Source organism: Corylus avellana, chromosome 11 (genome assembly GCF_965113065.1).
Source record: "Corylus avellana chromosome 11, dhCorAvel1.hap1.2, whole genome shotgun sequence".
NCBI classification, from domain to species: Eukaryota; Viridiplantae; Streptophyta; class Magnoliopsida; order Fagales; family Betulaceae; genus Corylus; species Corylus avellana.
The window spans coordinates 7,944,957-8,017,045 of record NC_142500.1 but is presented as its reverse complement, the minus strand read 5'-3'; the positions used below and the strand labels follow the sequence as shown (position 1 = coordinate 8,017,045).

General features: G+C 35.3%; 2 protein-coding genes across 3 annotated transcripts in view; both read left to right on the top strand.

Annotated features, from left to right (window-relative positions):
• The first annotated feature begins 44,385 nt into the window (after window positions 1–44,385).
• On the top strand, window positions 44,386–49,510 carry LOC132166488 (uncharacterized). Of its 2 annotated transcripts, none has more exons than XM_059577307.2 (3): window positions 44,386–44,543; window positions 48,206–48,412; window positions 48,852–49,510. In XM_059577307.2, exons 1-3 carry the CDS (start codon window positions 44,489–44,491, stop codon window positions 49,283–49,285), a joined length of 696 nt encoding a protein of 231 aa, XP_059433290.1. In that variant the 5' UTR covers window positions 44,386–44,488; the 3' UTR covers window positions 49,286–49,510. The 2 variants fall into 2 exon arrangements, with proteins under 2 accessions (XP_059433290.1, XP_059433291.1); XM_059577308.2 differs by having other exon boundaries at window positions 44,388–44,543; window positions 48,897–49,510.
• Window positions 49,511–71,876: 22,366 nt separating this feature from the next.
• LOC132166595 (Leucine-rich repeat protein kinase family protein) overlaps window positions 71,877–72,089 on the top strand; it is a 12,633-nt gene continuing 12,420 nt past the window's right edge. The window contains exon 1 of the mRNA XM_059577441.2: window positions 71,877–72,089. This exon is cut by the window's right edge and continues 11 nt beyond it. Within this exon, the coding sequence (XP_059433424.2) occupies window positions 72,088–72,089 (2 nt within the window). The 5' untranslated portion in view covers window positions 71,877–72,087.

Sequence of the window (72,089 nt, the reverse complement as noted above, 5' to 3'; positions counted from 1 at the left end):
AAATGCAAATTAAGGGGCCCAAATATGCAATATTTGGCACTCATCAATGCACCTTGTATAATCGAGAAGCACAAAAGGTGAACTACAGGAAAGGCGACATGTGGGGGTAATCATGAAAAATGGATAAGATTCTTTAAAATATTCCTCAAAAGACGAGCATGTGCAGAAAAAGAGGAAGTATGACACGTGATGATGATAAGCACTAAAATATATGTATTTTAGCTCCTCGATTTATATTTGTTAATTCCTTAGTTGTGTCAGTTTGTGCAATTTTATTTCCTTTTTGTACTTTCTTTCTTTTCTAGGTTTTTGGAAGAAAATGAAGTATTTCTGGAAGTATCGGGCTTAAAGAGCAAATTTGGGAAAAGCTAGAGGTTCTAGTAGTGCAATCAATCACAGTGGACCTGCGCTCGAGCGCACTACCAGAGAATGTCAAAGAACAAGCGCAGGCTTGCGCTCGTGCGAAGTAGAAGGAGGCTCGATCGCAGACCTGCGATCGAGTGCACATCGGCCGCGATCGAGCATACCTGTGCCTGAAGAGCAAGGCTGCAGCTGCCTATTCCAAAAAGTGCCCTTTTTCACCCCAACTTGGGTTTTCAAAACCCTAGGTGAACTAGAACGCAAAAACTACAATTTTTAGGGTTTCTGGAGTGTTCCTAAGGCCTATAAATAGACCTTAAGCTTATAGAATAGACACACAATTTTAATGAGAAGAATGGGAGGCTCTTCAAGCTCAAGTTTCGGGTTTATTCTTTTCCTTCTATTTTATTTTATGAAGATGTTTAACATCAAACTCATGTGTAACTAAACTCCTTAGTAGGGCTAGATTAAAGCTCTAACTATGTTTATTTAATATTTCAATATTGGCGCCTTTGTGATAATCATATGGTGATGCTTAACTTGATAAATTCTTGTTTTATTGAATTCCTCATATGTGTGGGCCTGATCAACATATGCATGTGGTATGGATTAGTTATTTAAATCAATTTCGATGATCGAGTCCTGGGCTTAATAGAGTAACAAAAGAATTCCTCACGGGTTCTTGGGTTAATCAACACGGAAATCCGGGAGTAGACACCCATGCCCTAGGTTCCATGTGTTTGTTGATTTCCACAGGTTTATGCTTTCTTAAAGAACAACTTAGTAGACACTCATGCTAAATCCTTTAAGAAATAAAGGAATTAGAGTAAACACGCATACCTAATTCAATGCTTAGGGAAATCAATAGCTTAAGGAGTAGACACCCATACCCTTCGGTTGGCAAACATTAGGTATTCATAATATGATTAAAGCATTGGCATATTGTTATATTATTTAAGCATGATTAGTGGTGGACATCAAAGTCCTACCTTTATCTTTATTAAGTCAAAAATCAATCTTTGTTTTGTTTTAATTACATAATTTATTTTAAGCAAAATTTACTGCAATCCTCATGGGGAATGATCTCGTACTTGCACCCTATACTACTATTTTGATCTTGTGCACTTACGAGTTAAACGTACATTTATTTGCCTATTAATTTAGGTGGATATTTGCACAACAGATGACAGAGGGAATGTAACGCCCCAAGTTCTAGAGGTAGAGCGATTAGGAGCAATTGGAACGTATTCTTTTTAAAAATAAAAATAATTCTCCTAATATAAGATCACCACAGAAACATAACTTCACCAGAGAACTATAATTTCTCATTATAAAATCACAAACACATAAAGTACTAGTATTCAATAATCTCATAAGCAATAAAGTTACACCGTCTATGCTTATCCAAAGCCGTCTAGTCTATAGAATGGAGTACCAAACACTTCTACTGCTACTGCTCCTACTAGTCCATAAAGCATTGATAGGATCTTTAGCAACTAAGAGGCCCACGGGTACCCATGTCCTCAGTACTACGATATATAGAGCAATCTGAAAAAAGATGTATAGGGAGAAGGGGTGAGTTCAACAACTCAGTAAGTAGCCACAACCCCAAGATGCTATAAAACATGCTATGCAGATTTTTTTGTCAAAATCTCTGTCATGCACAATAACAATTTATGCAGAATAACATAATTAACAAAATAAGCATGATAGTTGCAAAATGAGTAAGCACTTCCTTTTACTTTCCTTTCAAAATAATTGTTTTACCCTTTGACCCGACGCCACAAATTTACCATGAGCAGCGCACGTTGACTTGTCCCGAAGGACCTATATGCTCATCCTCTCGTCACAAGGGAGGGCTACAGGTTGGGAACTTCCCTAGGTGAAGGCCACCTGGCCCGTAGCACACACCTTCTCGTAACCGTCCTTCGGTGTGCTTGCCATGCTACCCTATGCGGTACCGATCGTCACTATAATCGTGTCTCGGGTTAAACATTTATAACCATCAATGCACATATAACATTTCATATGATCTGTAACCTCATCGGTAACTGTATGTTATGCCATGAACTTTGAGAGCTCTTTTCATTCATAATTGCAGTCATGCATAAATCATAAAATATGGTAACTGTAACACGTAAAATTCTTAAACAACGACATATGATTGAATAAAACTTGGCATTAAAATATGAAAGGAAATGCAATTGAAAATCATGTAAGTGAATTCTTTATAAAATCCCCAACATTTTTCCAAAGATTTATAATAAAATTTGTTGGGGTTTTTGATGTTGTGTCCCCTTACCTGGCATTGCATGCCCTTATTTTGAATCTGCATCCAACTCACAATTCCTACAACGGAGGTAAAAAGTGCCTTAGTCATCAATTCGTTTTCAAGTCTCAATCATGCATCACTTTAGTTGCTAAGGATCTTAACTCTAATCTCTATCCCACCATCATATATCCTTAACCAAAAACATTATAGTGACATCAACCCTACCGTGCTTGATTTATATGCCCCACATAGAATTCTAATAATCAACTCCACTAAGGCCTTAATCTAACCAATTGCTTTACACTAAAACACCAAGGTTATAATATTCTTTTTACTTTAAAATCATTCGACTACAATTAACAGCTTAAGCAGTCTATCTAGCCATAATATCACTCTCTTCCTAAGCCATTTAATTTAGCAACTCTCAATATCAAAAGCTTAGAAACATTTACAACAATTACTCTAATTATTTGACATATTAGCACCTAAACCCAATAAGCACCAACTTCCATGGATCCCATGATAATTTATGGTCAATTAACACTCTAAAAATAATTAACCCCTCCAAATAGCAATTCAAGTGTTCATACACTAAAAGCCCTAATTAAATTCTAGGAATTTAGCTTTATACTAAAAATACCATAAAAGATGTGAAAATATTACCTTAGGGAGTTCTCATATATATATATATATTCTTCTTCCTCCTCTTTCTTTCTCTTCTTTCTTTTCTTTCTTCTCTCTTTCCTTTCTTTTCTTCTCTTTTCTCTTCTCTCTTTCTTCCGGTTCTCTCCCTCATCTCACGCTCACTTGAGTTGTAAGCATTTGAGAGGAAAAGATATGCTTAAATACCTACCTTATGTGGGAGTGACACCTTAAATGTTTGCCACATGCACTCATCACCACAAGACAATCATCGAGAGAGAAATTGTGAAACCATGCTGAAGGACATGTGTAGAGTAGATGGCTTCAAAATAGCTGATTGGGCTGGCATGAAATACAAGTGTCAAGGAAAGGGATGAACAAAGACACGTTGGTTTGAGTTCATTTCTTGGGGGCTAAGGTGATTAGGGAATTTTTAAGTAAACAATTAAGTATCTCTTAGATTTCTAGAAGGCCTCTAATTGGTTAAAAAGGAAATCCTACTTTAATGGATCCTCTTTTATATATATATATATCCTCAATAAATATAATCCTTTTGACTACCACATACCTAAAACTCGTGGTCTACTAGGTTCATCAACCCATCCAATTAATTCCCAAATCACAGCTACTTTAACTACTCGATAGCTTGACCTATTAAATTTGGAAAAATCATAACTTTTTCAATTTAACTCTAAATGACACGAAATTTGGCTTGAAATTTTCCTCATTCAAAGAATCACAACATATCCAAAAATCATAGAAATCCATAACCCTTTGGTACCTCAAAAGTCCCTCGAAATCCTGTGCCTCTGTTTGACTAAAATTCCTATTTTGACACTTTCTTATGATTCTATAAGGTCTTAAAACAGATTTATTTAAGGTCACTCAGAGAATTTTCGGCGTCTGAAACAATGTGACTTTTCTTTCAATAACCCACTAAAATTCTAACTAGCAATTTTCTATCATCTTTCACATTAAGTCTATTTACCTAACTCCATATAAATCTTAATAAAATTGCAAATCCTCCTTATCCTTGATGTTAAGATCACCTTTATTCTAGGTATAAATTTTGGGGTATTACATCCTTCCCCCTTTATAAAAATTCCGTCCTCTGAATTTGCTACTAGCAAAACTTACTTGGAATTTCCTTCCTTAAAGTACAATGTTATCAGCATTAATGCCTTGAGCTTTCATGATATTCCTAGTATTTGTTTGGCACATTCCACCATCTACATTCACTATTTAACCAAGGTTAAGTGTTGTGGGTAAAGCATAACTCCTATACAAAAAGAATGTTCAGACTTGATACCGATTCCAAAATCAAATAACACTATACGTAAAAAGACATGCATATATCGCCTTAATTCTATATCATCAATTCCACTGATTTACTCTTACAACAACCTGCCTTAATAACTTTCAACATGTACTTTGACCCAACTAATTGTTCTTCTCAAGTTCTTTCTATTACAAGGTAGTTATCCTTTAAAATCCAACCAGCCATGAGTCATTCAAAAGTGTTAACCTCATTCCAAATTACCGCATACTTATCATTATAACAAAATGTTTGTTATAGCCCAAAAAGCAACTCACTCACCCTCAAGAGTATTAGCTACCTTGATTATGACAAACAACAAACTCTAATTGACGACTTAGATGTGGTAAACAGTAAGGAACCATATAATGAAACCAAAATCAATGATCTAAATGAAGCAACCTTTCCACAAAAATTCAAGGTGGCTAAATACCACGTGACCATCTTTCCTTCCAAAATTCACTATTAATTTTGCAAGTAAACATAATATCTCTTAACTTAAAATCAAACAACAATTCTAATTACAATGTTTAGTCTAGTCCACAAGTACACACACTAAAATCCACAAGGCTTTCAACATGCAGTCCATAAATCACTGACATACCTTATTTCCTTAATCATGCACGGGATGATTTGTACAAAATCCAATCATTCCATAGACTATCTAGAAATACAAAAGTAGAACGAAATCAATAATCTCATCAATAACTCAAGGGTATATCAATCACTATTCCAAACCTTAAACTTAGCACAAAAGTGTTCCTTTAAGTGTCCATAATCGTTTGGGTGTCGTCAACACATGAATGGTCTTATAATACTTATACCTCAATATTGGTAAATGAACCTCGTGTCCAATTGGAACTCTTCATCTCATTAATATTCTTATTCCGTTATCAATAAGTTAGATCACAAAATTTAAGTATTTTGGAACTTGACATTCTCAAAAGCCATCGACTATGTTGCTATACCTCAATTAAGCACATTAGTCAAAAACTTCAACACTTTTTACATCAATAATAATAATCCCATAATTTCTCTTGATCCAAAAACTCTAGATGTTTAAAAATTTATCCCTCATCACAAGAATTCAGAAAACTTTTTGATACCAATAATAACTCCGACCATATTTCCAAGGTACTATCACCATACTTCTAAACCTTCAATGCCCATTTACTATCATCAGTCATCCAATCACAATCTTTTGACCAAGCATAAGTATTCTCTAATGACCATCTAAACTTGAATTGATGTCAAAAGAGTCGGTGAAATCTCAAGTATTTAGTCATACTCAATTTCATTAAACACTTAAGCTAAAATTCCATTGTATATGCTGATCAATAATCTCTTTTTTACTAAGTACCTCGAACAGTAATATTGTCATACATATATAACTTCAACCTCAAAGTTTTGACACATATATTACCTAATGTTTAAGATGTCATCATGTATCTATACTTTCATATGAGGCTCAACAAGAATCAATAACCCATTTAATCTTATCAAATCTTATTACTTTTATACCCAAGTACAATCGTTAACAACTCCCCATCCTCATAAATCTGAAATTGAATTCAATAGGATGCATTTAACTGTTATATCTTGCAATTGTAGTGCTTATATCAATAATCCCATACAAGAAAATCAAAAACCCAACCTTCAATCATTCAGCCCCATATATTCCTCAACCATAAATCAAAAGAATTGTCCATAATAGAAATATCAAAAGTCGATCAACCACTAGATTACCTCTTCCAATTTCAATTATCACAGAATTACCCAAGAAGTTTGATTTACAGATACGATAATGAGCTTCCTACCATATTGCTAGGGTGTTAATCAAACCACTAAGTTATGATCAAACCTTCATCCACATTTGCCAAATTTTCCCTATAACTTTAAGAAAGACAGTCTCCATATCATAATATGAATTTATCTTTGGCCATTCTCTTCTCTAAAACTTAAAGTGACCTTTGATAAATGATTGATTCAAACATCTACTGATTTGTCACTTAAATTGAAATTTCCGTTGCTGACCAATAGTAATCTTTCTTAATATTTACCTCAAACCATAACATGGATCATACCTATGCAAAAACAGCTTCCAAACAAAGCACTGCAATAAAATTATGAAGTAATTTCCTTCGAGAAAATCATCCTTAAATCCACTAATTCGCACCATAACAATAATCCTACAATCCTAATGAATCCAACTTTACCCAAAGTAATATATTCCTTAAAACGCCGTTTAAAGACAAACCATCAATTAACTTTAGTACCTTTACTCCATAATCAAAAATCAAGGATAGCCGCTTATATCTTAAGATCGACCAAGTCCAAAAATTAGCAACCCATACTATTCTTTGGAAATCATATCAATGTTGAATCCTTGAACAAATCACATCCCTAAGACTCAATAAGATATCTCAAAATATAATACGTCTTCAATTAAAGTCTAATATCAAAATACAACAATTATAACTTCCATATATCTAAATGAATTACTTATCCAACTTTACCAAACATATACATCATAAATCCATCTTACCCTTATAGTGAAGATTATAGAATCTTGCAGATTCATAAACCCAATTTTTTGCAAGAAATTCCTAGTCTCATTCGAAACCTCAAATCCTTTCATTAATCATCAAACATCAACCACAAAAATCTCAAATGTACATAGTCTAGAGATCAGGGTCTGTGTACCTCAATACTCATGATGATCGAATAATCATCCGGTCACTCCTATGACCATTATTGATATAATTCTAATAATTTTAATCTTAGCCAATCTTAGCATTCTCTTCAAAGTCCTCAATATATCATCACTACGAATTTCTCATCCCTTGAATTTAATATACATCCTACTAAAACAATTTAAACCACAGTAGTACGGAATGTATATCTCCTTGTAAGAATCATAAATCCCACTTATCACAAGATTTATTGTAGTGTTAACGAGATCCATACTTTTAGAAAATAGTCCTCAAGTTATAGAATATTTTAAATCCATTCTTGGTTAGAACCTCAAAATCTTATCTTAATCATTATCTGTCAACGACATTAATCTTAGGTATGTAACTCATGCAAGTACTTCAATTCCAGATCCTTTATACCTTAGTCCTTAAATACCAACTTAAATGCAATCCTTTTTAAAGGTCGTTACTTATTTTACTTCTTGCCGCCCACTAATAGCATATTGAGAATCATTGATATTAAGTAAACTATCCACATAAGAAAATTTTGACTATTAGGGTAGAAACCTAGCAATCTTCCCCTATTATGATTAGGGGTGCAAAGGCGGTTACGGTTAGCGGTTAGTGGCAATAACCGCTAACCGTAACCGCCCTAGCGGTTAGTAAATTTCACTAACCGCAACCGCTAACCGCCTAGCGGTTAACGGTTAGCGGTTAGTGGCCGGTTAGCGGTTAGTGAAATAGATAACCGCCCGCTAACCGCTTTTTTAAAATTGGGCTTTTTTTTTTTTTGGCTTTTTTTTATCCTCATTTTCTTTTCTTGTATTTTTAATATCTTCTTGGGCCCAATTGCTATAAATATTTGAATTGTCATTGGATCATATGATTAAGTGTTGATCTTATAAACTTACAAACAAACAAAAATACTTCAATTGTAGTTATAAGTAACACATTGTTTAATCCAATGTCAATTACTTAATTTGATATTATATGAATCACATTGTCATTGTCATTGTACATGAATAATTGATTAAGTATTGGAATTGTAATTGGATCATATAGTTAAATATTTATCTTATACATTTATATTATTCAATATGCATATAATATAACTATAAGCAATTATATATATATATATATAATTCAAAATTGTTCAAAATTGTTAATTTTCTTTTTTTTTTCTTTCAAAAAATGGTTAAATTTCTTTTTCTAAAAAATGTTCAAAAAATACATTAATACTTCAATTGTGATTATAAGTGACACATTGTTGAATCTAATGTCAATTACTTAATTTGATATTATATAATCATATAGTCTCATTAAATTATATCATATGATTCATATGATTAATTATTTAAATTCTTATCATATTTACTTATAATCTTTTTTCTTTGAATTGAACTTAATATCTAATGGTAAATGGTAATGTTCAAACTCCTAAATCCTAAATTCCTAAAGTATCTAATAATGCTTTAATTAAATTGTAGATTTGTAGTTATAAGTAACATATTGTTTAATTCAATTGAATCAATTGTGATTATCATTGTATATGAATCATATGATTAACTTGTAGACTTATGACTTATGAGTTATGTCATATTATATATGTATTATTTATTATTATATAATCATATGATTTAATGATCAAGTCATCATGTGATATAATCATATCAATTATAGTGATAATATATAAATTACTAAAATTATAATGATAATACATTAATACTTAAATTATGTTTATAAGTAACACATTGGTCATTGTTTAATCCAATGTCAATTACTTAATTTGAATATTATACGAATCATATCATCATTGTACATTAATAATATGATTCACTTGAAGTCTTGAATAAAGTATTTGAATTGTCATTGAATCATATGATTAACTATTGATATTATATATTGATATTATTCATATACATATGTAGACTTATATAGACTTATAGGTTTATAACATATATTGGAAATAAGTCTCTAGATATTTAATTGTTGTATTAGTATGAATTAGTATACTTATGAGTTATGTCATATTATATATGTATAATTTGTTATTATATAATCAAATGATTTAATAATCAATCTCATGTGATATAATCATATAAATTATAGTGATAATATATTAATACTCAAATTGTGATTTAATTATTTTTTAAAAAAAATTGTGATTTAATGATCAAGTGATTATATGATATAATCATATAAATTATAGTGATAATATATTAATACTCAAATTGTGATTTAATTATTTTTTAAAAAAATTGTGATTTAATGATCAAGTGATTATGTTATATGTATAATTATAAAAATATATTATATAAAAAGGCGGTTAGCGGTTAGCGGTTACGGTTAGTAGACCCAATAACCGCTAACCGCTAACCGCTAGGCGGTTATGGCGGTTAGGCGGTTAGCGGTTAATGCGGTTAAACGGTTAGGCGGTTAGGCGGTTGGCGGTTATAGCGGTTAGCGGTTAGCGGGCGGTTAAAAACCGCCCGCCTTTGCACCCCTAATTATGATCCTAGTCATTAAGACCACTTGAGTCTTATTCTTCTTCTTAATCAATGCCTGCAAAGCATTAGACAAATTAGTGCCATTATAAAACATCTAGTTTGGGTGACGCACTAGTCAACTTGTCCTTGGGTGCATAATAATGTAAGCCCTAATTCCCCAAAATCACTTCTTGTCCTTACTCTTTTGATTAAAACCTAATGCTTCAGCAGGGATCATCACCTAATAGGTCATTAATCCATACTTAATATCCTCAAGTAACTGATGTCTCCCAATCAACTAAACCTCTTTGCTCTGATACCACCTGTAACGCCCCAAGTTCCATAAACTAGACCGCTTGGGGCAAGCATAGACTATGTAACATTATTGCTTATGAGGTTATTGAATACTAGCATATTATGTGTTTGTGATTTCATAACAAGAAATTATAGTACTCTGGTGACATTATGTTTCTGCGTGATCTTATATTAGAAGAATTATTTTTATTTTTAATAAGAATACGTTACAATTGCTCCCAATCACTCTACCTCTAGAACTTGGGGCGTTACAGGGAAAACCCAAGAACTGCTCAAAATGGCCAAGTAGACCCTAACACATGGTAAAACAATGGGTCACATTTTCAAAACAAGCATTAGAAACCACTGGATATTCCCTAAGCATCTCTTACAGCTGTAAACCATCACTCAGATAGCTGGACTCAACAATCAAAGTGCTGAAATAACATTCCTGGGATACTCCCAGGCGAAGTATGAAATTCCCATTTCTCAGGTACCTCGAATAAAGGGAATTGGAGGGGTAACTGTTAGGGATGTCTTCCATCTTTGGGTCTAGACCAACTTAGGCCAACAAATAGCTCAAAATATATGGGCTGGCTATAAGAAGGTATTAAGCCCAAAGGATATTTGGATCATCAGGATGGCACACGCTTGGGACTCCCGGGAATGCCCATCCACATAATTAATGGATATCCGTGACTAAGTCAACAGCTGGAAAGGAACTTGAAAAATGAGTAAAGGGCACCATCAGAGAAATACTAATTTATACAATGCACCAGCCTAGACAGCACGCATGACAGAGGTACCCCCACTTATTCTCTCCCTTTATTCCCTTTACCCCTAGGCTTAATTTATTAATCCCAAGCTTAGTCATATTAACCATTAAAGAAATAAAGAGGGTAGAGAAGGAGGTGGAAAGTCCACATCGGGGCACAGTAAAGAAAGTTTATAAAAAGTAGAAAGAAGAATGAAGGAAGGAGACCCAAAAAACAAGAAGGCAACAGATAGACAGAAAAGAAGGAAGGGAAATAGGAGAGATTGTGTTGTAATCTTGTTAATACTTTGAATAAGATCATAGCAATTCTCACAGTGGACGTAAGCTCATTTGGGGCCGAACCACTCTAATTCTAGTGTGTTAATTTATTGATCTTGCTGCCAATTTGCACTTTACAACCTCATCAATTCAAAGGCCAAATCAGGCCCATTACAAGAAGCCCAAATCTATTAGAAAGCATACAGTAAACCACATAGGGAGACTGCTTCGGGACCTTTTTCGTACGACCGAAAAATTGAACCAACAAAGATAATTTTATTATAAAGTTTAATGGTATGCTAGCTTATATTGACTTTTGGCATTTAAATTTTGACCGAATCAAAATCAAGTCATACAAACTCAAATTGAGTCAAACGAAAGCCCATTTTGTTCGTCTCGGAGTCCTCTACATACTGCTAAAATTTCAAAGAATTCTATTATAATGTCCAATAAATTTATTAATGGAATTATTATGATTAAATAGAAAATTATAGGTTAGTGTGGTAAAATAATATTGCGTATTTGAGCCCCTTAATTTACATTTGTTAATTCTTTGGCGGTGTTATAATCTAATATTTTGTGTTAGTTTTTTGTTTTTAGTGTTTTGCAGGTCGTTAAGGAAAAAAAATGAATAAAAATAAGAAATAAGAAGAAAACAAGAAAAGTTGAATTGTCAACTAAAAAGACAAATTTTCTAATAAGTTGATGGCGTGCAGAATTGCTTCAAAGGTAGAGTTGCTTATGTGTGGGACCAGCCAAAGAAAAGAAAAAGAAAAAAAAAATGAATGAGTGAAAATAAGGCTCCATGTGGACTCACAATTGACAATGGAAACAAGAAAAGAAAAAGCCAGGCCAAGCCACAAGCAAGCTTAGCCAATTCCAAGAAGTGAAGCACGTGAAACCCAAAAAAACAAACAAAGGAAAAGAAAGCCCAAGGAGACTGTCTCATGAATTGGTGAAGCCATGCACGCCCATAGTAAAATAAGAGAACAAAAGTTTTCCTTAAAGCCTCATGCCACATGCCAGAAAAGACCAACTTCAATTCCTCTATAAGAGGATTCTTATTTTCTTTGAAAGAGGGGCGCCGCAGAGAGCATAGAAGAAAAAAAGTACCGCAAGGCACTCGGGCAGCAGAGTTGAACTTCACTCTTTCCATTCTATGTATTTTTTGCTTTAATTTATTTCTTCTTTTATTTAAGGTTTACTGTTTAGCATCTTGTTTGTAGTACTTAATTTCATAATTATGTGTAGCTAGTTTTTCAACTATGGTTGGGGATGAAGCCTCACAGATGAATAGTGACAGATAATTTTCATGTAAATTGATATTTTTCCAATTATAAGATTTTAGGAAAAATTACAATTTATCCCCTCAAAGTTGACAGCATTTTTCAATTCGAACACCAAAGTTTCAATTTTTGCAATCCACCCTCCCAAAGTTTCAAATTTTTTGCAATTTGACCAATTTTATCCAAAACTTCCCATATTGCCCCTAATTTTTATTTTTTTTATTTTTTATAAAAAATTAAAAAAAAAAAAAATTTGGGGTGGCCGTAGCCACCCCTTTGGTCATCTGGTCATTTTTACACCCCTAAATTTGTTTTTGTTTTCATAAAAAATAAAAAATCAGGGGCAATATGGGAATTTTGGGATGATATTGGTTGAATTGAAAAAAAAATTGGAACTTTGTGGGGGTGTATTGCAAAAATTGAAACTTTGATGTTCGAATTGAAAATCGCTGTCAACTTTAGGGGGGTAAACTATAATTTTCCCAAGATTTTAATTCCAATTGTTCTATTTTAATTCAATTAATTGTTGATCCCATTTAATTGATTGCTTGGTTTATTTGTTAAAATTATTGGATATCCATTGTTATTCATTCAACAAATACATTGGATTATTTGATTTAAGTTGGATATCCCTTTTGATTTGTGCAAAGCACGGATACGTTGGATGATTCAATTTAAATCGGGTATCCTTTGTAATTTGTACAAAGAACGGATACTTTCGAATTTGTAATTCATTTATTTTGCAAAAAATATAACATACATAAAATGTGTAATTGAAAACTTTGGATAATATTGATGAACATGAAAGTTGTTGCTATGAGTTTGTGAGGGCTGATTCCAAAAACTTAGTATTTGTCCATTAATTAATTTCATTTTGTTTCAATTTATGTTTGTTTATTTGTAATTTAAAAATCACAACCTTTTTCAGAACTATGTTAAGATTTTGATTAGTTTAGATAAAAATTGTTTTCAAAAACACAATTTCCTATGGATTCGACCTCGCACTTGCAAAAGCTATATTGCAAACAACTCGTGTACTTGCGAGTTTCATTTAAAACTCACAACAATGGTATGTTAGCCAATGTTGACTTTTGGCATTTAAATTTTGACCGAACCAAAATCAAGTCATGCGAACTCAAATTGAGTCAAACGAAAGCCCATTTTGTTTGTCTCGAAGTCCTCTACATACTGCTAAAATTTCAAAGAATTCTATTGTAATGTCCAATAACTTTATTAATGGGATTATTATGATTAAATAGATAATTATGGGTGAGTGTGGTAAAATAATATAAGATTTTTATTTCTTATATTATGGGTTATAGTGTAAAGCCCAAATAAAAAGAGAATTAAACTACCCATGTTGGTCCAAGTTTGAATTTCATGCTCATGGCCCATTTTCTCTCATCTTTATTAAACTAGAAGGTTATTTTCGGAATTGTACACATGCAACTTATTCCCGTCTCTTGGCACACGTGTATCCCTCATTATTTTTCCCTCTTCTCTCATTTTTTCAACACACACCTAGAGGTGGGTGGTGGGCATTAATTCATACCGGTCGCCAACTAAAATAAATGTTGGGCGATTTTTATGATGCTAGGAAAATTTAAAAGTCTCTTAAATTTATTTATGGAACGCTATAAAAATATAAAGAAAACAACATCATTTAGCTTCTATAAATATCTTAGAGTTTAAGATAATTTTATTACAAAGTTTAATGGTATGTTAGCTTATGCTGACTTTTGGCATTTAAATTTTGACCGAATGAAAACCGAGCCATACGGACTCAAATTGAGTCACACAAAAGTCCGTTTTGTTTGTCTTGTAGTCCTCTACATACAACTAAAATTTCAAAGAATTGTATTGTAATGTCCAATAAATTTATTAATGGGATTATTATGATTAAATAGATAATTATGGATTAGTGTGATAAAATAATATAAGATGGTTATTTCTTATAATATGGGCAGGGCCGGCCCAACCGCTAGGCGAGTTAGGCCAGCGCCTAGAGCCCCAGATTTCTAAGGCCCAAAAAAAAAAAAATTTAAGGCCCAAAATATTTTTTAATAAGGCCAAAAAAAAATTTGCATAAAACCCTCAACATGCTTTCTTGAGGCCCTCAACATGCTTTAAGAAAAATATTATTATTTGTTTATAATATCAAGGCCCCAACATACTTTCTTGAGACCTTCAACATGCTTTAAAAAAACAATATTATTTTTTTTATAATATGGAGGTCTTCTGCACAACGGCCACGAGGCCCTCAACAGTCAACATGTTTTTTAAAAAATAATATTATTTGTTTATAATATCGAGGCCCTCTATAAAATAAGAACAAAAAAAAAAATCAGAGAATCTCACAAACTTGTTTGTTGTGGTTATTTTGCAAAAATCCAACCGCTCACATAAGGTTAAAATGTTCAACTTTTCACATTTCGAAAAGGTTAAAATGGTTATTTTGCAATCTATGAAAATGCTGAAAGACAAAAATAAGCATGCTTAATATAAGTATAAAGAACAAAGAGTAAGGGCAAAATGGTAATTTTAGTCTCAAACAAAAAATTACTAAGTGCGGAATCGATGCTTATTAGGTAAAGATCTCCTACAATATTAAAATAAATATTATTTAATTAAAATTTAAATATTAGAAAAATATGGCTCAATTTTAAAGTTTTGCCTAAGGCTCCCAAATACATTGGGCCGGCCCTGATTATGGGTTAAAGCTCAAATAAAAAGAGAATTAAACTACCCATGTTGGCCCAAGTATGACCTTTGTTGGGAATAATTTCATCCCGGCGGCCAATAAGGCACAACATTGGCCTCTGAAAACTAACATTAGGCCCTTTAGGAATAGTTGGACTACGTAAACAAAGACATTCGTTAAATGCAAATGAAGGAGTTGATATTTGCACTTAAACAAATTCTTAATGGTGGCCCCAAGCCATGATGATTCATCATGGGATCTTTGTCCTCATTCACTGGTTGTTAATGATGATGTCCCTACCATCATATCTTCAAGGAGCTTATTGAATAAAAAAAGACAAGCAAAGCTTCACCAGTGAATGATGATGTCCCCTACCATCATATCTTCAAAGAGCTTATTGAATAAAAAAAGCCAAGCAAAGTTTCACCCAGGCAAGAAATGAAGACATTATAAGCAAATGTCAACAAAGTGGGCTCTGAGGTCACTTCTAAGCATATTGATTCCCGGGGATAAGCATTTCCTAGGAACAAGGATTAGATCCAAAGAAGCCAGGCGCCCCTTTTCTACTACTTCAAATGCTTTGCCCGGATGATTCCAAATCTCGAGACAACCCTATATTGTGGAGTAGGTGATTTATATTAAACAAAGTCATCCCTGGGGACTCACAATTCACCAAAAACAAAGATGCATGCACTCACGATTGTTGTTCTCCACTTTATTCCCTACTTTATTCCTTTGTCCCCCATTATCATTATTTTACTCATTCTTTAATTATGCCCCATCACCCACTCTATAATTGATGGGTGGGACATGGGCTGAAAAAATGAGAGAAGAGGGGAAATGAATGAAGGGTACACGCGTACCAAAAGAAGGGAATAAGTTGCATGTGTACAATTCCGAAAATACCCTTCTAGTTTAATGAAAATGAGAGAAAATGAGCCATAAGATTGAAATTCATACTTGGGCCAACATGGGTAGTTCAATTTTCTTTTTATTTGGGCTACACTATGCCCCATAATATAAGAAATAATCTTCTATTATTTTACCACACTAACTCATAATTATCTATTTAATCATAATAATCCCATTAATAAATTTATTGGATATTACAAGAGAATTCTTTGAAATTTTAGCAGTCTGTAGAGGACTCCGAGACCAACAAAATGGGCTTTCGTTTGACTCAATTTGAGTTTGTATGACTTGATTTTCATTTGGTCAAATTTTAAATGCCAAAAGTCAACATAAGCTAACATATCATTAAACTTTGTAATAAAATTATCTTAAACTTTAAGATATTTATAGAAACTAAATGGTAATGTTTTCTTAATATTTTTATAACGTTCCATAAATATATTTAATGCTTGCATTAATACATACCAGTTGTAGCGCCATAGAATTTTCAAAATTATTTAAATAGATTATTTTGAGGATGATGTTATTTTAATATCAATTTTAGCCAATAATTTTTGGGAAATTTATGGTGTTACAGAGAGTGATAATTAGATAATGGTAATTGATGAAATAATAGGATAGTAAACGGTAAGAAGAATTGTATTGGTAGGTAGAATAGTAAGTGAAGGTAGAATAGTCAATGGTAAGTATAATAGTATTGGTAGGTAGAATAGTAAGTGAAGGTAGAATAGTCAATGGTAAGTATAATAGTATTGGTATAAGGAGGGTAGAATTGTAAATGGAATGTAGAATAGTCAATGGTAGGTATAATAGTGTTGGTAGGTAGAATAGTAAAATGAGGGTATAATTGTAAATGGAAGGTAGAATAGCCAATGGTAGGAATAATAGTATTGGTATAAGGAGGGTAGAATTGTAAATAGAATGTAGAATAGTCAATGGTTATAATAGTATTGGTATAAGGAGGGTAGAATTGTAAATGGAATATAGAATAGTCAATGGTAGGTATAATAGTGTTGGTAGGTGGAATAGTAAAATGAGGGTATAATTATAAATGGAATGTAGAATAGTATTTGGTTTTTCCTATAAATAGAACTCTTCCCCTTAACAAATTTCACCACTGTCCTCCCTTCTCTTCCACATATTCTTCCTTCTTCTGCTTTATACTCGGTCTTTCTTCTTTTTGAGAGTGTTTACTCAGAGCAGAGAGAGAAAGGGCGAGACAAAGCGCTACAAGAAAGAAAGAACACTAGAGATAGCGGACTTGAGAAATTAGTTTCAAAAGATATACTAGTGGTGTTAGTTAAATTGGAGCAACTAGATTCCTTCAGACCACTTTTAGCTTCAGTCTAGAAGTAGGTAAATTCACTACCCCTTCTAAAGTTATCATGTCATGCAATTTATGTATTTTTGTAAATATTCATTTTTATTTACATAATATGAAGTTATGTGGCATGCATGAAAGATTTGAGAAAAAGAATTTTGTGAAAAGATGTTGATTATAAGAAATAAGAATAATGATAAACCCTCCTACATGTTGCCCTAAGATGCATCAAAAGAAGTACAAAGAAAAGTACAAGAAATGAGTTAAATGTTTATGAAATGAGGGCACATGTATGAAGGAGAGTATTTTTGGCCCCAAGATAAGTAAGGATGAGAGGAGTTCGGTACTGATACTCGGATGGCGGCGAAACCACTGAAGGAGGCTATGCAAGAAGGTGGTATTCCATCAACATGACCGTTGAGTGCACCAAGAAAGAGTTAATTGACAGTCGGGCATGGCTGAAGCCACAGTTCAATACCATAGTCACAAGGACCCGCAACCCTCGTACACAGGGGTAATAGTGTACATGGGCCCTAATATGAGAAAATGATAATATAATTTTTCAACAATGATTTACAATGATGATTTACAATGACGATTTATAATGATGCATTATGATGATGATTTATAAAGATGATTTATGACGATGATTTATTACTAGATGTAATAGTATGTATATGCTACGGGAGATGCAACCGTACATACATGTATTATTATGGCTGGATGTATAGTTATTTGTGAAAACGATTTTCAAAACTGAGAACAAGGAGTAAAACTATTTATGGTTGTGGATTTTACTTGCTGGGCCCCTTTGGGCTCATTCAGTTTTATTTCTTGTTTTCAGGTAGAAAGGACGCTGGAATAGGAGGCCGGAATGGGGGCGGGAATAATTATTAACTTTCAAAGCCTTTTCATATCAGTTATTGTAATAATATGATATCCCGCAACTAAAGTTTAACGTTTTCTAATTTCGCTTGTAATAAAATATCTTGAAGAATGTTTTATACATTTATCGTATCCTTTAAAATCAAGTACTCTGATAGACCTTCTAGATCTTTGCAAAAACTTTTGTTGTAAAAGAAGAAAAGTGGCAAACTCAGCCTTAACGGGCTGGGGATGTTACACTGATTGTCAGCTAAAATAAATGTTGTGTTATTTTTATGACGCCCGGAAAATTTAAAAGTCTCATAAATATATTTATGGGACGCTATGAAAATATTAAGAAAACATTAGCATTTAGCTTCTATAAATATCCTAAATTTTAATATAATTTTATTACAAAGTTTAATGATATGTTAGCTTATGTTCACTTTTGGCATTTAAATTTTGACCAAATGAAAATCAAGTCATACGAACTCAAATTGGGTCAAACGAAAGCCCATTTTGTTTGTCTCGGAGTCCTCTACATGCTGCTAAAATTTGAAATAATTCTATTGTAATATTCAATAAATTTATTAATGGGATTCTTATGATTAAATAGGTAATTATGGGTTAGTGTGGTAAAGTAATATAAGATGGTTATTTCTTATGTTATGGGTAATAGTGTAGCCCAAATAAAAAGAGAATTGAACTACCTATGTTGGCCCAAGTATGAATTTCAATCTTATGACTCATTTTCTCTCATTTTCATTAAACTAGAAGAGTATTTTCAAAATTGTACGCATGCAACTTATTCCCTTCTCTTGGCACACGTGTAACGCTTGTAATGACCTAGATTTTAAAACTCTTATTTAAATAATATTAAATAGATTAAAAGCATAATCGATAAATTAGAACAATAATATGTGGATTAATGATATTAAATAACTATTTAGTGTTAAAGGTATATTACATTGCTTTTTTACCACTTTTGTATATCACTTCAATTCTAAAATTTAGCTTCATTAATATGTTTATGGGCATAATTAAACTCAATCTAGTAAATAAATTATTTATATTGGTGTTTAGTGAAGCTAGAAATTAATTTGAAGCTTTTTAGTTTTTAGCCTAAAAAACGGTGTCTTAATTTTCATACTATCTAATGAGATTAAAAGTGCTAAAGAAAGATACCAAGGCTAGCCACCTTTGTAGAAAGCTTAAAGTTTTCTAGTAATGAAGGTTATGAGAAATATCATGATAATAATCATTTAATAACGCAAGTGGCCAAGTGGGAATGCAAGTAGTTAAAGTCTAAATTGAATTTGAAACGTTGTATAGGCCAAAAACAGAGTCAAACGAACTAGGATGAAGTCGAACCAAAAATATTAAATGTTTGTCTCAGAGTCTTCTATCTACTCTCAAAATTTCATGTCAATCGGAGTACGTTTGGACATCGAAAAATGGATCGGGATTCACTCCCCTCATTTTGGACAAAAATACTAATTGGTATAGATCATGAAATATTGACTAGGTTCATTCTTTTAGTTAAATACATCTCAACCCTTGGATCAAAAGGGTAAAAATAAATCCTAGCCATTCATTCTCTTACAAATAAAAGCCTAAGTTAATTCATTTTCACTTGAGCTTTTCATTTACAATCTTAGAACAAAGTAAAGATTGCTTGCTTCTCCTTTCATTTTATTTCTTAGTTCTAAGTCAAATACCATATAGCCTAGATCTTACTTGTAGTGTTCAATTGTTCTTATTTTTCTAAACTAGCTACCTAGAGAAGATTTGGTGGAGTTTTACTTCTAAGGATTATTGGGTAAGTGTTTCTTGTATAAATATCATGATTTATTGCTTGTATCACTTGTTCTCATTTAATTGTTTAAGACCCAATAAGCGTATGATGTAAAATTAAGTAATGGATACAAGTAAATTAATAATAATGAGTTAGTAGACAAAATCAATTAAGGGTTTATGATATTATCAATATATTATTTACTTTACAGCTTTCACATTCAGTCATTTTTTTTACTGTCATTTAAATTTTAGTTCATATTTTTGGATGTACGGACCATTGGTCTCATCCCCGAAATATCAATTCAGTATCTACATTTAGTCATTTCATTTATTATCATTTAAATTTTGATTCATACTTTGGTAGGTACAGACCATTGCTCTCATCTCCAAAATATGACTCATACTTTATATATATTATTTATAATACTAGTTTGTATTTAGTGATACTGGCCATTTGCCTCGTCACCAAAAATGAATTCAGGCATAAAGCTAGTTACAAGTGACTATCTTAGATTAATATAATAAAATGAGTAAGTAAAGATCAAGTGACGGATAATAAATAAATATAAAAAGATGAGGGTCTTTAAACATTGATATTATTGGTGAATCAACAAATATGCAAATATTGTTTGTATGTATGTATATATATGCAGAAGTAAAGCAGAATTCTACACTAAGGAGAGTAAGTACGGATATACTTACTGAGTACTAGCATTGTTTTATTGTTATAGGAATTCTTATTTTGTCTTATTAATATAATTTTGTAATACAATTGCTGCATAATGTGTCTAATAAAATGGGCTGACGAGATAACCACCTTAAGAATAAGCAGGGTGGATTGCTGCGAGGAACTGTCAGTTTCTCAGTGGATGGGGGTATATAACCGTCGGTTAAGTGTCAAAATATTCATATTTTAGCCCTTAAAAACTTGTATGTGTTAATTCCTTAAGTGTTGTTAATTTATGCTATTTTAGTTCTTTTATGTCTTTTCCATGCTTTTGTAGGCTTTGAAAGAAAATGAAGTAAATCTGGAAGATTTGGGCTCAAAGAGAGAAATTGGAAAAAGTTGGAGCTTCTGACAATGCGATCGAGCACACTGCCAGAGAAGACAAGCAAGTGTGGCCATGTGCGATCGTGCGCACAACAGAAGAGTCTCAATCGGAGACGTGCGATCGAGCGCACATGGGTTGCGATCGATGGCACCCGTGCGCAGGTGACACATCAAGAGGCGGCCAGACTGTTATTCTTTCCATATTAGGGTTTTCCAAGTCCCACTTGTAATAGGACTAAAACCCTACAAATTTTATAGGTTTACTAGTGTAACTAGGACTTCTAAAGCCCTAAATAGACCTCTAAACCTTGAGAATAATCATCCTGGAACAAACACAACTTTGGGGAGAGGAATTGGAGGCTACTTCTAGAAGCGGTTTTCAGTTCATTCTTTTCCTTTACTTTCTAGTTTTCTTTTAATTATGTATAACTAACTATTTGGGAGGGTTAGATTGAAGCCCTAATTATGTTTATTTATTATTTCAATATTGGCACCTTTGTGATAATCAGATTGTGTTGCTTAACTTGATTAATTCTTGTTTTCTTGAATTCCTCATATGTATGTGATTGGCCATTATATGCATGTGGTATAGACTAGTTAATTAAATCAATTTTGATGCTCGAGTTCTGGGTCTAATAAGAGTAACAAAAGAAATCCACACCGGGTTCTTGGGTTAATCAACATGGGGAACCGAGAGTAGATACCCATGTCCTAGGCCTCATGCGTTTGTCGATTTCCACAAATTTGTGCTTTCTTAAAGAACAACTTAGTAGACACCCATGCTAAATCCTTTAAGAAAGAAAAGAATTGGAGTAGACACACATGCTTAATTTGTTGCTTAGGAAAATCAATAGCTTAAGAAGTAGACACCCATACCCTTAGGTTGGCAAACATTAAGTATTTATAAAATGATTGGATCATTGGCATATTGTTATATTATCTAAATATAGTTAGCGGTGGATATCAAAGCCCTACCTTTAGCTTTTCATTTATCTTTATATCTTTTTATTTCTTTTTCACAATATCAATCTTGTGACAATTTTGATATTTTAATTAATTCAAAAGAAAATCAACAATCCTCGTCGGATCGATCTCGTACTTGTTGCACTATACTATCGTTGGATCTTGTGCACTTGCGGGTAAAACGTACAATTATTTGTGTATTAATTTAGGTAGATATTTGCACAACACCGTCCAATAGGCCTAATATATAACTAAGCTGGGGTGGTGTAGTTGCCAGCACCAAACAGGTAAATTTATAAAGTGTGAGGGGCATAACGGACGTAAGCGGGTTGAGAGCTCATGACAAGAGGTCTAAAGAAAGATTATCATAAAACACAAACTAATCTGTCATTACGCTTCATTCGCAACTCATTCAATATTATATATTTTAGTCTTTAATCTTACTTGTTCAAACTAGTCTTTTTAGTCTTTATCTCTAGGAAAATAGATTACTCACTTGTTTGCCTATGTAAATATGACAACATCATCTTTACATAAACCTTGATGCAGGAATAGAAAGTGAGGACGATGATACTTTTACTGGTTTTGATGGTTGCTAGACCATCTGCTGTAGGATTGATGCTTACTCTGTGGAGCACGTCTCATTTATGTTAATCGCTTTTATTACGTATGGTGATGTGTGTGAGCTTAATAAATATTACTATATTAATTTGGTGCCGTCTGTGGCATATATTTGGTACACCTAGTATGTACATATGTTGTAATGAAAACCATGTTTCTATTTTTATTAAATAATATATCACCTCGAGGTATTTCAGTCAAGCTCAATTGTGTTGTGTAAGTTATTCCTAGGTCATAGAATAAGAAGAAAAAATATACATACTCCTCTGTAAGATTGTATTTTCTAAAGTTGCAACGTCACGACTTTGATATTTGCTAGCTTAAATATCGGGGCGTTACATTATGGTATCAAAGCGGTTTGCTCTATGGGAAAGTTAGTATCATACTAGAACTAGGGTATACTACACAAGAGCTTAACTAAATAAAAGACTCATAACTTTTTATAAAAACTTTTGTTTGAGAATAAAGTATTAGGGATAGAAGCCCAGCTATGTTATTTACATGTTTGAGTGATTTTGTTGTTTGCTTTAATATAGATAAGTCGTTAATTAATTTGTACAGAATTAAAGTATGAAGACGTGATCTCCCTGTCGTTGAGGAAGGCGAAGCACCTCACTCCCATAATGAAAACGATGAAATACCACCTCGACCTCCAGCATTCCATGATGTTGTACACCCAACATTAGTCCAATTTATGGGAGATATTACTAGGCAATTCACGGAGGCAATTTCATGGATGTCTTAACCTGCTGCACCAGTCGAGCATATTGGTTGCTCGATGTGAAACTTTACTGATCAGTACTTTCGTACTTTCAATGGGACTCAAGGACATACAGTAGTTGAAGCTTGGATTTCAGATATCCAACTGCTGCACGACACACTCAAGTGTACAAATGAGGAAAAGTTGACATATACCGTATTAAGGCTAACTGGTGAAGCCCTTAAGTGGTGGAAGTCCCAAGTAGAGCTGATAGGACCTGGTGTTGTTATCACATGGGAAAGCTTTGTTGAGGAATTCAACAGGCAATATTTCCCAAGGTCTCAAAAGTAGATAAGAGCTATTGAATTTCATAACTGGGTGCAGGGTACTATGACAGTGGAACAATACTCAATTAAATTCACTAAGTTAGCCAAGTTTGGTATTAATCTAATTCCAGATGAAGTATCTAAGACGGAACATTTTGAAAATGGCCTTAACTCTCGCATCAAGGAAAGAGTTGTCTGCCATGAGATCAAAACCTATGCTCAATTAGTGAACGTAGCATCTCTTGCTGAGAGGGCAATTCGTGAGACGTCTGCAGCTTACGAAAATTGGAAACGATCAATGCCTCAGGCATCCTATCCCTCCAAACAATTTGTCATAAGGACTGGCTCCAAACTGGCGAATTACAAGATTTTTCCTCCTCTAGTAGGAAATTAGAAGGCTGCTTGTCCCGAATGTGGAAGAATATATTTTGGAGATTGCAAGAGCGAAAGTACCAGTTATTTCCGATGTGGTCAAAAGGGCCATTTTAAGAAGGATTGTCCAATGAATACTACAGGAGGAGCTGGAGCACAAAAGAATGACTACCAACAAAGAAGGCCTGCTCAAGCAAGAGTATATATGTTCACCCCCGTAGATGACGATGAGAATGATGAAGCAAACAATGATATAGTGGATAGGTACCATTTCTCTATTTGGTACTCTTGAGTGTACTCTCTTTGATTCTAGAGCTACACATTCATTCATTTCTGCATTGTACACTAAGATTTGTCACATAAGTACACGACCATTAGGGCAAGATTGGTCAGTACAAATACCAGGAGGAGAAAGGATAAATGAATTACTATCATCATTGAGGGATGAGTATAAGCATAGTCATGTAGAATTAAAATAAGTATATGATTGTTTTTATCTTTGAAGAATTATAGCAGTTTTACCTAAGCAAAGAACTAATCATGGTACTGTATAAGGTTGATATCTAGCTATATTTTGAGGAAAGTGATAATCATATTAGTGGTACATGATCATGAATATTAAGAGATAGAGATGTTGAAAAATATTATTGTCTTATAGCCACTTTGATAAGGCTGATTAAATAAAATCGAGGAAACGTGGTGAGCTCGAGAAGAAGACTACAACATTTTGAGGTGTAAACTAGTGATCAATAATTGTTTGAAATTGATGTTGTTAGGACTTGATAAGAAAAAAATAGTGAATGCGATTTAAAAAGGAATAGATGATTTTTATAAAGGTATGAAGGTCTTCTTTCATAATAATATGAACATTTCAAAGGTACGCTATTTCAAAGGTATGAAGGTCGTCTTTCATAATAATCAGAAAAATATTTTGAGATAGGATTTCCAGAATATACCTAAGGTATCATTAGGAACGATTGCAGAAGCTGAGGCTTTAGGCTGTGAATAAGGTTTCCTCCTTGGAAAATGAGTTTCAATAATAAAAGGGTAAAGCAAAATTTTGGGAATATATACTTAATGTATTATGACAAAGGGGTGATTAAGTCATGATGCATCATTTCCATAGAGAGAAAATGATGCTTAGCTCATCATAAGGAGATTGAGAAAATGCTATGAAGTATTAGGTGGTGATTAATTGAGGGAAGAAAATGATTATAGTATTACCTACAATTAATGATACGATAAATTGCACATAGCACAAATTGTGAGATTGATGAATACTCAAGTGTAGGATTAGAATTGGTCTGTCCAAAATAGAGTGTAGGGTAATTGGATTCGTCAAGGAAAGTACTAAGTAAATCCAATGTTTACCTTTAGTCGAGTTTGCTTATAATAATAGTTTCCAGGCAACTATTGGTATGGCACCATACAAAGTACTCTATGGACGCAAATGTAGAGCGCCCCTTTATTGGGATGAAGTTGGTGAAAGGCAATTGGTGGGACCAGAGATAATCCAAAACACCAAAGACAAGGTCGTATTAATCCGAAAAAGGATGCTAATAGCTCAAAGCCGTCAAAAGAGTTATGCTGACAAGGGACGTCACCTAGTGAATTTTGAAGTTGGCGATCAAGATTCCTGAAAGTATCACCAATGAGAGGCGTGATGCGTTTCGGTAAAAAGGGAAAGTTAAGTCCAAGGTATGTTGGCCCCTTCATGATAACTGAAATTGTAGGTCCAGTGGCATACCGAGTTGAGTTACCACCCAAATTAGCAGAGATACACGACGTGTTCCATGTATCAACATTAAGAAGATATGTACATGATCCTCTACACATTATCGATTTTGAACCTGCAAATTCAGGAAAATTTATGGTGCGAGGAATTACCGGTACAAATTCTAGATCGAAAGGACCAGAAACTCAGAATGAAAACCTTTTTCCCTAGTTAAAGTCCTCTGGCGTAATCACGATGTAGAAGAAGCTTCCTGGGAACTAGAACGAATGCAGGACAAATATCCACATTTATTCTAACCAGATATGTCACTCGGTAAGTATATATATATATATATACACGGTAAATTGTATTTTATGATTGCTTATATGGATATTGTTCAAAACTACAAAAGTTGAGGGATACCTTGGAGATAAGAAGTGATATTATTAAATGCTCTGGTCAATGCTTTTTGTTGATAGATAAATCATGGTACTGTATAAAAGTGTAGTACCTAAGTGAAAACATTGAAACTTAAGAAGTAGTATGTCAGAGCTATAGAATATATAAATAGAAAATTAAGGAACATTATTTTCTTACACCCTTTTCTTAGAATATTATTATACGATAAAAGATAGGGATTATGTGTAAGATAAGACTGAGGATTAGACGTTACAATAAAATCCGAGTTGCTCATATTGTGGTTATGTGATAATTTGAATGCCTTAATTTCAGGGACGAAATTCCAATAAGGTGGGTAGAATGTAACGACCTAGATTTTAAAACTCTTATTTAAATAATATTAAATAGATTAAAAGAATAATTGATAAATTAGAACAATGATATGTGGATTAATGATATTAAATACCTATTTAGTTTTAAAGGTATATTACATTGATTTTTGACCTTTTTTGTATATCACTTCAATTCTAAAATTTAGCTTCACTAATATTTTTATGGGCAAAATTAAACCCAATCTAGTAAATAAATTATTTATATTGGTGTCTAGTGAAGTCAGAAATTAATTTGAAGCTTTTCAGTTTTTAGCCTAAAAACCAGTGTCTTAATTTTCATACTGTCTAATAAGATCAAAACTGCTAAAGAAATATACCAAGGCTAGCCACCTTTGTAGAAAGCTTAAAGTCTTCTAGTAACGAGGGTTATGAGCAATATCATAATAATAATCATTTAATAAGGCAAGTGGCCAAGTGGGAATGCAAATAGTTAAAGTCTAAATTGAATTGGAAACATTGTACAGGCCAAAAAAGAGTCAAACGAACTCGGATGAATCGAACCAAAAATATAAAATGTTTGTCCCATAGTCCTCTATCTACTCTCAAAATTTCATGTCAATCAGAGAACGTTTGGACATCAAAAAATGGATTGGGATATACTGCCCTCATTTTGGACGAAAATACTAATTGGTATAGATGATGAAATATTGACTAGGTTCATTCTTTTGGTTAAATACATCTCAACCCTTGGATCAAAAGGGTAAAAATAAATCATATCCATTCATTCTCTTATAAATAGAAGCCTAAGTTAATTCATTTTCACTTGAGCTTTTCATTTGCAATCTTAGAACAAAATAAAGATTGCTTGCTCCTCCTTTCATTTTATTTCTTAGTTCTAAGTCAAATACCATATAGCCTAGATCTTACTTGTAGTATTCAAGTGTTCTTATTTTTCTAAACTAGCTACCTAGGGAAGATTTGGTGGAGTTTTACTTCTAAGGATTATTGGGTAAGTGTTTCTTGTATAAATATCATGATTTATTGCTTGTATCACTTGTTCTCATTTAATTGTTTAAGACCCAATAAGCATATGATGTAAAATTGAGTAATGGATACAAGTGAATTAATAATAATGAGTTAGTAGACAAAATCAATTAAGGGCTTATGATATTATCTATATATTATTTACTTTACAGCTTTTACATTCAGTCATTTCTTTTATTGTCATTTAAATTTTAGTTCATATTTTTAGAAGTACGGACCATTGGTCTCATCCCCGAAATATCAATTCAGTATCTACATTCAGTCATTTCATTTATTGTCATTTAAATTTTGATTCATACTTTGGTAGGTACAGACCATTGCTCTCATCTTCGAAATATGACTCACGCTTTATATATATTATTTATAATACTAGTTTGTATTTAGTGATACTGGCCTTTTGCCTCGTCACCAAAAATGAATTCAGGCATAAAGCTAGTTACAAATGACTATCTTAGATTAATATAATAAAATGAGTAAGTAAAGATCAAGTGACGGATAATAAATAAATATTATGAGGGTCTTTAAGCATTGATATTATTGGAGAATCAACAAATATGTAAATATTGTTTGTATGTATGTATATATATGCAGAAGTGAAGTAGAATTCTACACTAAGGAGAGTAAGTACGGATATGCTTACTGAGTACTAGCTTTGTTTTATTGTTATAGGAATTCTTATTTTATCTTATTAATATAATTTTGCAATACAATTGCTGCATAATGTGTCTAATAAAATGGGCTAATAAGATAGCAACCTTAAGAATAAGTAGGGTGGATTGCTATGAGGAACTATCAGTTTCTTAGTGGATGGGGGTATATAACCATCGGTTAAGTGTCAAAATATTCATATTTTAGCCCTTAAAAACTTGTATGTGTTAATTCCTTAAGTGTTGTAAATTTATGCTATTTTAGTTCTTTTCTGTATTTTCCATGCTTTTGTAGGCTTTTGGAAGAAAAAGAAGTAAATCTAGAAGATTTGGGCTCAAAGAGAGAAATTGGAAAAAGTTGGAGCTTCTGACAATGCAATCGAGCGCAAGGAACCTACGATCGAGCGCACTACCAGAGAAGACAAGTGAGTGCGGCCATGTACGATCGTGCGCACAATAGAAGAGTCTCAATAGGAGACGTTCCATCGAGCGCACATGGGTTGCGATCGAAGGCACCTGTGCGCAGGTGACACATCAAGAGGCGGCTAGACTATTATTCTTTCCATATTAGGGTTTTCCAAGTCCCACTTGTAAAAGGACTAAAACCCTACAAATTTTATAGGTTTACTAGTGTAACTAGGACTTCTAAAGCCCTAAATAGACCTCTAAACCTTGAGAATAATCATCTTGGAACAAACACAACTTTGGGGAGAGGAATTGGAGGCTACTTCTAGGAGCGGTTTTCGGTTCTTTCTTTTCCTTTACTTTCTAGTTTTATTTTAATTATGTATAACTAACTCTTTGGGAGGGTTAGATTGAAGCCCTAATTATGTTTATTTAATATTTCAATATTGGCGCCTTTGTGATAATCATATTGTGTTGCTTAACTTGATTAATTCTTGTTTTCTTGAATTCCTCATATATATGTGATTGGCCATTATATGCATGTGGTATAGACTAGTTAATTAAATCAATTTTGATGATCGAGTCCTGGGTCTAATAAGAGTAACAAAAGAAATTCACACCGGGTTCTTGGGTTGATCAACATAGGGAACCGAGAGTAGACACCCATGCCCTAGGCCTCATGTGTTTGTCGATTTCCACAGATTTATGCTTTCTTAAAGAACAACTTAGTAGACACCCATGCTAAATCCTTTAAGAAATAAAAGAATTAGAGTAGACACCCATGCCTAATTCGTTGCTTAGGGAAATCAACAGCTTAAGGAAATCAATAGGTTAAGGAGTAGATACCCATACCTTTAGGTTGGCAAACATTAAGTATTCATAAAATGATTGGATCATTGGCATATTGTTATATTATCTAAGTATGATTAGTAGTAGATATCAAAGCCCTTCCTTTACTTTTTCATTTATCTTTATATCTTTTTATTTCTTTTTCACAATATCAATTTAGTGACAATTTGATATTTTTATCAATTCTAAAACAAAATCAACAATCCTCGAGGAATCGATCTCGTACTTGTTGCACTATACTATCGTTTGATCTTGTGCACTTGCGAGTAAAACGTACTAATTATTATCTATTAATTTAGGTAGAATTTGCCGTAACAAGCTTTTGGCGCCGTTGCTGGGGATTGTTTGATTTTGTTTGAAATTTTTTTCCCTAAGTTTATTTCTGTTTTAATTTATCTTTTTTTCTAAATTTTTTTCGCAGTTACTGTTCTGCCTCTGGAGGTGCGCTCGATCACCCTGGTTGGGCGCTCGAGCGCACCAGTGCGATCAACCGCACCTCACAGTGCGATCGATCGCACATCCAGACAGCAGCACAGTTACTTCACTAATTATAGATCTGATTTTTTTTTTCTTTTATTTCATGCAGGGTCAATTGAGTCTGCATCTTCGTAAGTCTTATTTTTAATTTGGTTTTTATTTTCCCTTTTAATTTTAACTTCTTTTTGTTATATTATTCTTGTTTTCACACATGTGAGGCGGCATTTCCGAAACCCCATAGACCATGTTCATGTTGCCATGACCCTTATCACCATGTTAGAGGATGTGCTACAATGAGGCAAATTTCTAACAAATTTTATAGGCATATGAACACATCGTTCTCTAGACCGGGGTACGACCACTATTTTGATTCCTGCAACCCACCATGGAGCCAACAGTCCAATCTCTCATGGCAAGTTCAAGCTCCCAAAATTCATGCTCCACAATCTCATGGACTGCAACATCACCTCATATCAACAATTCTATGATCATGCATACTCCTCTCAATCAGCTCCACAACAGCAATATCAAGCTGAATCACCTCCCCTTGAGTTTTCTGAAAATACATCAACTATGATCAGTTCAGCAATTGAGGAAATGAAGAACTCTCATTTGAAATCAGTTAAAAGGACGGAGGCCCACTGTACACAAAGAACAGATTTTCGCAAAAACGAAGAGCCTCAAAGTCAGTCAGTTACCACTCCTCATGGACATTATATGGAGGAAGAGAGTATTTGCTATTGTGAAGAAGAGCCATCTCCACAGTTCTATGATCATTCCTATTCCTGTCTTAGCCACAGTCTGCGGCAATCCATTTTCAAGATAGAAGCTCATGAAGAGGAGCCATCTCCCATCAATTGGTCTCAACATTATCATGAGAAGGAGCTATCTCCAATCGATTGGCCTCAACAATACCAAGAAGAACCACCTCCTCCAAAAGGATCTGCCTTAGAAGAAGCGCATGCCAACTTAGAAGAAATAATATCAGCTTCTCTTAGCCAAATGGAGGAAAGAAATCGATCATTTGAAAGGAGGGAGAATTCCCGCATGCAATCATTTGAAAGGATGGAGGCTAATCTCAAGCAAATATCCGATATTCTCAAAGAAGAAGAGTGTCAAGGTCAGTTGGTGGCCAATCCTAATGAGTACTACATGGAGGAAGAATGCACCTACTATCATGAGCAAGCTGTCACATTGAGGAGTGGAGAGGTGGTTGAAAATCAAGTGGAAGAGGGGAAGGAGGAGCAAACCAAAGTTCCATAGGAACCATATCAGGAAAAAGAAGAGAGCACTGAGATTTTTTCAACATTAGCTCTTATTCCAGAAACAACAAGAGTCCAGGAGAGAAGTCCGTTAGAGCTACCACATGAGCAAATTGAGGACATCAAGATAGAAAAGTTCCTTGAGTTTTCTTCTAACTTTATTCTAGTTCATGATTCCCCACCGGACGAGAAACTGTTTGAGAAAACTCAGAGTGGTCCTCCTCGATCTATAGACATTTGGAATCACCTTGCAATAGAAAAGATTCATCCCCTTTGGTGCAAGAGAGGAAAAGACTGGTGCTTCAAGTTTAAAGTGTCACAGTCTGGCTGAAGACGTTAAACTTAGTGTTCATGGGAGGCACCCCACAGCATATCCTTTTTATTTCCTTGTTTGATTGTTTTTATTTTATTTTTATTACTAGTTTCTTTTTGTTTTCCATTGTTATTTTAGTCATTTATTTTGCAGGGACAAGTGTGCTTTAGTCCAAGTTTGGGGGTATGCTATGAGCCATGCTATTCTAGATAGTTTTGTCCATATCCCGGGTAAATTCTTTCCATGTTATAGACAAATTGGGGACAATGTGTAATTTAAGTTTAGGGGTATGGAAGACACTTTACACACACTTTGTCCCAGTTTTATTTTTATTTTTATTGTTTATGAAAAAAAAAATTGTCCCATTTTTATTTTATTTTTGTTTTTTATGAAAAGAAACTATATATATATATATATATATATATATATATATATATATATATATATATATATATATATATGCATGTTCATGTTTGTCTTAAAATTTTGGTTGATCTTAAAAATTGTGATTTGATTTCATTGGTGAGCTTAAAATTTTGAACACATGATTTGATAATTGAGTTTTTCAGTTTGGTTACTTGCTTAGGACAGTTTAGAATTCACATGTTTGATCTGAACTTGCACAAGCACATTAGCACATAAATTGTGGTGTATGACATGAAGTCCGATGTGTGTGTTTCTAGGTCTTGGGTGAAACAGGATGATTTATTAGATGGATACTTTGGCATATATATATATGTGATTAAAAAAAAAATGATCATTGATAAGTTTTTCGCTAAGTAACTGGACCTCTTGCCTCAAAGCATTGAGTGTTCACGTCAAAAGGTGAAGAATTTTGATTTGATTAATGTCATGGTTAGTTTGGTTTCGTAGCCTTTTTGACTCGAGTTAGTAAGTCCTTAAGGGTGTTTTACACCTAATTCCCTAAAACAGCATGGTTTGGGAGTCATTGACTTAACACTCATTATATGGGTCAATTAAAAAGCTTAAGGGAACTAAACATTGCACAGGCTGACTAAAAAAAAAGGAAAGAGAAAGAAAAAGAAAAAATATGCCATTGTTATTCATTCTAATAAGGATTTCAGTGAACTTTGAGATATTGAGACATTGCACATTGGAAATAATTGGACGCTTCATATTTATGTGTTAGTTCACTTTACACTATTTTCAAACTTGTGATGCTTTAGCATGTCTTTTGTAAGTGATTAAATTTTAAAATTCCAATTTATTGAGAAGATGGAGTTTATCTTTTTAAGCTTGCTAATGAATGAGAATCATGGTTTTTGATTGATACCTTAATTTTTGGATAACATGAACTCTTGCATGATGTTTGTGGGTAACATTCCTAGAAAACCCTCACAAGACTTCACTCGTCCTCTAGGGAATTCCTATGGGTTTAAAAGGCTTGTTGCATATGCTAAATGCAATCGTACATCCCACGAAAAATGGATTTATCTTTTTGTTCTCTGTTTTTCACTTTGTTTTTAGTTTTGTATTGCTAAGGGACTAGCAATATGTAAGTTTGGGGGTGTGTTAAGTGCCAAAATATTCACATTTTAGCCCTTAAACTTATATGTGTTAATTCCTTAAATGTTGTTAATTTATGCTATTTTAGTTCTTTTATGTGTTTTCCATGCTTTTGTAGGCTTTTGGAAGAAAAGGAAGTAAATCTGGAAGATTTGGGCTCAAAGAGAGAAATTGGAAAAACTTGGAGCTTCTAACAATGCAATCGAGCACAAGGAACCAGCGATCGAGCGCACTACCAGAGAAGACAAGCGAGTGCGGCCATGTGCGATCGTGCACACAACAGAAGAGTCTCGATCACAGACGTGCGATCGAGCGCACACGGGTTGCGATTGATCGCACCCGTGTGCAGGTAACACATCAAAAGGCGGCCAGACTGTTATTCTTTCCATATTAGGGTTTTCCAAGTCCCACTTGTAATAGGACTAAAACCCTACGAATTTTCTAAGTTTACTAGTGTAATAAGGACTTCTAAAGCCCTGTAAATATACCTCTAAACCTTGAGAATAATCATCCTGGAAAAGACACAACTTTGAGGAGAGGAATTGGAGGCTACTTCTAGGAGTGGTTTTCGGTTCTCTCTTTTCCTTTTCTTTTTGGTTTTATTTTAATTATGTATAACTAACTCTTTGGAAGGGCTAGATTGAAGCCCTAAGTATGTTTATTTAATATTTCAATATTGGCGCCTTTGTGATAATCATATTGTGTTGCTTAACTTGATTAATTCCTGTTTTCTTGAATTCCTCATATGTATGTGATTGGCCATTATATGCATGTGGTACAGACTAGTTAATTAAATCAATTTTGATAATCGAGTCCTGGGTCTAATAAGAGTAACAAAAGAAATCCACACCGGGTTCTTGGGTTGATCAACATAGGGAACCGGGAGTAGACACCCATGCCCTAGGCCTCATGTGTTTGTCGATTTCCACAGATTTATGCTTTCTTATAGAACAACTTAGTAGATACTCATGCTAAATCCTTTAAGAAAGAAAAGAATTAGAGTAGACACCCATGCCTAATTCGTTGCTTAGGAAAATCAATAGCTTAAGAAGTAGACACCCATACCCTTAGGTTGGCAAACATTAACTATTAATAATATGATTGGATCATTGGCATATTGTTATATTATCTAAATATGGTTAGCGGTGGATATCAAAGCCCTACCTTCAGCTTTTCATTTATCTTTATGTCTTTTTATTTCTTTTTCACAATATCAATCTTGTGACAATTTTGATATTTTAATTAATTCAAAAGAAAATCAACAATCCTCGTCGGATCGATCTTGTACTTGTTACACTATACTATCGTTTGATCTTGTGCACTTGCGGGTAAAACGTACAATTATTTGTGTATTAATTTAGGTAGATATTTGCACAACACCATCCAATAGGCCTAATATATAACTAAGCTGGGGCGGTGTAGTTGCCAGCACCAAACAGGTAAATCTATAAAGTGTGAGGGGCATAACGAACGAAAGCGGGTTGGGAGCTCATGATGAGAGGTTTGAAGAAAGATTATCATAAAACACAAACTAATCTGTCATTACGCTTCATTCGCAACTCATTCATTATTATATATTTTAGTCTTTAATCTTACTTGTTCAAACTAGTCTTTTTAGTCTTTATCTCTAGGAAAATAGATTACTCACTTGTTTGCCTATGTAAATATGACAACATCATTTTTACATAGACCTTGATGCAGGAATAGAAAGTGAGGACGATGGTCCTTTTACTGGTTTTGATGGTTGCTAGACCATCTGCTGCAGGATTGATGCTTACTCTATGGAGCAAGTCTCCCGTGTTAAAAAAAAAAAAAAAAAAAAAAATTGTATTAATCAAGTTGTAAACCGTAGCTTGGTTTATGCTTGCAAGTAAACAGGTAATCAAAGTACCAATATTATATATTAAACAGATTTGTTCATAATAGATTTGTTGCTTGCATGCATTATTACCCCTTGAGTTCGAGCATATGCATGCATTATGGTTACTTTCAAATGTGATCGACAATAATGTGCAAGCAGACTAATTATGTATTAGTATATCATGTACGATGGATACCTCAAATGAATGTACAAGTTTCTTTGGTTCAGCTCAAAGCAGTGCTTCATCTGCACTGCAGAGCCTTTGCTTCTGTGAGCGACCCACAGTTGTCAAAACCGCCAATACTGAGAAAAACTTTGGAAGGAGGTTTGTGAGTTGCGAAAATTGGAAGGCAAGTACTTGATATTTATGTAATCATGGTATGAACATAAAATGTGCTCTTATTTAATAATCTCTTAGTGGTTGGTGATTGCTAGGTGTAATGTGTTTTGCAGATTAACCAAGACTGTGGTTTTTTTGAGTGGCTTGATCCAAAGATGTGCTCCTTTGGTAGGAAGGTGGTTCATCGTTTGCATCAAAGGCATGAATATTTGGAGGCACAAGCCAAACGATGTGAAACATTGGTTGAAGTTGAAGTTGGGAAGGTGAGAGCATAAAATGAGAAAAAAATTGCACAGCTCAAGGCAGAAATGGAGAGTGAGATATCTCAGTATCGTAAATAAGTATAGATTGGAGAGATAAAGATGCATGCAATGAAGAAGAATTACCATACAATAATTGTTTGTTCATGGAGCTTAATAATCTTGGCACTATGCATGTTCTTCTTTGGATACACTTCCAACGGTCACCATGTATGCAAAGTAGGCCGTGTGATGCTGTCTTGAGGTTGGCCGTCATGGTGGGGCTGCTGGATCTTGCTGTGGTTTTTTGTTGTGGTTTTTTGATATGTTTTGTAACCAATGCGTAGTATGATATAAGTTGTTATTTATGTTGTCATTATGTAGTCCCACGTGGGATTTATTTGAAGACAACAGTCCGATGTGGGATTTATTTTTTTATTGATGACATGGGTCGCTTCAAGTCATTTACTTTTGTACAGCCTCATTAGCTTTTTGGATGGAATCATGAACTTCCTAAAATCAATATCTCGAACCTTTCCGCATGCTTACGAGACCAATAGTATGGTTTAGCCTTGTTAATTTAAGGAAAAATAACTTACAATTTCCTTCTTTGAGTTATTATGTTTGGACTTTATTTTGTGCAAAGAACCTACTTTGCATTATTGCGTTTAAAACATTCCAAGTGCGTAGTACCTAGTATCATTAATAATAGTATATGGAAAACCTGTATAATTGTACCAAAACTGACAAAGCTGTAAATTTCATGCCCATTTACCTTACACGCACACAACAAATGTTACCTGAAATGAATATTTACATAACCGCCAAACACAGCAAAACACACTAATAATGGCACGAGTATTGCAACCTAATTTGCATACCACCAAACATACCAAAACTACAAAGTATATAACCTATCATTTTACAGACCACCCAACATTCCAAAACTACAAAGTTTCACCTATAATTTTACACACCACCCGACATTCCAAAACTACAAAGTTTCACCTATAATTTTACACACCATCAAACATACCAAAACAACAAATTTACATACACAAGGGTCGTACATGTTGGGTTATGTTTTGGCTCATTCGGTTTGCGTGTAAAGTTGGTAAAAATGAAGCATCTTAACATGTCCAGAAAACTGATTCTAGAAGGGCCGGTCCGGACCGCCAAAAGCCAGGTCCGGACCCAATATCCAGAACACTCCATTTGAAGGACATGTCCAGACCGTCAGAAGCCGGGTCCGGACCGCATATCTAGGAACCATGTTTTGAAGAGGAGGTCCGGACACCATTTCCAGAAACTGCCTTCTGAGGGGGAGGTCCGGACCACCAGAAGCTGGGTCCAGACCCCATTTCTAGAAACTACATTTTGAAGGGGAGGTCCGGACCGCCATTCTAAACGTACAAAGTATATAAACCTGTCATTTTATCCACTACCAAACAGAACGAACCAACCAAATTCCAAATTTACATGTCATTCTACACAAAACCAAACATTCCAAACGTACAAAGTATATAACCTGTCATTTACACACCGCCAAACATACCAAATCAACCAATTTACAGGCCATTCTACAAAACCAAACATTCCAAACGTACAAACTATATAACCTATCATTTACACACCACCAAACATACCAAAGCAACCAATTTACATTTCATTCGATAAAACCAAACATTCCAAACGTACAAAGTATATAACTTGTCATTTACACACCGCCAAACATACCAAACCAACCAATTTACATGTTATTCTACAAAACCAAACATTCCAAACGTACAAACTATATAACCTGTCATTTACACACCGCCAAACATACCAAACCAACCAATTTACATTTCATTCTACAAAACCAAACATTCCAAACGTACAAAGTATATAACCTGTCATTTATACACCATCAAACATACCAAAACAACAAATTTACATACACAAGGGTCGTACATGTTGGGTTATGTTTTGGCTCATTCGGTTTGCATGTAAAGTTGGTGAAAATGAAGCATCTTAACATGTCCAGAAAACTGATTCTAGAAGGGCCTGTCCAGACCGCCAAAAGCCAAGTCCGGACCCAATATCCAGAACACTCCATTTGAAGGACATGTCCGGACCGTTAGAAGCTGGGTCTGGACCGCATATCCAGCAACCATGTTTTGAAGAGGAGGTCCGGACCCCATTTCCAGAAACTACATTCTGAGGGGGAGGTCTGGACCGTCAGAAGCTGGGTCCGGACCCCATTTCCAGAAACTACATTTTGAAGGGGAGGTCCGGACCGCCATTCTAAACGTACAAAGTATATAAACCTATCATTTTATCCACTACCAAACATAACAAACCAACCAAATTCCAAATTTACATGTCATTCTACACAAAACCAAACATTCAAAACGTACAAAGTATATAACCTGTCATTTACACATTGCCAAACATACCAAACCAACCAATTTACATGTCATTCTACAAAATCAAACATTCCAAACGTACAAACTATATAACCTATCATTTACACACCACCAAACATACCAAACCAACCAATTTACATTTCATTCTACAAAACCAAACATTCCAAATGTACAAAGTATATAACCTGTCATTTACACACCGCCAAACATACCAAACCAACCAATTTACATGTCATTCTACAAAACCAAACATTCCAAACATACAAACTATATAACTTGTCATTTACACATCGCCAAACATACCAAACCAACCAATTTACATTTCATTCTACAAAACCAAACATTCCAAACGTACAAAGTATATAACCTGTCATTTACACACCACCAAACATACCAAACTAACCAATTTACATGTCATTCTACACAACCAAACATACCAAAACTACAAATTACATACATGCCATTTACACACTACCAAACATACCAAACCAACCAATTTACATATCATTCTACACAACCAGACATACCAAAACTACAAATTACATAACCTATCATTTTACACACCACCAAACATACCAAAGCTACAAACTATATAACCTATCATTTTACACACCACCCAACATTCCAAAACTACAAAGTTTCACCTATCATTTTACACACCACCAAACTTTCGAAACCAACAAATTTACATGTCATTTTATATAACACCTAACATACGAAAACTACCATTTTGAGTATTTACAACTCTAAAACATCGCAGGCTATGGCTTCCAATCTGGATTTGGTCTTTTCTTCTTAGCCTCCATAATTTCTATTCCTTTTTGGACTGTTGTAACAATGCATTTGCCTTTTCCTTTGTCCAGTGATGAAGAAGCAGTTCCACCACCCCTGGCTCCACCACCCCTAACTGCCCCACCCCTGATTGCACCACCCCTAGAAATAGAAGAAGAAGAAGAAAAAGGTGAATGAGAAACAAAAATGTTATGGAGAATTCCGTGCACTATGTTATGAATATGAATGAGTGAACACCTTCTAAGCCAATCAACTGCAAAACAAATAAAAAGTTGAAGGAGAAACATAATTTTTTTTTATGGAGAATTCCATATAAAGAAATATAAATATGAATAAGCGAACACCTTCTAAGCCAATCAATTGAAAAACAAATAAAAAGTTGAAGGAGAAACAGAAAATGTTTATGGAGAATTCCATATAAACAAATATAAATATGAATGATTGAACACCTTCTTTTTCAGAAGCCAATCAATAGCAAAACAAAGAAAAAGTTCAAGGACAAACACAAAATGTTTATGGATAATTCCATATAAACAAATGTGATTGAGTGAACACCTTCTTTTTCAGAAGCCAATCAATAGCAAAACAAGGAAAAAGTTGAAGGGGAAACAGAAAATGCTTATGGAGAATTCCATATAAACAAATATGAATGATTGAACACCTTCTTTTTCAAGTATTTTATATTAAGAATTTTGGCCCTTTATCCTTACTGGAAGTTTAGATATTTGGTGTTTGATATTTAAGAAGTTCCAATTTGGTTCTTAAATTACTTAAAATATTATAATAGCAGATGATCGATTAAGCCTTATCAGTCAAAATTTCATGCTAATAGACAACCTGCTAAATATATTTAAATCTTTCTTTTATGTGCTTCACAACTTTGTTAGTAACTCATTATTTTGTCTCATTTATCTCAAATCAGAAATGACAACTTCAGTGGTAATGAAAAATATCCAAATCTCAATTATGCCAGGAACAAGCCCATCAAACAAGCAATACAAAATGCAGCCTCTCTTAATTTTCCCTAATTCAGACTACAAAATACACCACTGTTCAACCCTAAACACAATTAATTTTAATCGTTTTCCCTAAACCCTAAACAAATCCATAGCCCAACTCATTTCAAACCATTTAACCAACCTATTAATCTCAATCAACAACAACCCTAAACCCTAAAAATTCCCCCAAATCCCGCAATATTACACAAAACCGTAAACCCTAAAAAATCCCCCAATATTACACAAAACCGTAAACCCTAATTATTCCCCCAAATTACACAAAACTTCATCAATAACAGCAAATTTGGGGCATACCTTGTAATTTAATCAAATTTATGTAAGAGGGTAGTGTGTTGTCCCCTTTCTCCAAGCACAAGGGGACCACGAACGAATTCACCAACTGTCGTCTTCCTCTTGTCGTGTGCGTGTTGTGTGGGTGGGGTAGAAACACACGGGGACCACGAAAATCACTTTCGGTACTCACAAGGGGACCACGTTTCTTCTTGTCGTCTTCAGCCGTATGACTTCGGTGTGGTTATTGGAGTGAAAAAGGGGGAGAGAGCTGCGTGAGGCCGTGAAGGATGGTGAAAAACGGGTTGACTAAGGTTGGAGAGAAAAAAGAAAAAGAAAAGGGCTTTAGGTGTTATTGAGGGCAAACTTGGAAGAGCAGGCTGAAAAAGATCACGTGAGACGTTTTCCATCCACTTGACGGCAGATACTAACAGAAGGTTTAAATTGACAAATTTTGTAACTTTAGGGTGGTACATTGCAAATTTTGAAACTTTGGGGTTCAAATTGAAAAACCCCTGAAACTTCATGGGAGTAAAGTGGATTTTCCTCGATAAATAAACATTCAATTTCTTGACTTTTATTTTTTTTTTATTTTTTGGTTTGTAATATGAAACCAAGAATCCAAAATAGCCAAAGAGGGAAAGATTAGAAAAAGTCTGAAAAACATCAAAACGTTACACGAGAATGAGAGAAACCAAGTTCTTGACTTCTTGGTTATGACAATTGAGTCATTGACAATGCACAGAGACTGTGAGAGAAACATCGAACACGCACTGACCGACCAACAAACATCAAACAATTAAAAATTAATGGCACGCTGCACAATGAACTGAGTGAAGGGTGCGACAAACCAAACAATTAAAAATACCAGGGGCAAAACATACCAAAAATTAAAACTTGAGTTAAGAAAATTTTTTTAATTTTTTTTTACGAGGGGCGCCCGCCAACAGGTCGCCCCCACGTAAATCCGCCGATGGCCTTTGCTTTAGAGCATGCATATCTAGATGCTTTGTTGTAAAGCGAACCCTGCCATGAATGGACAAAACCATGACATTTGATTGAAATTTGTTAAAATTGTCTAGGTTTGGGATATCCGGACACGGAAGTTGAAACAAGACCTTCCAAGCTATGCAGATGAGGAATGTTATGTACCCAAAAATAAGGGCCTTTTAAAATTTTTATTTTTATTTTTTATTTTTTGACATTTTGATAACTGCATTTGGGAAGGTTTATGCTGTTGATTGGAGTCTAGATGGTGAAAAGGTCGCCTCAGGTGGTAAAGATCGAAGTTGTGGATGGGCTAGATTAATTGAGGCCAAATCCATGCTTGAAATGTCAAACAACATGGTTTTTCCACAGCTTTTATAGGCGTGGGATTACTGTTTATATGATACCAAATGCAAGTATATTATGTGATATGTACTACTGGGGTCAGGAACTGAAGAATCAGTAACAAGGTGGTTATTGTAGAAAAGCTTCATTGCGTCAGCATTGCGGTTTTTCGGCCACGGGATGTTTCCACAGATTTGATAGTTTCAACCACAACTCGTTCTGAGGTGCCTGAGGAAGAATATAAAGGCTAATTTACTTGCCTGGCTTTCATTGTGGCTTGTCTTTTTTTTTTTTTTTTTTGGTAACAAACCAACGTTCATTCAAACAAAAAGGTTACAGAGGAAAGAAAATAAAGAAAATGCAAGCTTACTTAAACCCCAAACTGGACAAATCTCAAAAAATAGGAATGAGATCATAAAGGGGAAAAAAAAGATGCGAATGCAGCCAAGAAAACCTTTGCCGCAGCGCATACCGGTGATGGATACTACCATCGGAAGTACGAATACCCCTATCAAACATCTAAACAAGCTTCCTAAAAAATCATGCAGATTTAGATGAAAAGTAACTGTAGAAAAAAGGTTTCCAAAAAGAAACCAAAGGGAAAAAGAAAAAAGATCAACTCCAATGAGTTCCATCCAGTTCGGGTTAAACAATAAGCAACACAACAACAGAAAGTTACATAAAACAATAGCATAAACTCAAAAAACGGCAGCTGCTCTAGAGGAGGTCATCAATGGTGAACTGGTCCCACGCATCGGCGAGTAAGATCCACACGCAGGAGCATGTGGTCCACTCACCGGCGTGTCGATGTCGGAATGGGGCACAGAACGCAACACCAGGCAGCTGGATCGCCGGGGATGCTGGTGGAGGAGCGCGATTTGGCCAAGGGTTGATGGGGAGGAGTAGAGCGGGCTTTGAAAAGGACGATCTTCAAGACTCCATAGATCTGGCCAGCGAAACGTTGAAGGAGACGATCCACGACAGGGGAGAAGTGGCCGGAAAGGGATGGAAGATGCAGCTTTTGTTTAGTGAAGGTCGGGATAGATCTAGAGCAAGCTCTAGAGAGATAAGAGTTCTCTCCTGAAGAGAGAAACCCAGCAAAAAGAAAAGCATAAAACTGAAGAAAAGGAAACGAGGAGGAGGAAGGGATCCTCCTCTAGCACTGGCAGCTGGTTTTTTCGTTCAAGGAGAGAGAACAGAGCTTTTTACGTTAAAGGAGCAGTTTTTTAAGAGTGAGAGTATAAAAATTGATTTACTTGTCTAGGTTTGTTTACAGAATTTAGTACTTTTCTTAGTTGGTGTTGAAGATACAGTTGGTGTCTAGATACTTGTCTAGGATTTTTTTTTTTTCCTAAGCAAATAAGGAAAGGGTACATGAATGAAAAAACCAAAAAAGGGTTCGGCTCCCTAACAACAAACCCAAACCAGTAATACAATGCAGAAAATACAAACAAATAGGAAATGGGCCAAAAAATGGCCCGGTCCTCTGGATCTTGGTCAACAGACCAAGAAATGGCACCATCAAAGTGGTGTTTTAAGCAAGCCAAAGATCTGACTAGCTTTGAATCAACGACACCCTCCAAAAGGAGGCTATTGAAGGAGAGGTACTGAATTCCAATCTGGATCTGCTATAGGGGAGAACCGATCTTCTGTTGATGAGGCAATCTCCACAAAAATATCAAATTAGAGTAGCTCAAGGAGATAAATACCCACAAAAATACAACAGAACACAACAAACAGAAATACAAGACACAAAGCAAAGCTAAATACAATAAAGAAAGCAAAAAACCCTCAGCAGCATCGGCAATGGAGCGGGATTCTAGGCCGGCAAGTAAGCCACACATCGGAGCGTGAAGTACGCACGCCGGTGATGGAGACTGGAGGGCCAAAATCAAAGGAGCAAAATACCATAAAACACCGGTAGGGATGGAGGCAGCGGGCGAAGGACAGAGCGAAGGAGCCAACACCTTGATGACAGCTGTCCACGCTCTGGAGCGTGTGTACCACGCGTCCGCGAGTGAGATCCACTCTCGGGCGCGTGTGGCTCACGCTCCAGCGAGTGTTGGCTGGACGGAGGTGCAGATGGTTGCATTGGGAAGTGAGGAGGCAGTAGAGCATGGTGGTGAGGCACGTGTGATGGAGGAGCGAACTGATGTTGAGAGATCGGGTATTGAAAAAACCAAATTGAGAAACAACAGTTTGGGGGTTGCGGAGGTTGATGGATGGCAGGTGGAGGCTGGGCTTGGCCGATCTGTGGCAGAGATGGGACTGTGCTGAACGGTGATGGTGGAGGAGCGATGGGAGCTACTGTGAAGGGGAAAAAAAGACAGGAAACAAAAGAGAGAACAGGGTAAAACAAGAGAAAAAGAGAAGAAAATGAAGGAGAACAAGGGTGGAAGGGAGGAGGGAGGGAAAAAAATTACATCCCTCCTCCCTCAGGCAGCCACACAAGGTGGAAGGAGAACCTCAAAAGGAGGTGGAAAGCTTCTCTTAGAGAGGAGGAGCTTCTCTCTCTAATTCGTAACATTAATTTGAAATTATTTAGCTTACTTTAACAGGAATTGAGATTTTCAAGCGTCAGACATCTGACCTCTTTTTATTTTTTTTTCAAAAAAAAAAAAAATTGAAGAAGAAAGATATTAAAGGGAAATTCAAATTTGAGGTATTAGCACTAAATTTAGGATGATAAAATCTTTTTTAAGTGATACCATCCCAAAAGGGTTAACCATTCACCCCTAGGTTTTAGTTTTAAATCTAAAAATAAATTTTAAGGCATTAGAAACTAAATATTAACTCATAAAAATTTAATAAAAAAAAAATAACAAAATCTAGCAAGACTAGGAAGAGAGATTTTTCTACAAATATATATATATATATATTTTTATAATAAACCACATCAGACTTTAACAAATACTTATCTAATTCTTGACAGCCTAATAACAAGACTCCTTTAGCAGCGCTAATGAGAGGGAGGGATCCACAAACCTTACGTCACTCCACAAACGTCAGAACCTTCCACTACACAGATGACAGTCCTTTTCTTCTTTTTCTTTTCCTTTCCCCCAATTACACGTTTCTCTCTCCTCTTGTTTCTTTTATATATATATATATATATATATATATATATATATTTTTTTTTTTTTTTATCTTCGGCTTATCAGCTTAAATTCTCGATCTGCCCTTAAGAGAAGAGGGCCGTTCCTATACCTTCTTATTATCAGTCTATAATACGAGATATTCTTCATCATCATGGCTATTCTCGACAGCGAGCACCAGGCCCAGTTAAGCAAGGTCTCTTCCGAAGGTTAATTTCGTTCTATCCTAACCTTCATCGCATCATTTGTTTTGCATCTTAAAAGTATGATTCGCGTCGGTGTTTTTTTTCTTAAATTAATTATTATCTTTGCTTGGGGGCAATATTTTCTTTATTATTGCTAGGTCAATATGCGGTTTCCCTACTGAATTCTCTGTGATTCTTATTTAGACTATAATTAGGTTAGGACGAAATAAATTTAACATCTCCTTGATCGTGTTCTGCTGGAGGTTTGTTGAACATCCCCTTTTGCGCTCACGATTTCTGGCCGTTTCTCGGATCTGTAGATGTTTATAGATCTGGTTTTTTCAATCACAGATCTGTGAATCCCCTATTAATTGACTTGTTTAAGATGTGCTGATTCTTGCTTTTTTTTTTTAAAAAAAAAATTAAGATCTAATTTGTAGATCTAGATCCAAATCTAGTATCTTCAATCTTAGATGTTATCGTTTTCTTCGAGGCGTGTCTTTCGAAGGGATGTCTACTATGAAAGCACACGCTTTATATATTGAAAGCACGAAGAGAAGACAAGACCAGATCTACAAGGCTAAGGTGCTTACATAATAAGAAAGATAAAGGGTTGTATTCATAACATAAAAATCTTAACAGAATATGCAATTGATTCTCAGTTCGATGACATACTCAAAGCTTATTCACATAACAATACTCACAATATTTGAAATAGAACGTGAGTAATGATTATCCACATCATAAAAGCAAAGGATCATATTTATCAAAACTATATAGTTGAGTATAGCTTTCTTTCAGAAACAAATCTCTGTTCACGCTATATGCTGGAATTTCCAACTCACAGGTTCATAACAAAGATCTTATTTTGGATAAACAGACTTTTACTCAATTTTTTTGGCAGCCTTCTTAGTAAAATGCTTCTAAGGGTTCATTCATAGAACTTTCGTCCTACAGATGCAACACGCACAATTTTCCAGTAGATAAAGTTAAATAGGTACAATTTAAAGCCTTTGATGTTGGTAATGTTTTCATTGGTTGTTGAGCTCTAATCACTAGTGTAGGATAACCACGGTGTATACTAGCCACTTTTTACATTACATCATAAATGAATAGCTTATACTCTTACTAATCAAGCTGCACCACATATATAAGCTTTCTCTACAAGTTACAACACTTTTTTTTTTTTTGATAAGTAAAGATGTATTAATCAAAAGCGCAGAGGGGCGCAACCCTAGTATACAGGGAGTATATAAGAGAGCGACACATGAGAGACTTCCCCTTGTAAGAACAATATGAAGGAGGAAGGGGGGTGCGGGTTCAAAACTTACTAGATGCGTGCTTGCACCAATAAAAAGAAAAAGAAAAAATCTTAGGAAATGAAGCATGCATTTCCTCACTTGGGTTCTCTTTCCTTCATCTTTGGGCAATCTGAGCATAGCACAGACTTCAGTGATTTAAACCCTATTCACTGCCCTGCATGCTTGCATTGGCTTCATCTTTGACTTTCTCTATAGTTTGTTATTTTTCTTCTTTTTGATTCATATATTTTTTTGACATAATATATGTCCTATGGTGGAATAATTTGAAGGGTATTGGGATACCTCACTATCCATGTTCGAAATTATTACAATTTTTTCTGCAAGGAAACATATTTTAGTCACATTCCTTATTTCAATGAATTTTCAAAATTCACCTGAGTGTGTGCAAGGCTTCTCTTTAGAAACTTTCAATCGCAGTTTGACTGTCTTTGCCGACACGGTGGGCAAAGCGCCCCATGGTTTGGTTTTGTTTGAAGCCATTTTTGAAAAGAGAGAAGGTGAGAAAAAGCTTTTGTGGTTTTTTTCCACTAGTTTTTGTCTATTTAGCTTACTTTAACAGCGCTAATGGGAGGGAGGGATCCACAAAACGTCACTCCTTACGGCACTCACAAAACGTCAAAACCTTCCACTGTCTTTTTCTTCTTATTCTTTTCCTTTCCCACAATTACGCGTTCCTGTCTTCCCTTTTCTTTTATATTTTTTTTTTTATCTATAAATTGGGGATTGGCCCTCTGTGTACCTTCTTATTATCAATCTATAATATAAGATATTCTTCATCATCATGCGTATTCTCGACAGCGAGCACCTAGCCTTCCGATGGTTAATTTGGTTCTATCCTTACCTTCATCGCATCATTTGTTTTGCATCTTAAAAATATGATTCGCGTCAGTGTTTTTTTTCTCTTAAATTAATTATTAGGGAAAAATTCACTTTATCCCCTGAAGTTTCAGGTATTTTTCAATTTGAACCCGTAAGTTTAAAAACAATATACCCCCCTAATGTTTCAAAAATTTTCAATTTAAACCTTCCGTTACTAATTTCCGTCAAATTGGACGGATATCTATGAAATTACGTAATTACCCTCGAGCATTTTTTTTTAATTTTCATCTAATTTAACGGAAATTAGTAACAGAAGATTTAAATTAAAAAATTTTGAAACTTTAGGGGGGCACATTGTCAATTTTTAATCTTTAGGGTTCAAATTGAAAAACTCCTAAAACTTTAGGGGGGTAAAGTAGATTTACCCCTAATTATTATCTTTGCTTGGGGGCAATATTTTCTTTATTAGTGCTAGGTCAATATGCGGTTTCCTTACTGAATTCTTTGTGATTCTTATTTAGGCTATAATTAGGTTAGGACGAAATAAATTTAACATCTCCTTGATCGTGTTCTGCTGGAGTTTTGTTGAACATCCCCTTTTGTGCTCGCGATCTTTGGCCATTTCTCGGATCTGTAGATGTTTATAGATCTGGTTTTTTCAATCACAGATCTGTGAATCCCCCATTAATTGACTTGTTTAAGATGTGCTGATTCTTGCTTTTTAAAAAAAACAAGAATCAAGATCTAATTTTTAGATCTAGATCCAGATCTAGTTTCTTCAATCTTAGATCGTGTCTTCCGAAGGAATGTCTACGATGTCTTGCTTCTCCACTGCTGCGTGTGGGATTTTTTGTTTTTGTTTTTTTTTTGTTGTTATTTTATGGTCCTAGGCGTTGGGCTGAGGATGTAAATAATGCTTCTGGCTTTCAGGTCGAGAGGGGAATGGTTTGGGTGCGAGTATTTTGCTCCTGCCTGGGAAATGGCTTCCTGTAATCCTGGAAGGAGTCTGCGTTAGCAGATCTCTTCTATAATATGAAAATCGAGCTGGGATAGCGGATGTTTGACTTCATAGATTGGTTTTTTATTGTAAGATCTGTTATGTTTTCGATTTTTTGATGTGTAATCTTTTAGCTTCGGTTATGATCTTGCAGAACTATATGTTCTGTAATTGTAAGAAGTTTTATGCTCTTGACCACTATTAATGAAATCAGATTGATTTTTCCAAAAAAAAAAAAAAAAATTTAACTGGACAAAAATGTGAAGCTTTGTTAACCTATAAACAAAGCATGAAGACTTGTGTCCAGGACAATAAATAAAGTAACTCACTAGACATGTTAAAATAAAGTTACAACAAAATTTTGTTGAATTGTTTATTTGTTTTGTTATTATTTAATATTTTTGATTAATTTAATTAACTTGTGCTTTAACATGTGCTTTTCTACAGCCTTATCAAGCGGCCCTTTAATTAAGCAATATTATTTAATATTTTTGATTAATTTTTGTTCAATTTAATTAACTTGTGCTTTAACATGTGCTTTTCTCCAGCTTCAAGAGGCCCTATAAGTATACAAATAAGTGGTGATACTGACTTTGACTACATCATTAACGTGGCCAATGGTGCCTTTAAGTACGAGGTCAATATGGTGAGAGCCTCTGGAAAACTGACCATTACTGTCACCCACAATTTCAACACCGAAGGTATCTATTGCATCACTGCAGAGCACCCAAAGCCCCTGTTGAATGCCGACGCTGGTAAGGAAAATTCAGAATTTGATTTGATTTAAATCTAATTGTAGTATAAAAGCCCACCTATGAGTGTGGATAAATTTATTGTGATAAAATATATATAACTATATTAAATATAATATTAAGAGAGAAAGAAGAGAGAGCGGAAGTATCTAATAGACTACATTGTATTGAGACTGATTAAATTAAGAGTATTATAGAGGCCTCTATTTTTAGAGAGACAATGAGTGATAGGCAAGTAACCTAATAGACTAAGGAAAGGTAAACCTAGTAGCCTAGGCTAAGGAAACCACAGAATCCATAAGGATGTAAATAACCTTAGAATAATAAATAACCCTAACATAATATTCTTAACATATTGGATTTAATCTAATTGCACCTATGAGTGAAAAATGAGTATAAAATTGCGGAAATATATGTGTATCATTGCTCTTTCATCCTGCAGGAGACCCTTGCACCTGTGCCCTCATAATTGATTGTTTTGATGTAGTTGTCTGCGGCGGTGACTTTAAATACAGTTACAGCACGAACGGGTGTGGTGGCACAGTGGAGAAGTTTTGTACGGAGCTCAAGGCTGTAGCCTGCGGTAATGGAGGACACAACTTGAACGTCTGCAGCAAGTACAGCACAGGAGGCTATGTTTACGATGAAGACAGCATGATAAGTACTTGCCAAAAGAGGCTCACTATAAATTCTGTCGCTGATGGAGAATCCGATTTACCGATCACCAAGGTCGGCATTGAAACTGGATGCAATGCGAAGTTCACCATGGTCGCATCTGATGCTGAATGCTCGTTGAATATTGTCACGCCTTTAGGAATGCACAAGAAGAAGATCTCCTATGGTAAAAAATGCATTTTACAGGTCAGGAACGACTAGGAGGATGAAGGCCAAGAGATGAAGGTGAGGGAGCGAGATTAAGGCTGGAAAAATCATGCTCATGATTATAATTTTTGGAATCATCATCAATCATGTAATGTCTTTCAGTCATCAATTAATTTTGAAACTCTTCTTCCTCTATTCTATTGAATTCAGTAACTAGATGACCGATTTGTCATTCCAATCTTAACATAGCTTGATGAGTGAAGTTCTTAAGTTCTTGTATGTCTCTGCTATTGCCCATGTTGGCGTTCTTCAGCTCTTGTATGGCTTGGGAGTTCTTTTCAGTTGACTGGTTGACAGTTTGCATGAGTGCTTTCATCATGTCTTCCAGTAATGATTGTGGTGCAGACTGTGGCACTTGAGTAGTGAATTGATACGCAAGTGGCGTTTGATACGCAGGTGGTTGAGCTTGGTAATTGAATTGCGGATAGTCTGAATAGTGCACTTCATCAAATTGATCTCATAGAAGATGTTATAATCACTCTCTTGATAGAAGAAACTTTTGAACATGATCTAAGAACGTTAAGAGTTCCCTTCACTGCTGGATCAATTATTTATGACTGAACCATGAGACAAAATGTGGAAGTAGCTCCCACAAGAATAGATTTATTAAAATAAGCTATCAAAAGCATAATAATATTGGACAAAATTGAATACATGTTATTCAACAGTTTTATCAAGCAATAATTGCATTATGCATTACAAGGTGGAACTTCTCCGATGTCTTATGTGTATGATTTCCATAAACTTAGCGTTGACTAATGAGTAAGGCTAGAAACAACATTTTTATCTCACAACTATCCTACAGTGCTAATGTGGCAATCAACTCTTAGATCAGTCTTTGTTAAAATAAAATAAAAAATAAAAAAATCCCATGGTTGATTAGGACTACTGCCACGTTAGTAGTGTGAAATAGTTGTGGGTAAAAAATGTAGTTTCTAGTATTTCTCTTAACTTTCATAACTTAAAACCTAGGAGTACTACATTCAATGATTGTTGATAACAAAGTTGAGAAAATGCAATTGCAGATGACAATGTTGTGAAGATGAAACATTCTCTTCATTTAAGCTACGGTGAGAAATAAAAATTGATCAGATTTTGTAAAAGCCTTGACAATTGTATCCTTCCTAGGAGTAGAGATTCCCTCTGGAAAATAGAGGCAGTTCATTGCCATTGTTTATGATCATAAAAATGTGGCAGAACCTGTCTCTAAAAAGTTTTTTTTTTCCTTTGGGGAAGCCCCGGGGGGCAGGGTGGATGGTGTGATTTTATGGGGGATGTTTTAAATCACTAAATACAAACAAGCATTCACCAAATTTGCAGCAAAAATTAGAACATTGTATCCCTTACACATTGCATAGGCAATAAAGATAACGGTAGTGAAATGGATACTCCGTTATTTACGAGGTGCTACAGATGTTGGTATAGTCTTTGATAGAGACCGTGGTATTGGTTCCAGTGTCATTGGGTATATCAATTCAGATTATGCGGGTGATCTGGTTGTGACACGAGGAGATATCACATGGAAGCAAATTGTCTTCGAGGAAAATCCAGTGGGTATGTTGAACAAGCTAGTTTTGGTTCTCAAGTTCAAGAGTTGCTTGGACTTGATTGTTGACTGTAGCTTGTGATTGCTCGTGTGGGTGTTGGAGGAGACGTCATTAAAAGATTTACTTTTGGGACTTGATGAAATTCAAGTCAAGGTGGAGATTGTTGCAATATGACTTGATTTCCAAGTCAAGTTAAGTGGGGCCGGCCTTTATTCCTTTTCCATTTGGTATTGGTTTTTTGTTTCAGAGTAGAAGTCGATCTTTACTACTTCTACGACTTGGATTTGGATTTCCTATGATAAGCCGATGTTGAGCTGCTCTAAAAGAACCTACTTGGCTAGTTTGTGAACTTGGGGAAAACAACATATGCATAGCCCATTAGAGAAAAATAGCTGCTAGTAAACCTCTTGTTATTCTCTCATGTTTGTAGTGTCGTTCATGGTTTAGAGAATTATAGAAGATATTCTCTTATGTATATTTTTCTCTTTTGTGTGAGAGTGAGATTTGGGTATATTGGGGCTTTGGGCTTTGAGTGGTTTTCTCCCTACTATCTTTTGTACTCCACCTTTGTTAGTGAATTTCCTTCGGGTCGTCTCCGCCAGTGGATGTATGCTTGTTAAGCCGAACCACTTCAATCTTGGTGTTGTGTGTAATTGATCTATTTTTTATCTGCTATTTTCTCCTTCTTTGGGATCCTGTATTTAATTCCGTGCACAACATAATGTTTTGATGATTTCAATGTTTTAAGGTTTAGTAAGTATTTCTACTTACTAAGCAAAGGAAATGATTTTAAAATGGTTTTCCAAACATGATATGATTGTTTAAATTCGAGCCAATGATATGTTATAAGGATATATGATTTATGATTTTTTTTTTTTTATGATTTCAATGGATTTGCGAAATATTGATGATGTTTCAAGAGTTATGATTTCATAAGGTTATGATATGTTACAAATGATGTTGAAACAATATAATGATAAATGAAAGCATGAACATGAGGCATGAACATGGAATGAAACAAGAAACCATGAAGGGGCTAGAGTCCCTCAAACTTATGAAGGGGGTTAGAGTTCCTCAACTTCCACGATAAACCATGAAGGGGGTTAGAGTCCCTCAAAATCATGGATAAGGGGGTTAAAGTCCCTCAGCAGCACAACGAAAAATGTGATTTGAATGCATATGATTCATGAAAGCAAGCATGGCATATGTTTTTTTATGGATTTAAGAAGATGAACATATAATGTTTTATGTAATGTTTTACATGAGAACTTACACTAGATGTACTCGTACGAATATGTGACTGAATGGAACATAGTGATGTGGTTTTTTGTGTTCAGAAATATATCAATAATAAAATTTCACTCGCAATAGTACAAATCCCTGTAAGATAGGGCTATATTGAGGATGTCGAACCTCAAGGACTGAAAGGAATTGTTATCAAGTTTTCAAGATCAAAAGTAACTTAAGAAAAGATTTGTAACGAAATTGCAAAAGAGAATTGAAATATAAGAGAGAGAGAGAGAGTAAGGTATTGACTTCACCTTTATCCGCACAACAATGGTTAAAGAATAAGTAAAGAAAATACCTTATTAAAGAATAAGTATAATCCATCTTCAGTTGGCACGAACCATCCATCTAACCACTAAGATGTGGTACGACCCGTCTTCCCTAGGTATGGATTATCTAATTCTTTAATATGATACATATAATCAAGGGAATAGTATAACCCATTTTTGGTTGGCACGGATCATCCACCTAAGCACTAAGATGCGGTACGACTGTCTTTCCTAGGTATGACGTATCTAACCCTCTTGATCATATGTCAATTAAAATCGTTGTATAACCATCATCCCCATAATCACAGAAAATATGAATGATTTGAGCTCAATAAAAGTAAAAGACTTTCTAAGATAAGATAAGAATTTCACTAATATTGGCTTTGAAATTAAGAACAATTGCATTTAAACATTAAGAACAATATCAAAATTGTAGCAATTCTCGTAGTTATACAACCAACATGCATAAACTGAAAATCTATAAATTAAGATACAAGAAAACCATTGTGCTTGGATAGGGTTACATCAATACCCCACGAAGGGTTTTAGGCGCTCATAACTCCGCTAAGCCTCCAAGAAGCATTTGCTGAATTTTTGCTCTAGGTAGTGGTGTCTTTTTTCAATGTTTAGAGTCCTATTTATAGGAATTAGGAGAGCCCTAGAAGCCCTATGAAAATTGTAGGTCAGTCTCCCATTCAAAGTGGGAGACTGAAAACCTTCTCTAGGATGAATTTGGGCACTTTTCTCAACCTGGGAGCCCGAGTGCGCTCAAGCCCATGAATGGTGCACTCGAGTACACCTCCGTTCGGGAGACTGAAAACCTTCTCTAGGATGAATTTAGGCACTTTTCTCAACCTGGGAGCCCGAGTGCGCTCAAGCCCATGAATGGTGCACTCGAGTACACCTCCGTTCGAACTGAGGTTTTTCCTGTTCAGACGAGAACTTCACCATTTGGACGGCTTGTGAGCAGGGGCTCTTTTGACCTAGTAAACATCAGAATTAGCCAACTCTAACATGACTTTGTAGATCTTTGAGTTAGTCTTCCAACGCAGCAAAGCTTGCTCCAATCGAAGTTCTAAAACTCTAGACATGGCCAAAAGGACTCGTTAGGTGCGAACCATCGCTCGATCCAAATTTTCTACCAATGCTCCCCGAAGTGCGTTTTAAGCCCAAATTAAATGGTATTTCTTGCATCTTTCATATAAAACCCTGAAACAGAAAAACAAAACAAAATCAAACAAATAACAACGCCAAAAAATTAACATATGCAAGTTAAGGGGCTTGAATGTGCAATATTCGGCGCTTATCACATCCCCAAACTTACATATTGCTAATCCCTTAACAATACAAAACAGAAAATAAACTGAAAAACAACAAGATAAATCATTCTTTTGTGGGATGTACGATTAAATTTAGCAAATGCAACCAGCCTTTTAAACCCGTAGGCATCCCTAGAGGACGAGTGAAGTCTTATGAGGGTTTAACAAAAATGGTACCCACAAACATTGTTATCATTATGTCATTCAAAAGGATAAAGCATCACAAAAATAATGGTTTTCATTAATTGGCAAGCTTAAAATGATACACTCCATCTTCAAAAATCCAAGAAATCACAAGTCAAATCATTTACAAATGGCAGATTGAGATACAACAAGCTCCAATTAGTGCAAAGTGAACTAGCACATAATCATAAGGCTTCTAAGTAATTCCAATATAAATGAATCAACATCTTGAAATTTATTGGACTACCTATTAGATGAAACAACCAAGGCATACACACATTTTTTTTTATTTTTTTATTTTTATTATTATTTTTTTTCTTTTTCTGCAGGCTGTGTAATGCTTAGCTCCCTTAAGCTTTCTAATTGACCCATGTATTGAGTATTAAGCCAACAACTCCCAAACCAAATAGCTTTAGGGCATTAGGTGTAAAGACACCCCTAAGGACTTACTAACTCGAGTTAAAAAGGCTACGGAGCAAAGCTAGCAATTGTATTAATCAAACAAACATTTTCACGTTTTGACGCGAACACTCACTACTTAATGAAGCAAGAGGTCCGATTACTTAGTCCAAGTGAGAGACTGAAAACCTTCTCCAGGGTGGATTTGGGCATTTTCTGCAACCTGGGAGCCCGAGTGCTCTCAAGCCTATGAATGGTGCACTCGAGCGCACCTCCATTCAGATGAAGGTTTTCCCCGTTCGGACGGGAACTTCACCGTTCGGACGGCTTGCGAATGGAGGCTCTTTTAACCTAGTAAACATCAAAATTAGCCAACTCTCAGTCATAACTTCGTAGATCTTTGCGTTAGCTTTCCAACGCCGTAAAGCGTGCTTCAATCGAAGTTTTGAAACTCTAGATATGGCCTTTTTAGTAGGACTCGTCAGGTGCAAATCATCGCTCAATCCAAATTTTCTACCAATGCTCCCCGAAGTGTGTTTTAAGACCAAATTAAATGGTATTTCTTGCATCTTTCATATAAAATCCTGAAACATGAAAACAAAACAAAATCAAACAAATAACAACGCCAAGAAATTAACATATGCAAGTTAAGGGGCTTGAATGTGCAACATTCAGCGCTTATCACAGAGCATATGCATACTCTTACAACTGGATTGCACATGATGTTTATTAAATGCTTTCATACTTACAATGTTTTCTTCATCAGCTATAAATTGTTTTTGAATGCAATGTTGGGTAGTTGTTATTGTAAACTGTTGTAAGAAGTGAAAAGTTGACTTATTGTGAAAACTTAGTAATTTCTATACTTACTCAGACTATGGACTTATTAATCCGCCTATGTGAACGTGGTTAACTCTATGATTGCATAGACAATGTTGATGCTACAGGCGCTAGTAGTGTCGATGAGGATCTGGTGGCTTTATACCTAGGCTACTATGATTGAGGTCATCGGGCGTCGGTTGCTTTGGAGTTAGTCCTTTATGTTAGCCCTTTCTCTTGAGAGTTGGGATTTTGTGTATGCATATAGCACCGTGTCTTATAAGACACCTTGTGTATAGTGTGCTTATGAGTATGTAATTAGTGTATTGTAAAGGTTTAAAGATACATAGACGTTTATGTCAACTCTATGTTATATAATATAATGCACAGTTATCTCTGCTGCATAGTTATAATCTCTAACATGATGTGCTTATATTATGAGATGATAATAAGTATGTACATGTTATTTTGGCGACTTATCCTCGTAATTATGAAGGGGGGTCTAATGTGGTATTTTTGTGCAAAAATATCAATAATAAAAATAACCACTCGTAATAGAACGAATCCTTGTGGGATATGGCTATATTGAGGGTGTCGAACCTCAAGGACTGTGTGGGTGTTGTTATCAATCTTTTCAAGATTAAATATGACTCAATTTAAAAGATGATTGTAAACCATAAATTAATAAGGGAAATTCATACTATGCATGATATAGGGCTCGTCTCACTCGAGTATTAAAAAAAATACTATCATTTAAGAAATAAGTATAATCCATCTTCGGTTGGTACAGACCGTCCACCTAATCACTAAGATGCGGTACAATATGTCTTCCCTAGGTATCAACTATCTAATTCCTTATATGCTACACACAATCAAGGGAATAGTATAATCCATCTTCGGTTGGTACGAACAGTCTACCTAAATTACACTAAACTAGGGTGTAGTACAATTCGTCTTTCCTAAGCGTGACCTATCTAACCATCTTGATCATATGTCAATTAAAACCGTTGTATAAAAATTATTCATATAATCATAGAAAATATAAATGATTAAGTTCAATCAATATAAAATATTTTCTAAGACAAGAGAAGAATTCATAATGATTGAAAATAAACTTAAGATCAATTCTCACAGCTATACAATTAAATCATTGTTACTTGGAAAGTGCTACATAACGCCCTATTACGAATTTAGTTGTTCATCCTGGTGCTGGGATGACCTCCTACCATGTTCCTCTTCTCTTCAACTCTCCAAGCCTCCAAGAAAATAATTTATGTCTAAAACTAAGCACACCCTCTCTTCAAGGCTCAGAGGACTATTTATAGGGTGTAAATGTAACATCCTCAGCCCGTTAGGGTTAGCTTTGTTAAACCTTTTTCTTACTCGCGAAGATCCATAAGGTTTATCAATTAAATATGACTAGTATTAAAAAAAAAAAAAAAAGAATGGATGAAAGTCTAGAATATTACGTCCTAAAAAAAAACTGAAATATTCCCTATTTAACAAAAATATGTCTCACAAACGATAATAGTGTTCCTTATTAAAATAAATTCATCAATCTCTGAAAGAAAACTATGTCAACGCACTTATTAACTTGACTAATATGAAATCACGAGAAATTCCTAAATACGCCCGCCCCCATTCCGGCCTCCTAATGCAACCTGATCACCACCTGAAACAAGAAATAAAACTGATGAGCCCAAAGGGGGCTCAGTAAGTGAAATCCACAACCATAAGCAGTTGTACTCCTTGTCCCGTTTTGAAAATTGGAACTCATAACTACATATGTTCCACTATATTTTTAAGAAAAACAGAAAGCACATAAAATATATTATCATCAATAAAATTTCTTGATAGTCTTTATCTCATACTAAGGCCTATGTATACTGTTACCGCCGTATACTAGGGTTGCGCGGCCCTTGCGACCTGGGATGAGATACTGTGGCCACAGCCCCGTCCCCTTGGCCAGTCGATTAACTCTAGGTACACTCAGCATGGCAAAAATATATGATGGAACCACTTTCTGGCAGAGCCTCTTTCAATGGTTGTGCCTCCATCCTTAGCATCGATACCCAGCTTCTCTCTTATTTCTCTTGGGGCCAAAAATACACTTCTCCCTACACGTGCCCTCATTTTATAACACTCTTTTCTCATTTCTTCTACTTTCTTTGTACTTCTCTAGGTACATCTTAGGGCAACATGTAAGAGGGTTTATCATCATTTTCTCAAAATCTCTTATAAACATCATTATTTTCACAAAGTTTCTTTTTCTCAAACTTGTCATGCATGTAGCATAATTCCATAATATAAACAAAATGATCATCTGCAGTTTGAAACAAAATTTCATAAAGAGCATGACATGATCACTTTTGGAAAGGATAGTAAATTCACTTACCTCGATAAAGATGCTAGAGAGACTGACCGGCACGGTCACACACTTGAATTAATGCAACTTAATTATGTTAGCCTTAGATTAATAAAAAGCTAACCCCAGAACCTCTAGGCTTCCACTTCTACCCCTCAAATGATTCTAAAGGTAACCATAGATTCCTAGACCTTTGCCCGAATAGGAGGATTATAAGTGTGAATTACAAAAATAATTCTTTAAAAAACAATTTGGTTCCTAAGTAACTATTCTTGGCTTCTTAAAAGACAAGTGAATGTTGGTTGATAAATTCCAAGGCAATAAAAGGAATATATATATATATATATAAACATGGTTTCTATAAAAGGTGACATGAGAAGGGTCATGAACACGGTGGTTGACAAGTCAAAAGCAATAAAAATATATTTATATATTTCTATGAAATATTGATTTCTTACAGGTATGGAAAATAAAGGCCCAAATTGAAATTTGTTGTGCTAATGTTGAGACATATCCCGTATAGTATTTTCAATAATAGGTATGGTGTAGGTTTTTCATCTACAAGACATAGTACAAGTATGAACAACAAATATACTTGCATATTAAATTGAAAGAATAAAAGAAATCAACAAGGATGAATAAAATAATTTACCTCAAGTGGGAGATGAAAATTGGAGAAGATGACAAAATGTTTTGAGAACCATGTGTAGTACGCGGCGTTGGAGAGAGAGGTAGAGAAAGAGATGTAAATTTCCTTGAGGATTAATGGTTATTGATAGGTTTTGGTATTTCTTGAATAATGAAAGAATGAGAAAGAGAGAGACAGTCGTAGATTTTCTTTGAAGAAGAATGAGTAGTGCTATGTTTTGGTGCTCTGGAAAAGATGAAATGATAGAATAAGAGGGAGATTGAGAGATGGCTGTGTGCAGTGTTTAGAATGCTAGGGTTCTTGAGAGAAAAAATAAGGGAAGGTAAAAGTTTTGAGAAAATAAGAAAATAAAGAGATGGGCGGGAATTTGGTACTCTTTGTTTAGGGTATCTTGTTTTTAGTTTTATAAAATCTTCTTTAGAATAGATATATATTTATATTCATATATATCACTCCATTCATGCGTTCACAAAATCAAGTTAGTTTTAAAGGAAAGTTTTAAAAAATAAATGCCTAGTTGACATGGGGTACATAGCTAGATTTTGGGAAAATCTTTGTCTAATAAAAAATGGAAAATATAAAAAAGCCCCCCAAACTACCAGCCATTTTCGATTTAGCCTCTTAATGTTTCAAAAGTGATAAAAGAGCATTGTAGTATCTTACCCATAACAAAACGATGTCGTTTTGCAGTTTTCGTCCAAACTGACGGTTTTGACTAACGGAGTGGCTAAAATGCAATAGTTTGGTAGTTTGAGGGTTATTTTATCACTTTTGAAACATTAGGGGGCTAAATTGAAAACGACTGCTAGTTTAGGGGGCTTTTTTATATTTTTCCCATAAAAAATCTATCTTAACCGTATAGGCATATGGCCACTTGGTTCAATTGTTTTAGAATCCCATGAAACAATGAATATGGACATGAAAATATTTTCAATGCATAAAATTAATTAATTTATATATGTATTTTTTGTCTAAAGAAACAACATCCCATGGAAAAAGCCTAGACATGTGCTCACAAGAGTTTTAATGCATGGATAATTATGGCTAAAACTTTTAGATGGAGATAATGCTTTTGGAAAGTCTTGTAGGAAATAATACAAAAATTAAATGAATTTTGTCATAAATCATTTCTTACGTTTTTCCATAATATTATGCAATGCTATCAATTTTTGTTTCCTTTGAAAAAGGGTGTAATGTAGACTAGCTAGGTTAATGACAGAAGAATTAAAGAAATCAACGCAATTTACTAACTTTCCTTAAAAAATACTATTTTAAAATTTAAACGGGGAGCCTTTATTAATTTGATTTCTCATTAAACTCTTTCCGGAATAGTCTTTTGAAACAAACTTGGAAATTAATTTAAGAAGACAACATTGTCATATAGGCTATATGCGGGCGGCAGCTAGGGTTTTAGAAATAGGGTTTCTATAAAAAATTTCCTTAAAGAAAAATTCACTTTAAAACAAATTTTGTTATATGGAGATTCGAATTCATGAAATATTCGGAAAAATTATGCCGCACTAACCATTAAGCCAAACAAGTCATTTGGGATAAAACCTTTAAATCAAAATATAGATTTTATACTCTAAAGTTGTTTTGATCCATTTAACTAAGATAATTAAAATCATACTAGTGGGCCTACACAACTCTGAATTCATCTATCAATGGTAGGCCTAGGAATTACTCTAGCCTAGAACCAAGGTCGTTACAGTAAAACAAACCCTAAAAGCCCTAGGAATCCCAAAAAAAGCATACTTTAGTCTCCTAGTCAAATTATTAAGCAATCTTAGTACAAATTAGAATAGGATTTGTCCAGATTTGTGATCTTATATTGTGGGACGATTTTGGCATTGCAAACTTCTGAATTAGGAAAATATTATTTCACAATGATTTGAGTTAGCTTTCCAATGCCGCTAGTTTCACCTTAATCCAGTACTTAAGCGTAAAGTTATGATGAAAATACTGAGACGTAAGTAGAATCTAAATTTGAATCCAATCCGATTTTAACTCCAATTAGAGAAATTCTGATTTAATCATTTCTTTAATTTGATTAAATCTAACCACATTATATAGGTCATCTATTATGATTGGTTAGGCTTAACCACATCTTCTAGGTCTTGTCAAAGTGTGTTTTAAGCCCAAAATCAATGGTATTTCTTGTATCTTTCAATTAATGCCTAAAACACAAAATCAAATAGATAACAATACTAAGAAATTAACAACATATGCGAGTTAAGAGGCTTGAATGTGCAACATTTGGCGCTTATCAGGGTCATTACATCTGTTTTCGAAACAATTCCAGACCTGAACAGATTTCACTATTCACCGTCAAAAGCGCCACTTTTTAGTATATCACTTTATTTCTAAATTTGAGCTTCACATACATGTTTGTGGGAATAAGTAGACTCAATTTAGTAAATAAGTGACTAATACTAGTGATTGGTGAAGTCATTATTTAATTTTGCGAATTTCTCAATTTTAGCCTAAAATGTGGTGTCCTAATACTACTGTCAGCAGAATCTAATACAATGTCTAAGTTAGTGGACGAAGGGATGGCTGCTCCTTCACTCCCCGCAGCATGTACTGTTTGTTGCAATTGAATATTGCATTTAAAAAGACCAAAGACTTGGACTTGAGAAAAAGCTATGAAATGTGGCCATATTTGGTTCAATTGTACCTAAAACACCCTCCCTTGGCCGATCAGTTTTCCTAGCATACATGGGTCCATTTGGCTATAAATAGAGCCTTACATTCATGAAAACTCACCCCTCTTTTAGTATAGAAACCTTGCAAGCTATGGGCCATCTCATTTCTTAGTTTTCTTTATGACTTTCATAAGATTTCTCTTGAAGCATCATTCGGCCATCATGAGTTTTGTGTGAAACTTCTCTCTTCTCGCCTTAATAACCATCTAAGAACATCATATAATCGTACTAGAGTGCTAAACCAAAGCCTTACAAAAACCTAGAGTTGATTTTGGATTGATTTCGAAACTACATCTCCTAGAAGAGCAATTCGGCTACCCTTGGGATTTTTGGTGTAATTTTGCTTCTAAGGAGTATCGAGTAAGTGTTTCTTGTATAAATATTATAAGCTATTATTTGTATCATTTGTTCTTATCTAATTGTTTAAAGACCCAATAAGCTTATGATGTAAAATGGGGTAATGGATACAAGTAAGCTTCCGATGGTAGGGCTTCCACTCCTATTGCTTTAGAGTGCAGGGAAGCTAAGGATAGTGATGCCAGGGCAAACATTATCCTATGATGCGAGCGAAAGACTAGTATAAAGACGTAAGAGAGGATATAGAAAGCAAGGGTCCGGTTATCCAGATTTCTTGAAGAAAAGGAGGAGGTGGAATTTCTTGCAACTATAACATTTATTACAACATCTTACAACACTTAATATTACAGAAAATGATAGGGAATTCAGTAAGGGGATAGAAGCATATCATGCACCCGATATGTCAAAGCAACTTGAAGCCCTGCAACTTGTGCATACTTAAAGGGTAAAAGCAGGCCAATTCACGCATCTTCCGCAGAGTACCAGAAAAGCCCTATGAGCTAACTTTCCATTTGACGAGAGCAATCGGACTTGTGAAAGTCACATCTTTGACTAATATACATGGGCTTTTGAGAGGATTCTTTAATCAACCAAAACCTGCAACAAAGTCCTTAATTTCTACCACTTACAAGTTGAGAGATGCTCCATTCCCAAAGGCAGAAGAAGGATGCAAGCTGGAAGGACTTGGACAAGATATTCTTCACTTGGACAGGAGATGTAGCGCACTTAGCGTTGGAAAGATCCCTCTACATGGGTGTGCTATAAAACTAGGAGAAGAATAGAACTAAACGGATCAATTCCCTTGACCATTCGTTTTGAGCCTCCCAAAATGCTAATGGGGTTCAATGATGCCAACGAAGGGAACGAGTGGAAAGGCTCTCAAAGGCAGGCGCATAGCATAGGCAGACTCATAGGATAAGGTTGTATGACTCCAGTCTTTGGTTGTATTGCTTTAATAAGATAAATAATGAGTTATTGAAAAAAAAATCGATTTATAAACTAATGAACAATATATTAAGGACTTATTATATTATCTATATTTATATATATACTACATGTTAAAATAAACTAGAGAATATTGGGATGAAACTTAATACTATATTTCTGTGTGATTTGAACTGTATACAAAGAGGCCTATTTATAGTTGAATAAGGCCAGATAAACTAGGAAATATAATCACGGAATTAATGTACAATACTGCAGAATAATATCAAAATATATATACAGGGAAAATATATCAAATCAGCAATTATGGTGAATATCAAAATATATTCTGAATATATTATATATTCTGAATATATTCTAACATCCCCCCTCAAACTGAAGGTGGTAATGTAGATGCCAACTTGAGTTTGGAAACAAGATCACGAAACCGTCCAGGTGGATGTGCTTTGGTGAACACAAGGGCCAACTGATCAGCGGAAGCAATAGGACAGAGACAGAGAGTCCCCTGCAAAAGATGATGGTGCACAAAATGACAGTCGATCTCAATGTGTTTAATATGCTCATGAAATACATCATTATGCGCAATCTGAATCGCACTTCAATTGTCACAAAAGATAGGAGAGCTGGATGTCTGAGAAACACCCATATCTTGTAGGAGCCAACGAAGCCAGAGGAGCTCAAAGGTGGCGTCAGCAAGAGCACGATACTCAACTTCAGTGCTAGAGCGGGCAACAACAAATTCTTTCTTGCTATGCCAAGAGATGAGAGAATCACCAAGTAAGAAACAATAAGGCATGGTCGAAAAACGATCAGTGGGATCACCTGACCACCAACATCTGAATATACATGTAAATCTAATGATGAGTGACAAGAGAAATGCAAACCATGAAACAAAGTGCCATTCACGTAGCAAAGGATGCGAAGAACAGTCGCATAATGAACTGAGCGTGGCACGGTCATAAACCGACTAACAAGATGGACTGCATAGGCAATATCCGGTCGTGTCACAGGAAGATAGATGAGACTTCCAACTAACTGTCGATAGCGAGTGGCATCAAAAAGTAGCTCACTATTAGTGGCACGAAGTTTGACATTTGTCTCTAAAGGGCTATCAACAATTTTACAATCGGTAAGGCCAGCTCGTGAGAGGAGATCTGAAGCATATTTGGCTTGAGAGAGATAGTAACCATTTGGATCAGAAGACACTTCCAATCCAAGAAAGTAGCTGAGAAAACCCAAATCCTTCATCTCAAATTGTTGACTCAAAAGTTGTTGAAGGTTATGAATACCGACAGTATCATCTCCAGTAATAATCATATCATCAACATATAGTAAGAGTAGAATGAGACCAGCATCAAATCGCCTAATAAAAAGAGCAGAGTCATAGGGGCTAGAAACAAACTCAATTTGCACAATAGTGGAACTGAATTTGGCAAACCAAGCCCGTGGAGCTTGTTTCAGACCATACAAAGCTCGGCGAAGCAGGTAAACCTTGTGTGGCGGATGATCGTACCCAGAAGGAGGTTGCATATAAACTTCATCACTAAGATCACCATTGAGAAATGCGTTTTTCACATCCATTTGAAAAAGATCCTAACGACGCACAGAAGCCACAGCAAGGAGGGATCGAATAGAAGTAAGGCGAGCCACCGGCGCAAAAGTCTCCTCATAATCAATACCATACTCCTGATTGAACCCCTTTACCACAAGACGTGCCTTGTATCACTCAATAGATCCATCAGATTTTGTCTTAATCTTGTATACCCACTTGCACCCTACCGCAGTTTTGCCTAGAGGTAAATCAACTAAGTCCCAAGTATGGGTTTTGGAAAGGGCATTAAGTTCTTCAGACATAGCATTCTGCCAAAGAGGGTTAGTATGAGCCTCACGGAAGGAGTGAGGTTCATGTAGAGTAGCAAAAGCAGAATAACAGTGATAATCATGAAGGTAGGAAGGAAGAGATGTTACCCGAGTAGAACGACGAGGGACAAAGGGAGCTGGCTCAAGAGTAGATGGATCAACAAGCAAGGCAGAGTCATTGGGGTTGACCGTTGGAATGTCGTCTGGAGAGCTTGCCATCCCTGCATCAAGATCAGTAGTGTCGGGGAGCAAATCAAATGAGACATTAGTGAAGATAGGAGAAGAATTAGAGGGACTAGTAGAAAAAGACTCTATATCACTAAAGAACCTATGTTCCCAAAAAGTGACGTGCCGCGAGATGCAAAGCCGTTTGGAAGTAGGATCATAACAACGATATCCTTTGTGTTCAATGCCATACCCAAGAAAACAACATAGGCAAGAACGAGGTTCTAATTTTGTTCGTTCATAGGGTGGAAGAAGCACGAAACAGACACAATCAAAGATGCGGAGGGATTGGTATCAGGAGGAGAACAATACACGAGTTCATAGGGGGGCCTATTTAAGGTAGTGGGAGACGGGACCCTATTAATGGTATAAATAGCAGTAAGAGCAGCTTCTCCCCAAAAGTGTTCAGGGATAGAAGCAGATAGAAGCAAAGCCCTAACAGTGTCTAAGATGTACCTGTGTTTACGTTCAGCACCACCATTTTGTTGAGAAGTATTTGGGCATGAGCGATGGGGAAGAGTGCCATTTTGTTTGAGGGTAGTAAGAAAGGTAGATTTACGATATTCCATGGCATTATCAAAACGAAAAAATTTTATGTTTCGGGAAAATTGGGTTTCAACTATCCGTTGAAATTCAGAGTAAATTTTTGGAAGTTCAGACCGATTTTGTAAAAGATAAAGCCATGTGTATCGAGAATAATCAACCACAAAAATTACAAAATAGCGGGATCCACCCATGGTGGGAATAGGCGTAGGGCCCCATACATCTAAATGCACCAAATCAAAAGGAGCATAAGAAACAGATGCACTATTATTAGAAGGTAAAGCACTTTGTTTTCCAAGTTGACACGCAACACAATCAAATGACTCAGACTCAACAGACCCTAACTGACCACTTGTAGCTAAAGAACGAATACGAGAAATAGATGCATGTCCTAAACGAGAGTGCCATAAACTGAGGGTGGTATAGGGAGACTGAGATGGAGTGGCAGCAGACACAGTAGGAGGAAGATGGAGTGATGAAAGCTCGAACAGACGTCCAATATTACGGGCAGTCCTAATTAGTTGTCCCGTCTGTGGATCCTGCACATCACAACCTCGGTTAGAAAAGTGCAGTTCTAAGCCAAGTTCACAAAGTTGACCAATAGATAAAAGATTTAACGAGAGATTAGGCACCAAGTATGCATCAGACAAAGAGAGTTGATGAGTAGAAACAGACCCGACGTGACTAACATCAAGATGGGAACCATTAGCAGTGTAAATGGTGGTAAGCCTAGGTAACACAGATTTTGCAGAAAATATGGAAGAATTCGGTGTCATGTGATTACAACAAGTAGAATCAATATACCAAGAGGAATTACCTGATGTGGTGGACATGGCGGTATTAAGATTGGACCTAGATAAAACCTGATGAATGAGAGCTTCGATTTCTGTAGGAGAAAGGGTACTGGGTTGGGGTGCAACATCGGTGTAAGACATATCTGATGTATCAGTATGAGTGACCGCAGCAGCCTTATGACTAGGAGCTCGGTGATTCCCATGACAAAGCCTTTTTCTACATTCACTATACCTGTGGCCAAATTTCTGACAATAGTGGCACTGGATATTCCAATTGGATGAGGAAGATCCGGCAGAAATAGAATTAGGGGCACGCGTATTGCAGGATGCAGTGGCCATGACCATCTCAGAGGTGTGTAACTTCATCGTGGAGAATCGGGTCTCTTCTGAAACGAGTTCACTAAGAGCACTTTCCAAGGATGGCAGCGGTGAAGAAGAGAAGCTCGAGTATGCTCAAACTCATCTCGAATTGCCGCAAGAAACTCGGCTACGTGCATGCTTTCGCAAAAAGCAATGTACTCAGAGGCATCAACCTTATCCCTCCACTTAGGCTCACATAGTGCTAATTGATTCCAAAGACAAGTCATTTGTGAATAAAAATCAGTAATACTCTGACCTAGTTCCTAACGCATGCGATGAAGCTTGGTCACAATCTGAAACCGCTGAGCAAGATCGGTAGTGCTGTAACGCTGAGCTAACATGTCCCAGACATCTTTGGCATTGTCAAGATTGCCAAACGTCATGCTGATGGAGACAACACAAGTGTTGGAGAACCAAGAGATAATCCTGTAATGGATACTTTTCCATGTGCAAAGGTGGGTAGAGAAAGCCGCAGCGGGTTCCCCTTTTCCAGCAAGAGGTTTAGGTTCTTCACTAGAAACATACTCCCAAGGACAATGTCCTTTGAGACACCTACTCATATTTTGAGACCAAGCCGGGTAATTGGAGCCATCAAGAATAATAGGGATAGGTTGGGTAATATCTTTGGTGTTTAGGAGAGTGGTAGTAGGTACGGCCTTTTTTTTTTTTTTTTTTTTGAATATAATCTGGTGTGGTTGAGTGTAGGATAGGTTCTGTGAGCTAGGTGGGAGGATCGAATCTGGTGTGGCTGAGTGTATGATAGGGGATATGAGCTTGTTTTTAAGGGTTAGGATCTGGTGTGGCTGAGTGTATAATAAAGAATATACGCTTGGTTAAAAGGGCTGAGATTTGGTGTGGCTGAGTATATTACAAGTCTGTGGGCTCAAAAATTGGAAATAATCTAGTGTGGCCGATTGTAGTGTAACTAGGTGAGCTCAAAAAAAAAAAAAAAAAAAAACAACTTACAAGAGTGGCGACGCGTGGTGGCGCGTAGTGGCTCCTGGTGGCGCGTGCTTCAAGTGGTTGGACAGATTGGCAGCCTCTGGTCACGAATCTGAGATTCATTTATGAAAACGGCTGACAGGAGCGATGCGTGGTGGCCGGAAACGGCGCGTGCGGTGGTTCAAAATTCCACAAAAAGTTGTGGCGGCGCTTGGAGGAGCATGGGATCTCCTAGTGGCGCATGCTTTCGACAGGCCAATAGATCGGTAGCCTCCGATCTGGATTCTGGCGGTATTTTTCTGAAAAACGGCTAACTAGGTGGCGCGTGGTGGCCGGCAGCGGCGCGTGAGGCTCGTGAACAGTGACACAGACACTTACGACAGCGTGTGAGAGCGCGCTGAACTTTAGAACGACGATCTGAGAACTCCACAAGATAGATTTGACCTTTTTTAGCCTGTTGGTATAATAGTTATACCAAAACAAGATCGAAAAAGCCTTTGAATTGTGTGGAGAACGTACTGACTTCCTACTTCTGTAGACAAGGCTAAAACTTGGCTCTGATACCATGTTAAAATAAACTAGAGAATATAGGGATGAAACTGAATACTATATTTCTGTGTGATTTGAACTGTATACAAAGATGCCTATTTATAGTTGAATAAGGCTAAATAGACTAGGAAATACAATCATGGAATTAATGTATAATATTGCAAAATAATATCAAAATATATATACAGGGAAAATATATCAAATCAACAATTATGGTGAATATCAAAATATATTCAGAATATATTCTAACATTATATATTGTGTTTACTTTACAGCCTTTACATTCAGCCTTTAATTTTATTGTCTTTTAATTTTAATTTTAGTTCATATTTTGGTGGTGTGACCATTACTCTCATCCCCGAAATATGAATTCAGTTTTACATATTGTTTTTACTTTATAACATTCAATTATTTCTTTTATTGTTATTTAAATTCTGGTTCGTATTTTGGTGGTACGTACTTTTAGTCTCATCCCCGAGATATGAATTCAATTTTATATATTGTATTAACTTTACAGTATTTATATTCAATTATTTATTTTATTGTCAATTATTTTTGATTCATATTTTGGGGCATTGACCATTAGGTCTCATCCTCGAAATATGAGTCATGTTTTATATTATATTATCATTTATTATTATTATTTTGTTATTTATATACTAATATTGGTTCGTATTTGGTGGTGCTGACCATTAGCCTCATCACTAAATATGAATCCAGGCGACACCTCTTTTGTTTACAATAAATACATGTTTATTTATGCACATAAATGAGAGCTCATTTCATACTCGACTCTGAGATTTACTTACTAAGTCCTAGGCTTACATAGTGTTTGCGGCTTGTTGGGTTTTCTTTTAAGAGGGCATTTAAAGGAAAGAAGTCTGGTGGCTATGGTACTTATATCTAGTTTGATTAGCATAACGATTTTTCAATTAGTAGCTCTCGATCTGTGATTGATGATAGTATTGTCATGCCTAATGATTTATCTTAGTTACCTCATATCAGTCATTTTCACATTCTGTTATAATTACTCTTAGTATGTTTGATGGGTGATACCTTCAGACAGTTACGAGTGAACTAAGCTAGAAGAATTTCCACCAACCCTACTAAAATGGACACGGCCATTTTTGGGGGCGTTATAGTGGGTTAGTAGACCCATGGTTAGGTCTGGCTGCGACCCAGCTAAAGGTCAATAGGCCCACGTTAGGTCTGGCCGTGACCCAGCGTGGGTCAATGCTTGACCCACTACTGGGTCTAGTAGCGACCTAGCCGTGGGTCAGTAGACCCATGCAAGTCTAGCCGTGACCCAGCATGGATCAGCAAACCCACTCGGGTCTTGCTATGACCTAACGTCGGTCACGACCTAACCCATGGTTTAGGGGTGGCAAAATGGGTTGACGGGTTGACACAAATACAACTCGTGCTGACTCGCCACCCAATTAGCCTAAACACGAACAAGACCAAACTTTGATAGAAGTAGGATAAACTCTCTTTAGGAATTTTTTTTGTCTTAAGAAAATGTTCAAAATCTTATGGTTTACCACCAAAACTGGCTTCACAGTCATTCTTTCAAGCAGATAAAAAATGGCCAAAATATATAAAAATATATTATCTGCCGCCATCTCAATGTCTTTGATTTAATCAAATCCTAATCTAACCACGAAGATCATGCCCATTTACTGAACAATATGGAAACAATTTACTAAGCTACATTTTCTTTTCCTTTTCCTTTATAAGTAATTACACGTGCACCTGGTGGATCTCAATCCCATGGTCTGCATGATATAACTGTGTTTAACCAGACAAATATAAACGAATAATTGCAAGAATACATTCTTTTCCACTCCAACCAAAACATTCAAGACTGAGAAAGGGAGTTGTAGGAGAGAGAGAGAGAGGCGGAGAGAGAGTTGTAGTAGAGTTGTAGCGCTGGACCGTGGTGGCGTGGTGTGTGAAGAAGAAGGGGAGAAAGTTGATTGTGAAGGAGGGAGAAACTCTGCTGTTAGAGAAAGGCAGAGTGAGATGAGACGGCTGCTGCAAATTAGTGCTTTAGGTAATTAGGTTTAGTTTAGGGGTTTAGGGTTTTGGCCTTTTTTTTTTTTCTTTTTTTTTTTTCTTTTTTTTTTATAAAAAAAAAAGGGGGGTAAGGCGGGTTGATTCGCCAAAATAAAAAATTAACAGGTCATAAATAGGTTGACTCGATTATGACCCAAACTCGTTAAGAGGTAAACCCAAATCCTGTAACTTCGTGTCAGGTTTGCATGTTGTGTCAAAATTGCTAGTCCTACTCACGGTTGGGTCGCGGTCACCCACAACTGGGTCTGGCCGTGACCCAGCTATGGGTTTGCTAACCCACGGGTCACAAGGTGACCTTGTGACCTTTTTATTTTTATTTTTTTTATTTCAAAAAAATAAGAACGAAAATCAAAGGGTAATTTGATCTTTTAAAGGGTTTCAATTAGGGTTTAATTGCAAAAATTGACAAAGAGGTAAATTACATCAAATTAAAAATTTAATATGTGAAATTGAGAGTTTTTGAAATTTAAGAGATCTTCTTAAAACGCGTAGTAGTTTAAGAGTCCTTTATAAAGTTTTTTCAAAAATCTATGTTGTTGAGAATGATTGACTTGGAGTTTGGAAATGAAAAGTAGATTTGAAGGAATCTCCCACGTAGTCGGAAGTGAGAGACTTATTGAGTGGTCTCTCTTATCTAAGGAAACCACTATTTTGTTCACTTTCCAGTTGGCACTTTTTTTTTTTTTTTAAAAAAAAAAAAAAATAGAAATTTGTTGAAAAACAAAAGAAGAAAGCATTTGTGCAACTTTTGAAAATGCTAGAGTTGTGAGGTTTTTGAGGACGTTGGCTGAGAGAGTAAAATTGGGGCTTTTCACAATGCCACTTTCGTCCAAGATTGAGGGGTTATTTGTGGCCGGATTTTGCTGAAATTTTAGCATGTTGTTCATTATGATAAGAGCTTTGTATTGACTAGTGTCAATTAGTTGAAATTCCTCACCAATTATGTAGTTTCTAATAACAACTTGGTGAAATTCACCTTAAGAGGATGGCTTTATGTTGTAATCAAAGAAGATACGTATTCTTAATGTGTTGATAGCCTCTAGAAATTATTCTAGAAAAATTGTTATAAATCGATTATTATTAAATAGGATCCATAATTTTTTCCTATATGTTTTGCGAAAAAAAAAAAAAAAAAGAAAGAAAAATCTCCTCATTTTTAAAGAGATCTTGGCATGAAGTGATGGGTATAATTGGCTGCCTGGTTTCGGTCGGTAAAGGGCATCAATGGTCGCTAGCACCGGTTAGCCCAGTGCACACGTGGTGTCCGAATCAGCATCCTGTTCCATGTGCAGTGGCAAAGAGATTTGCCGCGTACACCCGCATTTGTACCACTATAAGAATCAATCATTTTTTTTTTTATTATTTAATATGAAAGTACAATACAATAGGGAGTTTATCCATTTGTCCACCGAATTTCCAACAGAACTTGTTTTATGTGGTGGTTCGGTTGTACCCGCATTCCCCCACTCACCGGATACTTACTCTTTCGGTTCCCATCTCCATAAATAATATCCAAAAAAAAAAAAAAAAACTGTTATTTCCAAAGCATTACTTCAATTCCCCAGTTTCTTATTAATAATTAAATCGAAAATATTTAACACAAAATGTTCATTTAGTTTCCAAAAAAATGATAATTCGTTTTTAAATTTCGTAAACTATTTTTTAAGTTTAAATTTCTCCTTCTTAAATTGTTGGATCTCTACGGACATCCACTAAGACCTCTACGAAAAGTTGCTGGCCATTTTTTGCAGTAGCACATTTATTGTACGAGAAAAATACTTTATGAGAGATTATTATTTTTATTTTCTTAAAATGACATTCTACATTGAAAAAAACTGAAAGTAATATTCAAACAAAAAAAATGATATTTTAATGATATTATGAGGATAATAATAATAATAATAATAAATGCATACGCATTCTAGTAGAAGGTGAGAATAAAGTTAGGATACTATAGAGAATGCTATATATATTATACTACTATCCTTCTTCTAAGTTGATATGATATTACTGATAATATATATTTTTGTTAAAAAAAAAAATTATTGATAAATGAGAATAACACGTGAATATAGTAATGATGCGACATATTCCATTACTCATATACATATGGTGTGGAAATCCTGTGTCGTCTCTGTGTTGTCTTCTTTTTATGTTTGGGAAATTTGAGGTGTCGTTGTCATCCAAACAGGGAATATAATCAAAATCACACCATTGGGCGACGGTCAATGGTCTATGAATGCTTGTGTAAAAGAAATGCCTTGTCTCTCTCACCTGCGCACTTAACTAAAAAAGGGTAAAGATAGAACAATAATGAGATAAAAAAAATGTAATTAAAAGCAGAGTGACCCATTCATTAGTGGGATTCTCATTCTGGTTCCACCACCAAAACCCACCAAGTACCTTCCATATTCTCTCCCATTGGCCTTCCCGGAATTCTTTTTTTGGCCATTGCTTCCCCTCTCATTGCTTAGTGGGACCCTTTTGCACTGACCCATCACCCATTTCCCTTTGATCTTGACACTCATGCTCATCTTCAAATCATTCTACTACTTCTACCTTCCCATCTTTTCTCATGGTGGGTTGCAGCAGCAGCAGCAGCCAT

What these genes read in the sequence shown, in the direction of transcription:
- LOC132166488 (XM_059577307.2), top strand. Translation starts at nt 44,489, where the DNA reads ATGGCTATTCTCGACAGCGAGCACCAGGCCCAGTTAAGCAAGGTCTCT. An exon ending in AAGCAAGGTCTCTTCCGAAG is followed by an intron (nt 44,544 to 48,205) that starts GTTAATTTCGTT and finishes GCTTTTCTCCAG; the next exon opens with CTTCAAGAGGCCCTATAAGT. An exon ending in CCTGTTGAATGCCGACGCTG is followed by an intron (nt 48,413 to 48,851) that starts GTAAGGAAAATT and finishes TTCATCCTGCAG; the next exon opens with GAGACCCTTGCACCTGTGCC.